At 37.7% G+C, this 72,089-nt stretch overlaps 3 protein-coding genes across 3 annotated transcripts; all 3 read right to left on the bottom strand.

Annotated features, from left to right (window-relative positions):
• Window positions 1-22,467: 22,467 nt before the first annotated feature.
• On the bottom strand, window positions 22,468-23,400 carry LOC113915085 (olfactory receptor 149-like). Its single transcript, XM_027580801.1, has one exon. It carries the CDS (start codon window positions 23,398-23,400, stop codon window positions 22,468-22,470), a length of 933 nt encoding a protein of 310 aa, XP_027436602.1.
• A 13,960-nt stretch (window positions 23,401-37,360) lies between these two features.
• Window positions 37,361-38,354, bottom strand: LOC113914609 (olfactory receptor 8G5-like). Its single transcript, XM_027580003.2, has one exon. The coding sequence runs from the start codon at window positions 38,294-38,296 to the stop codon at window positions 37,361-37,363; it is 936 nt and encodes a 311-aa protein (XP_027435804.2). The 5' UTR covers window positions 38,297-38,354.
• A 12,569-nt stretch (window positions 38,355-50,923) lies between these two features.
• LOC113914631 lies at window positions 50,924-51,882 on the bottom strand. Its single transcript, XM_027580032.2, is given in 2 exon segments — window positions 50,924-51,627; window positions 51,630-51,882. Coding segments are annotated over 2 exon segments (933 nt in total). The 5' UTR covers window positions 51,859-51,882.
• Between the last annotated feature and the right edge of the window lie 20,207 nt (window positions 51,883-72,089).

The raw sequence follows: 72,089 nt of genomic DNA, 5'->3' as shown, positions 1-72,089 counted from the left end.
GTTAACCCATTGCTAGCTCAGAGATGTTGGATAGTAAGTAGGTTAATGTCAGTGTCCTTTAAGGAAGAATTCCTGACTAAGCCTTATAATATTAATGCATGTGCAAATGCTCTTTAAACTTCAAAATTCAATATAGATGAGAAATATCAATACGACTGGACTTGTCTTGGGGAAGAAAAGCAAGAGTTTGAGGTCAGAAAAGCAGACAAACAACTGGTGGAAGGAGAAAGGGTCTCCATGCAGTTCGCCCCAGCTGTCATAAAGCAGACGCTGCCTACCTGTGCGGTCTTGTCCAAAGAGCGTGGGTCATGAGAATTTTTAACTGCCTTCCAAAATTCAATTTCAACTATAATATCTTATCAAAGGTAGATGGAACTTTATGACTTACCTGAATATTATCACCAGGTAAAGTGATGCTGGGCCTACATGACTTTTTATGTTTGGTCTCACATAGTGCATGCACGTGCACACACACACACATTTACAAGACAATTGTATCATCAAACACTAATGGCCCAGAATCTCTCTGATTCTGGCAAAATCATAGAGTTGATTCTGCATAAGAATTCAAGGAGTATTGAGGAAGAGTAACAGTTTAAGACCGACTAAGCACAGCAAAAAAAGTAATTCTACTGATGCTCAGTGCTCTATTTATTGAAGGAAAGTTTTATTTGGATCTGTTTGGATCTGAAGGAGATGATTTGAAGCAAAATTTCCCATTGGGGCTTATCATCCCTATGGTTGGACTCTATAGGGAAGAAACAATTACAAAGGACATATTTGTTGGCAATGTAGTAGGCATTCCTATTGATCCCTGGGGTGTTTAAAATAAACATCAAATTTTCCCCTTAAGTGTTAAGATTAATAATGATTCTATAGCAAACATCAAACTTTTGACACTGTGTTAAAAATTAAATTGCTTTGTCAAAACCACAAAATTTTATTAAATTTTTCCTTAGCATTTTTGACTTTCTATAACCCAGCCAAACCCATTTCATCATCCACCAACATAGAAGAACTTTTTATTCATAACTCATCTAACCATTTTAGAGGATTATACATGGAGAAAAAGAATAAGCAACCTGTTTCCTTTCTGTGATTTCAAAAGGTGTGGAAAGCATATATCCAAGCAATTTTCCAGGTCAGTCCTAATTTCAAATATGTGATATTTTTGCCAATCTAAATTGTCAGAATTGTCTTTTCATTTCTTTTTTTTAATATAAAAAGTATTTTTTTCTTATGTTAATCACCATACATTACGTCATTAGTTTGGATGTAGTGTTCCATGAGTCATTGCTTGCGTATAATATTTCACGGCTTTATTGAGGTATGACTGACATACAAGCAACTGCACATATTTAAAGTGTGCAGTTAGGTAAATTTGGCATATTTAACCATGAAACCATCACCAAAACTAAGAAAATGAACATATTCCACCCCTTGGTAATCCTTCCCTCTCAACCTTCCTCCACCCATTCCCAAGGCAACCAGGAATCTATTTTCTGTTTCTCTAGCTTGCACTTTCAAGACTATTATACTTACAGAACCATACTATATATAGTCTTTGCTTGACTTCTTTTGTTCAGCCTAATTATTTTGAGACTCATTCATGGTCTTTTGTGGATCGATAGTTTCTTTATTTTTTTCTTTTCTTTTCTTTCTTTTTTCGCATATGAGTGTCTAATTTTTTGAACACTGTCAGATTGCCTTGGCATATGATTTTGTTGAGATCAATTGACCATGTATGTGTGGATCTATTTTTTTTAACTCTTTATTCTACTCCATTTATCTATCATCTATCTTGAGTCCTATATCACACTGTCTTGTTAACTGTAGCTTCAGAATATGCTTTGAAGATTATAATGTAGACCCTCCAGCATTGCTCTTCTTTATGAAAGTTTTTTTTCATTCCAGGCCTTTTGTATTTCCTTATGAATTTTAGAAACAGTATATCAATTCAATCTTTACAAAATGCTTACTGGGCTTTTGAATAAGGTTATATTGAATCTATGAATAAATTTGAGGAGAGCTAGCATCATGATAATGAGTATGCTGATGCAGGAATACAGCATATTCAGTTTTTCTTTAATTTCTCTCAACAAGGTCTTGCTTAGAAAGATTTTGCACTTATTAAGCCAGATTTACCACTAAGGATTTCATTTGTTTGGGGCTTTTTGCAAATGGCATTTTAAATTTTAGTTTCCTTTTGTTCATTGGTAATTATTGAAAATGATGGATTTTTATATAATAATTGTTTTGTATTTTTAAATTTTATTTAAAATCAATTAATTAACATATTGTGTGTTATGAGTTTCAGAGGTAAAATTTAGTGATGCATCAGTTGCATATAACACCCAGTGCTCATTACATTAAGTGCCCTCCTTATTGCCCATCACTCAGTTACCTCACCCCACTCCCACCGCCCCTCCACCAACGCTGTTTGTTTCCTAGAGTTAAGAGTCTCTTAGTGTTTGCCTCCCTCTCTTATTTTGACAGATTTGAATAAAGAAGATGTAGCTATATATATGTGGATATATATATTTGTTTCCTACAATCTGGCTAAAATCAATCGCTTTTATAGTAGCTTTTTTTTTTTTTTTTGTAGTTCTCATAAGATTTTCTACCTGGACAATCCATTTTACTTCTTCCCTTCTGAACTAGATGAACTGTATTTGTTGGTATTGTTGTTGATGTTTTGCCTTATTGCTCTGAAGTCTACTTTACCTCACACTGAAGTGAATTTCTTGTAGACAGCACAGGGTTGAGTTGGGTTTTTTTAGCCATTGTCAGATAACTGGCAAATGTAGACCATTTACAATTAAACTGATTATTGGTATGTTAGGGCTTAAGTTTACTATTTTACTATTCATTTTGTTTTTTCTTCTGTTTCTTTCCTCTGATTCCCCTTCTTGACTTCTTGTGGACTACTTGATATTTTTTAAGAATATTATTTTAATGTATTTATAGTAAATGAAATTTTAAAGTAAACATACTAGCTGTTAAAATGTATAAAAACTAAATTTCCATTTAAAAAAGGAGAAAAAAATAAATGTAATAAAACTAGAAGAAATAAAACAAGTGCCAATTGTATACTTGGGGATGAAAATATAGTTATTGAAATATAAATTAATTGATATTTGGATTAAACTCTAGATTGGATATAGTTGAAGACATATTTAGGGAACTAGACACTATCACTGAAGAATTAGAGAATCAGAAAAATGAGTCCTGAGGATTCACCCAGAATGCATCAGGGAGAGAAAAAAATTAGTTAAAAAAAGCAAAAAGACAGTTAAGAGACAGAGAAGATATACTGAGAGCCTCCACTTTGATTCTTTGCATAAATACCTAGGAGTGCAATTGCTGGGTCATAGGGTAACTCTATTTTTAACATCTTGAGGACCCTCCATCCTGTTTTCCACAGTGGCTGCACCAGTTTGCATTCCCACCAAGAGTGTAGGAGCGTTCCCCTTTGTACATATCCTCCCCAATACCTGTTATTCCTTGTGTTTTTTATTTTAGCCATTCTGACAAGTGTGAGGTGATATCTCATAGTAGTTTTGATTTGTATTTCCCTGATGATGAGTGCTGTTAAGCATCTTCTCATGTGTCTATTGGTCAACTGTATGTCTTCTTTGGGAAAATATTTAATCATGTCTTCTGCCCATTTTTTTAATCTAATAAGTGTTCCAGAAGAAAAGAATGGAAGGAGAGCCTGATAATAATCTACTTGAAAAGATATTTCGTGATAATTTTCCATAATTGAAAAAAGACAGGAATCCTCAGAGTAAAAGTTAAGTTAGATATTTTTTCTAAGATTCCTGTGTTGGTGCACCTATTTCTTCCACCTTTCCTATGAATTCTTGAATATATTTATAATAGATATTTTGATATCCCTTTCTGATAGTTCTAACCTACAGCTTCTCTGTGGATCTGTTCTTGGTGATATTTTTCCTCGAATGGAACATTTTCTTGCCTTTTCCATCACAAACACACACACACACACACACACACACACACACACTTATATATACTTATTTATTTAGGAGGGAGGTATACCAGGAACTGTACAGAAGAACAGTAGAGATTGAGGGATACTCCTGCTGTGTTTTTTTCCCCAGCTGTGGGAACTCTTTCCTACATCTCACAAAATGAGTGATGCTTATTTAGACTCTACCAAGTGTTAAGCTCATATGTGACTAAATTGTAAGTTTAAGAATGTTGAACTCACCTCTGTTTAGTTCAATGCCGGGTCTTCCCCACTGCCAGCTGGTGACAGCTATTGACATAATTGTTGCAATTTCTTAGACACAATTTACAAAACAGACAATAAGAAATAGACAAACTTGATAGTTCTATTCTCGTAATTTACATTTGTAATTACAAACCTTTAGTCAAAGAAATAGCCGGCCCCACATGATTTGGTGGGCAAATACTTTCAAATATTTAAAGAAGAAATAATGCTAAATCTTAAGCCAAGCATTTAAGAAACAGTAGATGAAAGAACATTCTCCAACTCAATTTATGAAAACAGCATTACCTTATCCAGAACCAGACAAGGGCAATTTCAAAAAAAAAAAAAAAAAGAAATGAAAAAGAATATCACAGGGCAATGTACCTCATGGATATAGATGTGAAAATCCTTAAAAAATACTAGGCAAGCTGAATGCAGTAATGTCTAAAAGATATAATATACAATGACCAAGTGCATGTTCAGTTTAACATTTTAAAACAAGTGATGTATGTACTACCTTAACAGATTAAATGAGGAAATTCATCTAACCATGTCAATAGATGCCGAAAAAGTGGTCAACAAAATTGCCCCCCCAACTTATGACAAAAAAGACTAAATAAGTCATAATAAGCAGGGGTCTGTTTCAATTTAATGAAGGGCACTTATTAAAAACCAACAGCTAGTATCATATTTAATGTGGAAATATTGAAGGTGTTTTCCTGAAAATCAGGGTCAAGGCAAACATATCTACTTTTACCATTTATATTCAATACCTATTGGAGGTTTTACTTCCAGTACAATGAAATAAAGAGTGAAGAAACAAAAGGCATAAGTATTGAAAAGGAGAAATAAAACTCTTTTTTTTCACGGCTATCAGAAATGTATATGAAAAAATCCAAGACATCACCCCCAAACCTTCTAAATCTAATGAATAAATCCACCAAGGTCTCAGTTTTAAAATCAATATGCAGATATAATTATATTTCTATTTATTTCCTGAAAATAATAGAAAAATGAAATTATATTCTAATACAGTAACATCACAACCAGAAAAGTCCAAAAATAAATTTCACCAAATATATAAAAGATCTCTTCAATGAAAATTGCAAAACATCATTGAGAAAAATTAAGAAAGAAATAATTGGAGGGATATTCCACGCTCATGATTTGGAAGACTCACTGTTTTAAGATGCAAATTCTCCTTAATTGACTTATGAATTCAGTAAAATACCAATATAAATCCCCACAGCCCTTTGACAAGATGATTCTAAAATTTATAAAAGACAGAAAGGGCCTAGAATAACTAAAACAATCTCAAAAAACAAAGTTGGGAGATTTTGATTGTATTGCTTTAAGACTGACAATAACACCAGCATATTAATGACAGTGTGGGACTGTCATGAGACTTGACAAATATGTCAATTAAACAAAATAGGGTGGCTAGAAATAGACTCTTTTTAAAAAAGATTTTATTTATTTATTTGAGAGAGAGAGAGAGCATGTGCACAAACAAGGGGGAGGGGCAGAAGGAGGGAGAGAAGCAGACTCCCTACTGAACAGGGAGCCTGATGTGGGACTCGATCCCAGGACCCCAGGATCATGACCTTAGCTGAAGGCAGACGCTTAACCAACTGAGCCATCTAGGCACCCTAGAAATAGACACTTAATTGCTCAATAAAAATAATTTCTGATATAGGCACTAAAGGAATTCAGTGGAGGAAAGAAAATAATTTCAACAGATGGTGCTGATCGACTGGGTATCTGCCTACAAAAAGTGAACCTGGTTCCATACCTCACACCATACACTGGAGACAGGTTACAGAAAAAAGCATAGGAGTGTATCTTTGTGACTAGGAGGCAAATAATTCTTAGGCAGAATACAAAGAACAATATCAGTAAAAGAAAAAAATGATGAAATTAAAATTAAATTTCTGATAATCAAAAGACACCATTAGAAAAAGAAAAGAAAAGGCACAACACAGGTTGGAAGAAAATAACACACACACACAAATATATAACACACATGTCCAACAAAGGACTTATGACCAACTTTTGTAAAAAATTCCTACAACCAATTATAAAAAGACCAAAAAAAAAACTAAAAATAAGTAAAAGACAGATACTTTACAATGAATGGTGTATAAGGGCTAACAAACACATGAAAACATTCTCAGTATCATTGGTCATCAGGGAAATAAAAATTGAAGTCACAAGGAGATATCATTATCCACCCACTAAGACAGTTAAAATTAGAAAGACTATGTGGTATTACTCAGCCATCAAAAAAATGAAATCTTGCCATTTGCAACGATGTGGATGGAACTAGAGGGCATTATACTAAGCAAAATAAGTTAATCAGAGAAAGACAATTATCATATGACTTCACTCATATGTGGAATTTAAGAAATAAAACAAAGGATCATAGAGGAAGGGAGGGAAAAAGTAAAATAAGATGAAATCAGAGAGGGAGACAAACCATAAGACACTCTTAACTATAGGGAATAAACTGAGGGTTGCTGGAGGGGGGCATTGGTGGGGAGATGGGGTAACTGCATGATGGGCATTAACGAGGGCACTTGATGTCATGAGCACTGATGCATCACTGAACTCTACCTCTGAAACTAATAATACACTATATGTTAATTAATTGAATTTAAATAAAATAAAATTTAAAAAATAAAAATAAATAAATAAAATTAGAAAGACTAAAAATACTAAATATTAGAGAGGATTCAGAGCAACGGTATCTCTCAAGTATAACAAATTAGAGTATAAAGTGTTACTGTGTAAATAAAAACATACCAGAATGCTATTGCCTATTTATTCATAATATAAAAAAAAATCAGGAAAATGTCCATCAAATTATGGTGTATAAACATAATGGAGTACTGCTTAGTAATAAAAAGGAGCAATCAACTGATGCATGAAACAAGACAGATAAACATCATGCACAAAAAAACTGCACATAAAAGAATATATTCTGTATGATTCAATCAAGTACAATAAGTGGGCAGTATCAGTCTATGAAAATAAAAATCATAATGGTGGTTGCCTCTGTGGAGGAAGTATATAGAGAAACAGGAAATAAACAAAAGAGAACTTTATGGGGATATACCAGGGTCTACATCAGGATTGGCAACATTTTTCTGTAAAGAACCAGATAGAAATTATTTTTAGGCTTTGTGGACCATAGGATGTTTGCTGCAGTACTGAAACTCTCTCCCTCTGGAGAAAGAGCAGCCACAGATATTATGTTAATAATGGGTGTGGCTATGTCCAAAAAGCTTTATGAACACTGAAATTTGAATTTTACATAATATTCTTTTGATAGTTTCAGCCGTTTGAAAATGTAAAAAAAAAAAATTAGCTGATGAGCAATACTAAAAGTGTAGTTTTGGGCTGGATTTGGGCCATGGTTTGCTAATCTTTGCTTTGTATCTCTCTCTCTCTCTCTTTTTTAAGAGAGAGAGAGAGAGGGTAGGTGCAGGGGGAGAGAGAATCTTAAGCAGGCTTCATTCCCAGCATGGAGCCTGAGGGAGGGTTCATCTAATGATCCTCATGAGTTGACTGAAATCAAGAGTCAGATGCCGAACCCACTGAGACCCACCCTGGTGCCCCATCTGCTCTGTATCTTGATAGATGTACTAGTCCCTCAAGTGAATATATTTATCAAAACTCATCGAATTGTATCTCTAAAACTTGTTTATTTTACTGTGTGTAATTATCTAAAAATGATTATAAAATAAAAATAAGAAAATATGGAAGACTACCTGACCCCAAGTGAGCATAATTTTTAAACAAAATGACTCATCAATATAGTCACATAAAAATCTACACAACAAAAGGGATCATGGCTTTTGGAGGACAAGGACAAACTAAAACTGGGAAAGAATAATTGAAACACATATAACCCGCAAAGAATTAATAACCGGAATTAGAAAGAACTTCCACAGATTAACAGGAGAGGGGCCAACAATGAAATATAACAACAGGCAAAGGATACAAACAACAATTTCTCAGAAAAGAAACCCAATGGACAATAAGCAAATGCAGAGAATTTAAACTCACAGAATTAGCCTGACACAGTGCTCGGAACACCAGATTTCAAGGACTCGGTGCTGTGCTGGCCATAGTTCCGGTCCCCCACTTTCTTAGAAAAAAGGCCCTAAGTAAATTGGGAGACAAGAAAATCTGGCTCCAGATTCACTTGTGAGATATCCCTGAATGTCCTCATCAGTGAGGAAGGCACATAACTCCAACACTTCCTGCATTTTAGGATCATTGGGATTTTTTTAATACATGTGCAAATGAATTATTCCTGATGAGAATGTATTTATAGTCACCTTTATTTATTTATATTCTTATTTTTGTTTTTTGTTATTATGTTCAGCTAGCTACTGTATAGTACACAATTAGTTTTTGATGTAGTGTTCAATGATTCATAAGTATGAAATTCGTAGCAATTTGTTCACACTTCAACTCATTTTACTTTAACAATGATCCTAGGAAAATGAGTTAAAGTGTGAACGAATTGCTACAAATTTGACACATTGTCATTTGTTATTGTTATTATTATTCCTCTGCTTTGGAAATTATGCAATGCTTCCCTGTTTAGGGCTTGGATTTTCTTATCTAAAATGTATACAAATACGGTGGGTGTTCATCTCTCATGAAGGTATCTGTTTAATGACTATAACTCCTCAGTTACAGAAGAATTTCAATATATTGTCATTTTGGGAAACAGTTATTGGTAGTGGAACATCACATCAAATATATGTAAAATACACATACATTTCTGCATGCAACTTTACAATCTATTTAGGAATGGTAACATCATCCACACCCATGGATCTCTCACAAATGGACCCACAAAGGGTGTCTTTTCAAATGGCCAGAGAAAAGCAATACATGCTTCTCATGTTGAGGATGGTGAGCTATTGGAGGTAGGCTTGGGGAAGCTTCATGTAAAAAAAATAAATAGGGCTCATTTTCTTGAAGACCTAACTGCTTAAAAATGTGATGGTGAAAAAAAACCAGGAATTTTTATATTGAAAATTGCAGATCTAGTAGAAAATAGAATATGAGAGTTTTTAAAAATTGCAGTAACCTTAAACTACCTTTTTCTCTCCTCATGCCCTGTCCCTAGTATTTTCTCATCTGCCAGCAGAGTTACTTAGTGGAAATTTTTAAGAATTATCTTAAGAGCATAGGACCCAGACTTAGACTTGTACCTGAAATCCGCCTCCACCAGAAAATGCCTGAGCCTTTGTCTTCCACAATTCTATCAATAGAATTATGTAGGGATTCTGTTATATAGATAAAGTGCGTCACTAGGAGAAGTCTGAAAAAGGCTGTTCCACAGAATGATAGTCACGACCCTGGTGTGTTAATCATTGTCTAGAATCTGCCTTCAGCCCTGCAAGCTTAGAAACATGATTTTGTCCGCAGGCAGACAGGAAATTGTTCTTTTGGGAATGGATGTCACAGTAACAAAGCTCAACAAGCTGATGTGCATGAATAGAATGCTACCTTTTTAAAAAAGTTACAAAAATTACAAAATCAGGGCACTTGGAGATATTATCAGTCTTCTGATGCAGTCATACTACGGAGAGATCAATCCATTACCTGAAGGCCAGTGTATTAATTCAGAAAGAGAACTGTGTTTGTTACAGGAACTTGCCTAATGCAATTTGTGTGACTCATTCTTTCCCTGTGGAGAGACCTGAGCGTGAAGCCAAATCAGTACAAAGGCTTAAAGGTTACAACGCTGTTTCACTTAACATTTAAGAGAAACCAAGGATAAAAAATAGAACACATAAATATGCAGGTAAGGAGACCGAATTTGTCACATTGTATAAAATAAGTTGCAACTATGTGTTGTCTACAGGAGACATGCTCTAGATTCAAAGACACAAATAACTTGGAAGTAAAAAGATAGTACAAGCAGGAGAGATGTAGGGCTCATTAATATCAGATGAAATCCATTTCAGAACAAGGAATAGAGTGGGCATTGTTTAGGAAGAAAGGGGTCAATTCTCCAAGAAGAGCTAAAAATATAAATGTGTATGCACCTGATAGAGAATAAAAATATAAAACTGGTAAAATAAAAAGAGAAATATACAAATCCACAGTTATAATTGGAGATGTCAACACTCCACATTCAGCAATTGATAGAACAGTAGACAGAAAATCAGTAAAGACAGAGAGGTTGGAAAATGGTAACAAATCAACCTGACCTAGTGGACGTTAATAAAACAATTCGTATGACTTGATACACATAATTTTCAAAAGCATATAGATTATTTACCGAGATGAAATGTGGTCAGACCCATGAAAGTAAATTTCATAAATTTAAAATAATTCAAATTATACAAAATATATTATCAGAACATAAACAGGTTAAAATAGGAATAAAGAACTGAAAGATATCCGGAAAAACCCTCAAATATTTGGTAACTGAATAATTCACTTCTAGATAGTGTACAGGAAAAGAGAATCACAGGGACATTAGAAAATATTTTAAATTTAATGACAATGAAATTTTATGGGATACAGTGAAGAAAGTGCTTAGAAACTTACAACATTAAATGCCTGTCATATCAAGAAAGAAGAAAGCTCTCAAATCAATGATCTAAGCTACCACTATAAAACTCAAAAAGAGAGAGACCACGGGCACCTGAGTGGCTCAGTCAGTTAAGCATCCTACTCTGGATCTCAGCTCAGGTCTTGATCTCAGGGTCATGAGTTCAAGCCCTGCATTGGGCTCCACACTGGGCATGGAGCCTAATTTAACAAAAAGAGAGAGAGACCAAATGAAAGCCAAAGTAAACAGAAGGAAGGAAATACTAAAGAAAAGAACAGAATCAAGGAAATTTAGAAGAGAAAAGCAGTAATGAAAAAGACACTAAAAGTGAGTTATTTTTTTAAATTAATAAAATTGATAAAACTCTAGACAGCATGATCAAGAAAAAAAATACAAATTTAAAATCAAGAAAAAGGGAATATCGGTACACACATTACAAATGTGAAAATGACAGTAAGGGAATACTATGAACCACTGATAGGCCAGGGATTGTGGAGAACTGCTTCACTCTTTTGCCCTCCTCCTAGGATATAAACCTCAGGATCTGTGCCATTTCTTCAGTCTTCCAGAGCCATGTCAGCTAGTGCTCTTACCACAAAAAAAGTGGGGGGTGGGGGCAGGAGAAACTTTTGGAGGTGATAGAGAAGTTTATTACCTTGGTTGTGGTGATGGTTTCATTTCATTCTTCCTATTCATCTACCTCTTCAACAAATGGAAGGAGGAAACTTGTTAAATTTGAATTTTAAATAAACAATATTTAAAGCACACTTACATTAAAAATTATATGTTGTTTATTTGAAATTCCAGTTGAACTGGGCATCCTCTATTTTTACATCCAAATCTGGCAACCCAGACTGGTCTGGAACTCCTAAGATCATGTGTCCTTTTACTAACACTCAATGGAGCTAAGTAGGTCCTCTTTTTATTTTTATTTTTTTTATTTTTATTTTTTTAAAGATTTTATTTATTTATTTGAGAGAGAGAGAGAATGAGAGATAGAAAGCACGAGAGGGAAGAGGGTCAGAGGGAGAAACAGACTCCCTGCTGAGCAGGGAGCCCGATGCAGGACTCGATCCCGGGACTCCAGGATCATGACCTGAGCCGAAGGCAGTCGCTTAACCAACTGAGCCACCCAGGCGCCCTAAGTAGGTCCTCTTTTATCAAATTTTTTTAGGTCAAAAATACTAGGTGATAAATTAAGTCCCTTTGAACTCCAAGTTTTTATTTATTAACAAAAAGTGTAATGTTGATACATGGTAGAACATAGATAAACCTTGAAAACATTATGGCTGAGTGAAAGATACAAACATAATGATTCATGCTTGTCTCAGCAATGTCCATACCAGCCAAAATATGGAAAGAGCCCAGATGTCCATCGGCAGATGGATGGATAAAGAAGATGTATATAGGGCGCCTGGGTGGCTCAGTTGGTTAAGCGACTGCCTTCGGCTCAGGTCATGATCCTGGAGTCCCGGGATCAAGTCCCACATCGGGCTCCCTGCTCAGCAGGGAGTCTGCTCCTCCCTCTGACCCTCTTCCCTCTTGTGCTCTCTATCTCTCATTCTCTCTCTCTCAAATAAATAAATAAAATCTTTAAAAATAAAAAAAAGATGTATATATATATATATATATATATATATATATATATAAAACTCAGCCATCAGAAAATGAAATCCTGCCATTTGCAATGATGTGGATGGAACTAGAGGAGAGAGTATTATGCTAAGCAAAATAAGTCAGTCAGAGAAAGACAAATATATAATTTCACTCATATGTGGGATTTAAGAAACAAAACAAAGGAGCATGGGGGAGGGAGGAAAAAATAAAACAAGATGAAATGAGAGAGGGGAGACAAACCATAAGAGACTCTTAATCATAGGAAACAAACTGAGGCTTGCTGGAGGAGAAGGGGAGGGAAAGGTGGGGTAATTGGGTGATGGGCATTAAGGAGGGCATGTGATGTAATAAGCACTGGGTATTATATGCAACTGGTGAATCATTGAACTCTACCTCTGAAACTAATAATATGCTAATTGAATTTAAATTAAAAAAAGAAAACATCATGCTGATGTAAGAAGCCAGACACAAAAGACCATATATAAAATGATTCAATTTACATAAACTATCCAAGACAGACAACACCATAGAGACACAAAAGCATATTAGTGGTTGCCAGGAGCTGGGGAAAGAGGTAATGGGGAGTAACTACTTACTCCTTTTGGAGTGAAAATATTGTTCTAAAAATAGAGTGCTGATGGATGCACAAATTTGCAACTGTACTAAATACCACTGAATTGTTCAATTTAAAATATGAAAGGTGTGTATTTTTCCACAATAAAAACACAATATAGTTAGGCCCATTTAAACTAAGTTTGTTAGCAGAGGTTGGTCTTTGAGCATTCTCCCTAATACTGCTAAATTGGTAAGATTCAGCCACACAAATAATGTAACTGTTGGTGGGTTGGGTATCACAATTCAATTAAAAAAATGCATAAAAGGCATGGACTATGTTTAGGCCCTTGTGCTAAGCACTTTAGGGAATACCAAGATAAAGTTAGTGGTAGTATTAGGGCACACAATCCTATTCTCAGGGCACTGTCCAACTATGAGTTAAATAAGAAATACAAAATAAGTATTATGCATCCTTTTCTTAAAACAGACATTGGGGAGGGTATGTGCTACGGTGAACGCTGTGAATTGTGCAAGACTGTTGAATCACAGTTCTGTACTTCTGAAACAAATAACGCAACATATTTTAAGAAAAAAGAAAAAGAAGAAGATAACAGGAGAGGAAGAAAAAGGGAGTATGTCAGAGGGGGAGACGAACCATGAGAGATGATGGACTCTGAAAAACAAACTGAGGGTTCTCGAGGGGAGGGGGGGAGGGGGATGGGTTAGCCTGGTGATGGGTATTGAGGAGGGCACGTTCTGCATGGAGCACTGGGTGTTATGAACAAACAATGAATCATGGAACACTGCACCAAAAACTAATGATGTAATATATGGTGATTAACATAACAATAAAAAATTAATAAAAAAAAACAGACAAGATCATTAGAATTTTTACTCAAAAGTTAGATATTAATTTTTATGAGGATTAACACTGGATGGCTGAAAGAGGACCTTATTTTTATTTTTGCACTCCTGCTGGCTTTCCATGTTATTTTGTAAAGGCCATTTAGCTTCCCGGGGTCTTACAATTCCTTTGAGAGACACAGGGGCTGTTTTACAGGAGAGTTAAGTTCCATCCGCCTCCAGTTTTCTAAGAGGATATGAGAATCATTTGTTATTTTCATACGGATGGCATATTTCCCACTGATTTTATATGATCTTATGATACTTTATTAAAGTGGATATTTCATAGATATATTATTAAAAACATGGCTCTCTTTCACACAGTTCTGCTTGTGGTAGAGTGTGTATGCCTGTGTGAGTGTGTATATGTGTGTGTTTGAGTTTGTGTGTGGTTTTGTCATTGTTGTTGTTCCAGGTAATAGTTATAGGGGTAGAACACTTTTAAGAAAAGATCCCTTAGAGTCTTTTAATCACTAAACACATAATATGTGCCTGAATTGTGTATTTCAGAAGCTTGAGGATGAACTGAGCTATGTCTGCACCACACAAACTGATAGAATCAGCAAGTAAACCGAAGATGAATGTGTTGCCCAATTGATAAATGTAGTCATCCCTATTCTCTTTTGAAATTTATTCTGAGGCTCAAATATTTCACCCTGGCTCTGTTGCTCAGATGAACTTCCTGGTTATCAATTTTATTTTTCGTTATGTACTGGGCACACACCGCTCTGAGCAAAGAGAATGCCTAACAGAAATATGATTGGCAGATTTCACAGATGCTTTTTTGGTGGTGAAATTACACATTCAGAACATGCGGCCATTTGGAGCCCTGGCATTAAGAAATTCGTTTTCGATATTGCATCTTGTCAGAGTCAATGAAAGCTGTTTGAAATTTATCTAAGGCATTTTTATTACTAACACCCATGAGAGGTAAATACTACAAGATTTCACCTTTCCCTTTTAAGGCAGTGATTAGGAGGAATCAATTTCATCTTGGAGGTGCTAGAAAAAATAATGTGAATGGCATATGTGTTTATTTGTAATGAGTGAGTTAAACGTGAGTGTGTGTGTTACACTGATGCTCAGTTTTGCCTTAGAGTACCACCAGAGAGAGTTCAACATGGCATCTTTTTCACAAAAATCCCCAAATAGCCTCACCCAATCCCCAGGATGATCAATCCATTTTGTGCCATTACAAAACTCTATATGACCTATGAATGAAGACCTCTGAGATTAATTAACCAAAAAGTTATTTTTTCAGAGATTACCTAATTTAGGGCATTCTTATAGGATGATATAGATGGTAACAAAAGTTACTTTAAATTTACTTTTCATATAACGATTTTCATGGTTGTAATTTTAGGAAACAAGGAACTTTTTCTGAGTCTTATTGACATGGTATTAATCTGTACAGTATTGATTGTTCATGTGTCATTTTAGAATGAACCTAAAAAGCATACTTTGTTAACTTTAGATATCACAGTATATGGTTGCCATCACAGTAACAGTGTAGAGACCATGCTTTTCAAAATAAGACCTATTTGGGGACAAGCAGCAGCTTTACCATTAACTAGAAGTATAACTTGGAGCCCATCACTGAATTTATCAACCTTGGCTTTCAAATCTGTAAAATGAGGGACATCCCTACTTCATAAAAATACTGTCAGGATTAAATAGCTGATAAATCCAAAGAATTTAATGCAGAATTTTACACAGTGAAATGGTTAGGATTAGCTATTATCTTATTATCATTATAGCAAAATTTTACTTCCTCTTTTTTTTGGTATCTCAAACACTCCCTTAATGATAGATATCTTTAGTTTGTCTGTTTCATACAGTTAAATTTAAACAAGTCTGTCATCTGACCTCGGTTATTGAATTTGTCTTCAATCTAATGGAGCATTTTATACTATATTTTTTTCTTTTGCTTAATTGCTTTGACAAAGTCCTGATTCCCAGCAGTAATTACAACAACATTATGATCATTTCTACTTTCCTAAGATCTTTATGTCTTTATTTTACTGCAGGAAATTGGGGACTGGATCTTATATGTTCTCTCATTCTCCTTTTTTTAATGAAGCTTAGTACTAAAACTCTTCTTTTAATTGGTACATTTTGACTAAATTCAAATACATGCTGATGTTGACATAAACTAATTCCAACACTATTTTTGTGTGTGTGGAATCATGTTTAAATTTTTAGCACTTTAGTGAGTTTGGATGAAGATTATCACATGCAGAAAAATAAATAGGATTACAACAAGAAACAGAACTTTGCCCATTTTTTATACTTACATATAACAGAGGTATAAAATAATGTATTATATACATATGTTAAAATAGGTTATTACCATAAACCATATTAACATTTGTGGGCGCTTGCATTATGCAAAGAAAGCATTATGTTAAGCACTTTCCATGAATAATTCCACCTGTTAGCATGCAAGTAGAAATCTCATACATTGCCAGTGGCATTGTAAAATGGCACAGCCACTTTGGAAAATAATTAGACTGCTTCTTATAAAGCTAAATACATATTTACATAAGACACAACAATGCCACTCCTTGTATTTACCCAAGAAAAATGAAAATGTGTCTAGACAACGACTTGTATGTGAATGTGCATGGCAGGTTTAGTCGAAACAGTAAAATAACTGGAAATAGCTGGAATATTGATTAACAAATAAACAAATTGCATTATATCCATGAGATGGCATATTTCTGAACAATAAAAAGGAAGGGACTTCAAATATAGACTAAAACATGAATGAACATCAATAGCATTGTGCTAAGTGAAAGAATCCAGACACGAAAGAGTTTACATTATAAATCTCATTCATATAAAAACTTAGAAAAGGCAAAACATATATATAGCGACAGAAGGCAGATTCATTGTTTCCTGGGCTGGGGGTGTTTGGGGATTGACTGCCAAGGGACATGTGCAAGTTTTTGCCTCTAATATCGGTAGGTACATCCTTAAACTTTCACAGTCTTATAGTTAATGATGTACTACTTCTCACAAAACATAGAAATATTAACATTTTGTACTATATACTATATTTTATATTAAATATATATTATATATAATATATATTATATATATTATATATATATATATATAAAGCATAGAATACTTTATAGTATACCCCCCTAAAAAACACATTTGCACTTTATGGTATGGTTGTTATGTACATGGAACAACTGAAATTTTGTTCAATTTTCTTTCTTTCTTTCTTTCTTTCTTTCTTTCTTTCTTTCTTTCTTTCTTTCTTTCTTTCTTTCTTTCTTTCTTTCTTTCTTTCTTCTTTCTTTCTTTTAGTAGCTTCTTGGTAGATTCTATAGGATTTTCCACATAAATGATCATATAGTCTGGAAATAAAGACCATTATGTCTTCATTCCTAATGTGGATGACTTTTATTCTTTTTCTTGAATTTTTGCTCTGGCTAGAACTTTCAGTCCAATATTGAATAGAAGTAGGGAGATCAAACATCTTTGCTTAGTTCTTGATATTAGGTGGAAAACATATCAGTCAAGAGATAGAAATCACACAATGATTTGAACAGGGAGAGTTTAATATAAATATTTTTTCACGGAGGATTAAAGTAACAGGAATTTAGCTCTTGAGAGCTTTGGAGAATTCTAAAGAATATAAGACATAAGGAGCAAATCTATGTCTGGGGTGATCTAGAACACCCAAGACAGAGTCTTTCCCTTCCCTGGCTGAGATCCAGAACTCCATGGAGATGTCATTGCCTTGACTTACTATATAATGGAGAAATGACCAAGGGGCCTCCAGTTGCTGGAAATCTGCTCTCCAAGATGCCAAATGTGGGGAAGTGCTGAACCTCAGAACTCCCTAGATCCCAAGAAAACTGCCAGTTGCTGAACATTGCTGAAATCAGGGGCTGGAGAGGCCATCCTATATGTAGGGGTCTAGTGCAATTTCATGACCATCTTGGGCTGGGGTGGTTCTGGGCTGGCTGCATGAATCCAGCCTGTTAGGTGGTCTGCCATGTGGAACCCCCAGGGAACATGCATGTGCCCTAAGCTGAGAAGAAGGTGTGGGGAACAGTGATCCGGTTTAGGTTGCAGGTTTTTTCTATTTGAAACTCCTGGCAATGTCACACTGCCTCAGTTAAGTGCTGGAGAAAACGCATAGTAGCCAAATTCTGGGCAAAGTTCCACCCTTGTACTGGAGAAACCATGAGAAGCCAAGCAATGGTGGAAAAATGTATGCTCTATAGGATGCTGGCAAGAGAGCCAAACTAGAAACCAGGAAGAAAAATTCATTCTCCCAAGGTGCCTTCTGCTGACAAGACTTAGCACTTTACCAGAGGGCAAAGAAGACATATTTCACAACAATCCCCTCCATTAGCACAGAGCCAGCAAAAATAGTGAAGTTGGAACTGAGAGATAATAAGTCAAAAACTGACCCAGGAAATAATCAGTGTTTCACCATTAGATATGATCATAGCCATAGATCTTAGTCAATGCCTGGGGCACCTGGGTGGCTCAGTCCATTGAGCATCTGCCTTCCGCTCAGGTCATGATCTCTGCATCCTGGGATGGAGCCCCGCATAGGGCTCTTGCCCAGCAGGGAGTCTGCTTCTCCTTTCCTCTCTCTTTCTCTCCCTCTGCCCCTCCCCCCAGATCATTTTCTCCCTCTCTCTCTCTCTCGAATAAATAAATAAAATCTTTAAAAAAAATAGATCTTAGTAGATGGCCTTTTTACAAATTAAGAAAGTATTCATCAAATCCTAATTTCCTGAGAATTTTTATCAGGAATGTATATTGAGTTTTGTAAAATGCTTCCTCTGCATCTATTCAGATGATCATATAGATTTTTCTTTTTAGTCTGTTTATATGGTGAATTACATTAACTGAGTTTTTAATGTTAAATTGATGTTGTATTTCTGGTATAATTCCCAGTTTAGAACAATATATTAGTTTTTAAATATATATTATCAGATTTGATTAGCTAAAATTTTTTATGCAGTCTTGCATCTCTGTAGTTTTATTTTCTTCTAATACCTTTGACTATTTTTTGCTTTAGGGTAATGCTAGCCTCATATAATAAGTTGGGAACTGTTGCTTCTTTTATATTTTGGAAGAGTTTGCATTGGAATTATTGGAATTGGAATTATTTCTTAAAGAAAATTCAATCTAGAAGGCATCGGGCCTGGAGTTTCTCTCTTGTTTTTCCTTATCAGTCTTATTAACTTTATCCATTTCTCAAAGGGCTAGTTTTTATTTTCATTGACCTCCTTTATTTTCTGTTTTATATTTCATTGATACCTGCTTTTCCCTATTAATTTCTTCCGCTTATGTTTGTTTTAATATGCTTTTCTGTTGGCAATGCAGGTAACTGCTTTGAGATCCTTCTTTTCTAATGTGGTGATTTTAGTGCTGTAATTTCATTGTAAGTACTGTGTTAGGTATATCCTATACATCTTCATTTTATTCAGCTGACAATACTTTCTATTTTCTCTTTAAATTTCTTTTTTAAACCATTCCAAATATTTGGTTATTTTCTAGATTAATTTTTGTTGAGTTCTTAGATCTTTTGACTTATAGTTGCCATCCTATTTTGAAAATTTTTGGTTATTCCTTTGAATATTTTTTCTCTTCTCTTCCTCTCCTCTTTCCTTTGGGGACTTCAATTAAACTTATATTATTAGACTGCCTGTAATTGTCCCATACTCACTGATGCTCTGATCATATGGTTTTTCAATAGGTCTTCTCTCTATATTTCATTAGGTTATTTCCATTGTTATGACAGAATTTACAAATTTTCTGCGGTGTCTAATTTGTTACTGCTCTAATCCAGTGAATTTTTCACGTTAGATACTATATTTTAATCTTTAGAATTTTGATTTAGGTGATTTTTTATCATCCATATTTCTCATAATGCTTATGATTTTCTTTACCTTTTTAAAATATAGGATATAATTAAAAGTAACTGTTTTAATGTCTTTGTCTACTAATTCTACTTTTCTGGGTCTTTGAATATTGACCTTTTAAATCCTAATTATGGACCTTGTGTTTCTGTTTCTCTGTATGTCTGGAAAGTTTTTTTAATTTTAATTTTTAAATTCCAGTATAGTTAACATACAGTTTTATATTTCTTTGAGGTGTACAATATTGTGATTCAACAATTTTATACATTACTCAGTGTTCATTGTGATAAGTGTTTTATGCCGGGAAATTTTTTATTCTGTAATGCGCTTAAGTTATTTGGAAAGTTTGATCTTTCAAGGCTTGCTTTTAAGCTTTTTTGAGTAGAACCTGATTAGCCTTATTTCTACTGGTAGTTTTGTTTCCCTACTGAGACAAAATCTTTATAAATACTCTACTTAATGCCCTGTGTAACACAAAGGTGTTCCACACTTGACGGTGGAAATATCAAACTATTCTTAGCTCTAGTGCATTCCCGGGAGTGCTGTATTTTGATGTATTTTAGAGAATTGGATCTTGTTCTGGTAGGCAGTTATGTTACTTCTGGATCAGCTTAATCAATCAATGTCTCGTTTTCAGGTTTCTTTATTATGTGCCTGATTAGCTTTACGTTAGGGCTAATTAAGCCCCCACACACCTAAACTGTGACCTTTTTGGATCTCGACTAAATGTCCCATATCTTCTTTACTTGAGAAGGTCAGAACTTGAATGATTTCTAGGCCTAAGCAAGTACTTGGAATATTTTTACTTACAGCCGCTACTTGTTATAATTGTTTCAGAACCTTTCTTTGCATAGCCTTGTGGAAGTTTACCCTACACATTCACAAATTAATGTTTAGCCATTCACTCAAGAGGATCCCGTGTTGGGGCACCTGGTTGGCTCAGTCAGTTGAGTGTCTGCCTTGGGCTCAGGTCATGATCTCAGGGTCCTGGGATGAGCCTGGCATGGAGCCCCCCACCCCTGTAGGATCCTGGCAGACAGCCAAACTTTATCTGCTCAGCAGTCAATTCTGTACTGTCAGCCCCTCACTGACTCTTTCCTTACTCTCCCTGAACCTACTTTAGCTTTACTCTTGGAAAATGCTTTGCCAAAACCTATTCTAGCATAATGACGTGAGGAGTTTGTAAAGTCTGATTCAAAACATAGAGAAGTGGGAACCAGACTGGCCTAGGATGAGGAAAGTTTCACATAAAATATTATATTTTAACTAGGCGTTTGATAATGAGAATGAATTTGTCCAGCTGAAGACTCTGAAGGAAAATGTGTGGTAGAAAGAATAAAGGCATAGGACTTAAGAGAAGCAACTAGAAAAATGTTCTCCCTTTCAAAAACATACATCATCTCATCACCCTTACATGAGGTCCCAAACACAATGTTGTGGCTGGTTCAGTCTAGCAGATTCCCTGACTGAACTCTGATCCCGGAAAGAAGAGGAGAAAGGACTTGACTTTGCCTCTGCTCCGCCTTCCTTCCCATCATCCTCTTCCTTCCCATCACCCCTTTCCTCCCATCACCCCCCCTTCCGTCCCATCACTCCCTTCCTTCCCATCACCCCCTTCCTTCCCATCACTCCCTTCCATTGCCGTTACCCCTTTTCCTTCCCATCACCCCCTTCCATCCCATCACTCCCTTCCTTCCCATCACCCCCTTCCTTCCCATCACCCCCTTCCATTGCCGGTACCCCTTTTCCTTTACATCTCACCTCTTCCCTTCCACCACTTCCCTTCCCACCCACTCCCCTTCTCTTCCATCACCTTCTTCTCATTCCTTTCTTTTCTTCAAATTATTGTTTGGATCGGAAAGACACATCTTTCATGCTAAGCTCATTAGGAAAAAGAACAAAGGAATGTTAAGGAAAAGCTCTCAAGTCACAGCCTTTTGGTAAGCAGAGAATCCAAAACCATAGAGCAGTAGTGGCTTGGACTTTGCATTGACCCCTGGCTGTGCTGGGGATTTCAAAGACAAACTCAGATTCCTCATACTGAAAAACAACAGAATCAGTCACCCTTTCATAAACTCTGCCTGTTTAGTCTCCACATTCTCTTTTATCTATTGCCTCAGCTCCCAGGCAGGGATTCTTTCTAGGTCCAAGACTAGCAGACTTTGTGGTTAATCTCTGATTCACCCATAAGAAGCCTGCCTCAGGTCTCATCCAGAAGCTCTTTCCCTTGACGCAGCTTCTTTACATTCCAGTAGTCATGGGACGCCACCAGGGGCCACGGGGTTGAAGCGCCCCCTTTTCAACAACTCCTAGCCCATCAAATGGTGGCTTATCTGATGCAGGCATTTGAGAGTATAATTAGATAATCATGCCAGCTCAAATGAAGAAGTGCTAGAAAAGAAGCAGAGGATGGGGGGCGGGGAACAGGAGAAGAAAACAGAGTGAGAAACAGAAGGACCAGGCTTTCTTGGCAACTGGGAAGAGAGAATCCTTCCTGCATGAGAGATGTGCAGGAGAATTCATTAGTTATGTGACCTTGAACAATTCACTTTATGGCTTCAAACCTTAGCTTCTTTATCTGCAAAAGGGGCATTGATACTATTTGTGCTCTATATCACACAAAAGGAAATACCTTTGCAAACAGTGTGCTGCTATCAAAGCATAGCTACTAATCTCTATCACTTCTCAGGAAGGAGGGCTACTTGCTGTAGCACCTTCCTCAGAGAATATTTTACTTCTTTATTCCTGAGGCTGTAGATCAAGGGGTTCAGCATGGGGGTGACCAGGTTGTTCAGGATCTGGACAGGTGCATTGAGCCAGGGATTGGGGGTGGGCTGCAGGTAGATGAGGACCACTGGCATGTAGAAAAGCAAGATGGCAGTGAGGTGGGCACTGCAGGTGGAGAAGGCACGGCATCTGCCTTCAGTAGACTGGATCTGCAGGATGGAACACACAATGCAGCTGTAGGAGGTGAGGATAAGAAGGAAGCAACTGAGGGGCATGAGGCCCACACTGATGAACCCCACCAACTCCACGGTTAAGGTAGCAGCACAAGCCAGCTTCAGCATCACCGGGATATCACAGAAGAAATAGTCCACCTCGTTGGGGCCACAGTAGGGCAACTGGAAAGTGAGAGCAGTTAGAAAGGTGGCCTGAATGCAACCAAAAAAGGAAGTCCCCACGGCCAGGATGGCACACACTCTGTGGCTCATGGTCACCGTGTAGCGCAGAGGGTAACAGATGGCGACAAAGCGGTCATAGGCCATCACTGTGTACAGGAAGCACTCCATACAGCCCAGGAAATGGTAGAAGAAGAGCTGGGACATACAGCCTGCGTAGGAGATGACCCGGCTGTTCCCTGAGAGGTAGAAGAGCATCTTGGAGGGACTCACAGAAGGGAAAAGTATGTCACACACTGACAGTTGGCACAGGAAGAAGTACATGGGAGTGTGGAGCTGAGTGGAGGAGACAATCGCCAGGAGGATGAGCAGGTTCCCCATAAGAGTGAAGATGTAGAAGCCCAAAGACAAGACGAAGAGCATGCTCTCCAGGTCCTCGGTGTGTGGGATGCCCAGCAGGATAAGTTCAGCCACTACTGAGAGATTCCTCATCTTTGTCAGATGTTGGACTTCACAGAAGAACATAGGTGTCCAAAGTGTGAAAACTGATGTAAAACTGAGAAACTCTCTGATGGATGTGTTGGTTTCATGCTTGAACAGTCAATAATCAACCTTATGTAAAGGCATTTCTACATAAAAAGATAAAGAATAAAAATTCTTGACTATATCCTGCAAACTTTAGTTTTGACCAAGTTAAGTTCACTGTATTCTCTTACCCACAGATTATAATTAAAAACTGTGGAAGTGAGGCATCTGGGTGGCTCAGTTGGTTAAGCAGCCCTCTCTTGATTTCAGCTCAGGTCATGATCTCAGGGTCCTGGGATTGAGCTCCACATCAGGCTCTGCACTCAGGGCGGGGAGTCTGCTTGACTGCAGTCTCCCCCTGCCCCTATCCTGCTTGCTCTCTCTCTCCCCGCCCTCTCTCAAATAAATAAACAAATCTTTAAAAAGTTAAAAATAAAACAAAAACTCTGGAGGTGCGCCTGACTCACTCAGTTGGAAGACCATGAGACTCTTGATCTCAGGATTGTGAGTTCAAGCCCCATGTTGGATGTGGAGATTACTTAAATAAATAAAACTTAGAAAAAAAACCCACCCTGGATAAAATACAAAATGCATTTACCTAAAAACTCTGGAAAATAAACAGAGGAAGCAGACTGTGAAAGGGAGAGAAAACCTGGAGAAGCCCATACAGATGTGTTTCTACTTTTTCCTCTTTTCTCTTGTGCTTTTGAGCTTAGAAGGGGGGGGTCACAATTACAGAATTGTGTGGTGGCTGCTCTAGATGCAGAAATTCCAATAGATAACCCATCTTTTTGACTGGAGAACCTGATAAAAGGTGCTTCCATGATCAAAGAGTGTGAGGAAATCCCCGGTTTTTTTTTTTTTTTCTTCTTCCAGTCCTGCCCCAAGGCAATTCTGTAATTATGTGGCAGCAGTATGAGCAATAAAAATTTGGAGACAAATTCCAATTTGTGGACAGAGGACTCTCACATTGAAGAGAGAGGAAGAGAATATTTGTGTAAAAACAAACATACCAGACTATATATTTATGATGTATTTTGAATGTTTGTTATACTTTAATAAAGCTGTTAACTTAAGCAAAGAAAGAGATAGAAAGAAAATAACTGCAAACCAACATGTAGTTACAGTGCTAGATGCAGAGAAAAATGAAGACTCCAAAGAGGCAGTGACATTCTGAAAAAAAAGTCATCTGTGTTTACCAGCAGCTTGTTTCTTGTTACTCACTCTAGACATACTAGAACATTCTCTGTGTGAACTCCTGACTTAATTACACTCTGTCCTTGAAGAAGGTTCATCATAGCGTCAGCCTGGAAACCTTCCTCCTTCAGTCAGTGAAGACTCAGAGTTCTCTGATCCTTGACTGTGACAAGGCACAATGATTAATTTGCCCTTCCAGGTACTATCTCTAAGGCAATGAGTCCATGATCCTCTTGATTTCTAAGTCTTTTTCAAGTAAGAGTCATCTTCAAGAACTAAAAATCTAGCAGCTCCCAACAATTGGATCCCAACACTTCAGTGGATAAGAAACCAAAGGTGTCAGTGACAGGTGAGAAAAAATCTGAACACTCACAGTGTTCACAGGGAACATGGTGGAATTTTCTGCCATATGATAACAAGATAACCAAGTCATGTTCTCTGATTCCCGGAAGAATACAGCATATCACAGCCACAGGAGCTGAGATTAGGTGTTTAAAAAAGAGGGTGCCAAGAGCATATACCATCAAGACTTGAACACACTCATTCTCTCTGGATCATCTCCAGCTCCCTTTGGGCATTCCTCATGATTCAGTCAGTGGTAGCTCTGAGGGAGCAATTAGATTAAAGTTCATCACATTTACCCCCCCCAAAATAATAATAGATACTTTGAAATGAAAAATATCTTCATCCCTTCCAAGTCCGCTTGCCTGGAGAATGGACTCCAATACTGACTTCAAGGCTTCAGGCTAAGTAATTTTTTTGCCTCCTATATTTGCCTGTCTTTACATGTGGCAATATGGCAATACCCTATTTTCAAGTATGTAAACATTTATAGGACTATGTAGATATCTGAAATGAGTATCAGTGTTGAGGACAGGTTATAGTAAATAATAAGGAATTATTATTTACATGTTTTTTTTCTAGCAATTGCGCCTTCCAAAACAGCATTAATAAACTAAGTACATTTAAAGAAAGCTTATAAATTGGTAGTGTCTTTAAACCATCCCAGATGAAAATGGTTTGATAAAAATAACAGTAATATGGTTTTTTCTTGGGAGCAAGATGGCGGAGGAGTAGGAGACCTGGATTTCATCTGGTCTCAGGAATTCAGCTGAATAGGGATCAAACCATTCTGAACACCTACGAACTCAACAGGAGATCAAAGAGGAGAGTAGCAACAACTCTCTGAACAGAAAAGCGACCACTTACTGGAAGGTAGGACGTGCGGAGAAGTGAATCCGAGGCGATATTCGGGAGGATAGACGGCGGGGTCAGGGGCCTCCGTCGGCCGCTTCTGGCAAGTGCTAGAGCCGCGGAGCACAAAATCGGAACTTTTAGAAGTCGGCTCGGCTGAGGGACGTCGCTCCAGTGGCTAAGCGGGGGGTGGAACCCTCGCGGGACAGTGTGGTCTCAGGACCCTTGGGGTCACAGAAAGACCGGGGGTGCCTGAGTGCGGCAGAGCTCCCAGGTATCGGAGCGGGGAAGCCGGCTGCAGAGACGGAGCTGAGACACGGGATCTCAGCTCGGGGTTGCCATAAACTGTGATCCACGGCACAGTCGGGCCACTGCTCCTCCAGCAGGGACCCAACAAGAGGCAGAGCCGGGGACACTCCCCTTCCTCCCCTGGGAGGAAAGGCATGGGAGCGCACCGCAGGCATCTGCTGGGTTTGGAGACTCCACACCAAGTTGGGTGCCAGAGATAGAAATGCTCGGTCACAGGCTGGGTGAGCACGGAGTGCGGCCAGAGACCAGGGAGATGGGAGTGACTGACTGCTTTTCTCTGGGGGCGCACTGAGGAGCGGGTCCCCGAGTTCTCAGCTCCTCCGGGATGGAGATTGGAAGGCTGACATTTTCACTCTCATCCTCCAAAGCTGTATGGAGAGCTCCCAGGGAACAAAAGCTCCCGAGAGCAAACCCGAGCAGCTTGCTTAGGCCGGGCCGACAAGGGCGGGGCAATTCCGCCTCTGGCAAAGACATTTGGGAACCACGGCAACAGGCCCCTCCCCCAGAAGATCAGCAGGAACAGCCAGCCAAGACCAAGTTTACTGATCAAGGAGAAGAGGAGAAATCCTGTGCTAGGGGAATACTGCACATAGAATCCAGGGCTTTTTTACCATGATTCATTAGTCTTTCAGAGTTAATTTTATTTAACTGGTTTTTTTTTTAATTTTTCTTTTTCCCTTTTTCAATCAACACCTTATCAATACCTTTTTAAAAAAACATTTTTATTATTAATTTTTAGAGTCATATTCTATCCCTTCATAGTAGTTACCCTTATTTTTGGCACATATCTATATAAGTTCTCTCTTTAAAATTTTGAGATACAGTTTCTTCTAACATATCAAAATATACCCTAAATCTCTAATGTATGGCTTTGTTCTAGTCTCCTGCCGGATCACATTCTCTCCCTTTTTTTCTTTCTTTCTTTTTTTATTAATCCTCTTCTTTCTTTCTTCAAGCACCTTATCAATTCCTTTTTTAAAATCTTTTATAATTTTCATCTGTACATTCATATTCCATCCCTTCAATGTATCAACCTATATTTTGTACATATATAAGTCTTTCTTTCATTAACATTTTAGGAGGCAATTTCTTCTAACAGACCAAAATACATACAAAATCTAGTGTGTGGCACTGATCTATGCACTAGCCTAATCATATTTGATCATATTCTGTTTTTTTTTGTTTTGTTCTGTTTTTGTTTGTTTTTATCTTTTTCTTTTTCTTTTTTTTCCTCTTTCATTTTTCTTTCTTTGCCTTTCTTTTCCCCTAGTTTCAGGTCTTTTCTGATTAGTTTAGAGTATATTTTCTGGGGACGTTGTTAACCTGTTAGCATTTTGTTCCCTTATTCGTCTATTCTCCTCTGGACAAAATGAAAAGACGAAAAAAAATCACCTCATCAAAAAGAACAAGAGGTAGTACCTGCCAGGGACCTACTCAATACGAACATTAGTACGATGTCAGACCTAGAGTTCAGAATCATGATTTTAAAGATACTAGCTGGGCTTGAAAAAAGCGTGGAAGTTACTAGAGAAACCCTTCCTAGAGAAATAAAAGAACTAAAATCTAACCAAGTCGAAATCAAAAAGGCTATTAATGAGGTGCAATCAAAGATGGGGGCGCTAAATACTAGGATAAATGACGCAGAAGAGAGAATCAGCGATATAGAAGACCAAATGATGGAAAATAAAGAAGCTGAGAAAAGGAGAGATAAACAACTGCTGGATCACGAGGGCAGAATTTGAGACATAAACGATACGATAACACGAAACAACATTAGAATAATTGGGATTCCAGGGGAGAAGAAAGAGAGAGAGGGGCAGAAGGTATATTGGAGCAAATTATAGCAAGGGAACTTCCCTAATGTGAGGAAGGACACAGGCATCAAAATCCAGGAGGCACAGAGAAACCCTCTCAAAATCAATAAAAATAGACAGCACCCCGACATCTAATGGTAAAACTTACGAGTCTCGGAGACAAAGAGAAAATGCTGAAAGCAGCTCGGGAGAAGAGATGTGTAACCTATAATGGTAGAAATATTAGATTGGCAACAAACCTATCCACAGAGACCTGGCAGGCCAGAAAGGACTGGCAAGATATCTTCAGAGCAGTAAACGAGAAAAATATGCAGCCAAGAATACTATATCCAGCTAGGCTGTCATTGAAAATAGAAAGAGAGTAAAAACCTTCCAGGACAAACAAAAACTAAAGGAATTTGCAAAGGCAAAACGAGCCCTCCAAGAAATATTGAAAGGGGTCCTCTAAGCAAAGAGAGAGCCTAAAGCAGCATAGACCAGAAAGGAACACAGACAATATACACTAACAGTCACCTTACAGGCAATACAGTGGCATTAAATTCATATCTTTCAATAGTTAACCTGAATGTAAATGGGCTCAATGCCCCAATCAAAAGACACAGGCTATCAGACTGGATTAAAAAACAAGACCCAATAATGTGCTGTCTGCAAGAGACTCATTTTAGACCCAAAGACACCCCCAGATTGAAAGTGAGGGGTTGGAAAACCATTTACCATGCTAATGGACACCAAAAGAAAGCTGGGGTGGCAATCCTTTTATTAGACAAATTAGATTTTAAAACAAAGACTGTAATAAGAGATGAAGAAGGACACTATATCCTGCTTAAAGGGTCTATCCAACAAGAAGTTCTAACAATTATAAATATCTATGCCCCTCACATGGGAGCAGCCAATTATATAAGGCAATTAATAACAAAAGCGAAGAAACACATTGACAAAAAGACAATAATAGTGGGGGACTTTAACACCCCCCTGACTGAAATGGACAGATGATCTAAGCAAAAGATCAACAAGGAAATAAAGACTTTCAATGACACACTGGACCAAGTGGACTTCACAAACATATTCAGAACATTTCATTCAAAAGCAACGGAATACACATTCTTCTCTAGTGCCCATGGAACATTCTCCAGAATTGATCACATCCTAGGTCACAAATCGGGTCTCAACTGGTACCAGAAGATTGGGATCATTCCCTGCATATTCTCGGACCACAATGCTTTGAAACTAGAACTCAGTCACAAGAGGAAAGTCGGAAAGAACTCAAATACATGGAGGCTAAAGAGCATCCTACTGAAGAATGAATGGGTGGACCAGGAAATTAAAGAAGAATTTAAAAAATCATGGAAACCAATGAAAATGAAAACACAACTGTTCAAAATCTTTGGGATACAGCAAAGGCAGTCCTGAGAGGAAAGTATATAGCAATACAAGCCTTTCTCAAGAAACAAGAAAGGTCTCAAATACACAACCTAACCCTACACCTAAAGGAGCTAAAGAAAGAACAGCAACTAAAGCCTAAACCCAACAGGAGAAGAGAAATAATCAAGAGCAGAGCAGAAATCAATGAAATACAAACCAAAAGAACAGTAGAACAGATCAACGAAACTAGGAGCTGGTTCTTTGAAAGAATTAACAAGATTGATAAACCCCTGGCCAGACTTATCCAAAAGAAAAGAGAAAGGACCCAAATCAACAAAATCATGAATGAAAGAGGAGAGATCACAACCAACCCCAAAGAAATACAAACAATTATAAGAATATATTATGAGCAACTCTATGCCAGCAAATTAGATAACCTGGAAGAAATGGGTGCATTCCTAGAGATGTATCAACTACCAAAATTGAACCAGGAAGAACTAGAAAACCTGAACAGACCTGTAACCACTAAGGAAATTGAAGCAGTCATCAAAAACCTCCCAAGAAACAAAAGCCCAGGGCCAGATGGTTTCCCAGGGGAATTCTATCAGACATTTCAAGAAGAATTAATACCTATTCTCCTGAAACTGTTCCAAACAATAGAAATGGAAGGAAAACTTCCAAACTCATTTTATGAGGCCAGCATTACCTTGATCCCAAAACCAGACAAAGACCCCATCAGAAAGGAGAATTACAGACCAATATCCTTGATGAACATGGATGCAAAAATTCTCACCAAAATACTAACCAACAGGATCCAACAGTACATTAAAAGGATTATTCACCACGACCAAGTGGGATTTATCCCTGGGCTGCAAGGTTGGTTCAACATCCGCAAATCAACCAACATGATACAATACATTAACAAAAGAAAGAACAAGAATCATATGATCCTCTCAAGAGATGCAGAAAAAGCATTTGACAAAGTACAACATCCTTTCTTGATCAAAACTCTTCAGAGTATAGGGATAGAGGGTACCTACCTCAATATCATAAAAGCCATCTATGAAAAACCTACAGCGAATATCATTCTCAACGGGGAAAAGCTGAGAGCTTTTCCCCTAAGGTCAGGAACGCGGCAGGGATGTCCACTCTCACCACTGCTATTCAACATAGTATTAGAAGTCCTAGCCACAGCAATCAGACAACAAAAAGAAATCAAAGGCATCCAAATCAACAAAGAGGAAGTCAAACTCTCACTCTTTGCAGATAATATGATACTGTATGTGGAAAACCCAAAAGACTCCACCCCAAAACTGCTAGAACGCATACAGGAATTCGGTAAAGTAGCAGGATATAAAATCAATGCACAGAAATCAGTGGCATTCCTATATACGAACAACAAGACAGAAGAGAGACAAATCAAGGAGTCGATCCCATTTACAATTGCACCCCAAACCATAAGATACCTAGGAATAAATTTAACCAAAGAGGCAAAGGATCTGTACTCAGAAAACTATAAAAGACTCATGAAAGAAATTGAAGAAGACACAAAGAAATGGAGAAACGTTCCATGCTCATGGACTGGAAGAACAAACATTGTGAAGATGTCAATGCTACCTAGGGCAATCTACACATCCAATGCAATTCCCATCAAAATACCATCCACTTTTTTCCAGAAATGGAACAAATAATCCTAATATTTGTATGGAACCAGAGAAGACCCCGAATAGCCAGAGGAATGTTGAAAAAGAAAAGCAAAGCTGGTGGCATCACAATTCCGGACTTCCAGCTCTATGACAAAGCTGTCCTCATCAAGACAATATGGTACTGGCACAAAAACAGACACATAGAGAGCCCAGAAATGGACCCCCAACTCTATGGTCAACTCATCTTTGACAAAGCAGGAAAGAATGTCCAATGGCAAAAAGACAGTCTCTTCAACAAATGGTGTTGGGAAAATTGGACAGCCACATGCAGAAGAATGAAACTGGACCATTTCCTTACACCACACACAAAGATAGACTCCAAATGGTTGAAAAACCTCAATGTGAGACAGGAGTCCATCAAAATCCTAAAGGAGAACACAGGCAGCAACCTCTTCGACCTCAGCCGCAGCAACTTCTTCCTAGAAACATCGCCAAAGGCAAGGGAAGCAAGGGCAAAAATGAACTGTTGGGATCTTATCAAGATAAAAAGCTTTTGCACAGCAAAAGAAACAGTCCACAAAACCAAAAGACAGCCGACAGAATGGGAGAAAATATTTGCAAATGATGTATCAGATAAAGGGTTAGTATCCAAAATTTATAAAAAACTTATCAAACTGAAGACCCAAAGAACAAATAATCCAATCAAGAAATGGGCAGAAGACATGAACAGACATTTTTCCAAAGAAGGCATCAAATGGCCAACAGACGCGTGAAAAAGTGCTCAACATCGCTCGGCATCAGGGAAATCCAAATCAAAACCTCAATGAGATACCACCTCACACCAGTCAGAATGGCTAAAATTAACGAGTCAGGAAACGACAGATGTTGGCGGGGATGCAGAAAAAGGGGAACCCTCCTACACTGTTGGTGGGAATGCAAGCTGGTGCAACCACTCTGGAAAACAGTATGGAGGTTCCTCAAAAAGTTGAAAATAGAGTTAACATACGATCCAGCAATTGCACTACCAGGTATTTACCCCAAAGATACAAATGTAGGGATCCGAAGGGGTACGTGCACCCCAATGTTTGTAGCAGCAATGGCCACAATAGCCACACTGTGGAAAGAGGCAAGATGTCCATCGACAGATGAATGGATAAAGAAGAAGTGGTATATATACACAATGGAATATTATGCAACCATCAAAAGGAATGAGATCTTGCCATTTGCAACGGCGTGGGTGGAACTGGAGGGTGTTATGCTGAGTGAAATAAGTCCATCAGAGAAAGACATGTATCATATGACCTCACTGATATGAGGAATTCTTAATCTCAGGAAACAAACTGAGGGTTGCTGGAGTGGTGGGGGGTGGGAGGGATGAGGTGGCTGGGTGATAGACATTGGGGAGGGAATGTGCTGTGGTGTGCGCTGTGAATTGTGCAAGACTGTTGAATCACAGATCTGTACTTCTGAAACAAAGAATGCAATATATGTTAAGAAAAAAAAAGAAGAAGAAGATAGCAGGAGGGGAAGAATGACGGGGAGTAAGTCGGAGCGGGAGACGAACCATGAGAGATGGTGGACTCTGAAAAACAAACTGAGGGTTCTAGAGGGGAGGGGGTGGGGGGATGGGTTAGCCTGGTGATGGGTATTAAAGAGGGCACATTCTGCGTGGAGCACTGGGTGTTATGCACAAACAATGAATCATGTAACACTACTTCAAAAACTAATGATGTAATGTATGGTGATCAACATAACAATAAAAAATTAAAAAAAACTAATGATGTAATGTATGGTGATTAACATAACAATAAAAAATTTAAATAAAAAAATGACAGTAATATGGATTGAGCATTTGCCAGGTACTATGCTAATTTATTTTTATGTTCTTATATGTTTAAATTTAATTCTCAACACAACCTTATTAAGTAGGAGAGGAATAAAAGCACCAGTAATTTTAGAACTTGATCACATAGCTAGAAAGTGACTAAGCTGAGGTTAAATCCCAGGTCTGATTCCAGGCCAAAGCCTTAAATTGTTCTGCTGTGAAATCTCCTGAGACATTTTGATTAGAAAAGCAGGAATATGGCACGTGTTTCCAAATTCTTGAGGAGCTGCTATACTGAATTTTTATGTGCTTTTTCATGGTGGATAACCAGTAAAAAAGAATGGAACTAATAAAAAGTTAGATTTTATTTCAGTATAGAAAAAGAAATTAATGAGATAAGATGCCTGTGAAAGATTGGGTTTCTATCACTATAAGAGTTTAAGTATGAGTAAGATGACATTCTTGCAGGGCTCTGATGATCTTGTATCACTAATTTGAACGCAAGATTATCCTACATACACCCTTAATGTCCTTTATAACTTTGAGATTCTTTGATTTTATTATGTTGTTCATCTTTCAAATATATCTGAGAAGATACAATAAAGCTTTACAAATGGTTCTTCTATTGAAAATGGATGAGACCCTTAAAGAAGAGGCCTGTGAGCATAATTAGTCTGGGCCCAAATGCAAAATTCAGTGGATATGAAGATAGTAGTGTTCGTCTTGTAACACTGAATATATCTGGCTTACCAAGCCATTAACTTGGTAATGCTAAGACTGGAATTCTCAATATCTTGGTGCCAAACATATGGAATAAATTCATGCCTGCTTTCTACAATATGCTGTAGATACACATAAAAAATAAAGCAAACTCCAAGATTACCTAAGTATCACATATTCTTAATAAAAAAAGGAATATTAAAAAACAACCTAAAACTGAAGAGATTTCAGGATGTCACCAAATCTGGATAATGAATTATGGTAGGTCAGAGGATTTTTATTTGTTGTAAATTCCATCTGGAAACCCAAGTAAGGGAGATGAGCAAGAAGCATGGTTTTTACATGGTTTGTGATATTCTCTGACTATACACTTTTACCCCATAAATTGGCACTTCAGATTCCTCATCCCATTTCACTTTTATGCCCCCTTTTCAAATAGTTCAAAAAAAAAAAGATATGGCTGAGAGAATGATTAAGAGTTCCACTGTGGGGTGATATGGAGGAGGATGACATAGCCAAAGAGAAGGTTTGAGCAGAGAAGTAAAGGGTAATTTCCCCAAGGTCATGTCTTGGAGTCTGAGCAGGAGAAGACCTTTGAAATGAGCATTTATATTTGGTTGTTTGGATGTCACTGGATAGGAGATTTTACTAACATTGGGATGGAACACAAAATAAGTGGCTACATAGATAGCAAAATACTAGCTGGAGAATGTTGGTGGTTGAAGGAAGCTCAGTGATAATGATCACTTGAGTCTGTGAACAGATGACTTTGAGATTCTCAGTGTCTCATTGATCATGAGTGCAGTGGTTTTGTGGTTTATGTGCAAGAGTGTCATTCACACCCAGCTAACTCTGAGGTTGCCCATCCAATAAGATAAAGTGTCTCTGCATCTCTTCTTCCAGGATTGTTCCAGATTCTTCCAGGGATTGTTGGGAGCCTATTGCTCACTCAAATTATGGATCATTTTCTAAAGGAGGTTCTCTGTTTCTTCTGAAGCTTACCTCTTTACCTCTCTCACTTTCTAGCTTACATATAGACTATCATGCACAAGGACTTGTGCATTTAACCTTAGAAAATTAAAGAACTCTAGAGGTGTAGCAGTTAGGATGGTAACATATAGCAAAAGAGAACATAATTCTGACTGGGCAAAAAATTAGTTATATGGCAGAAATAATGAATATAAAAAACCAGAAATCTTATGATTTTGCCCTAACTTCACCACATGTTTGTTGTATGAGCTTAGAAAATAAAAGAGAGGGGTGTTTGGATAGCTCAGTCGGTTGGGCATCTGATCCTTGGTTTTGGATCATGAGGTCATGATCTCAGGGTCATGGGATCAAGCCCTGCTTTTGGGCTCCATGTTCAGCATGGAGTCTGCTTCATGTTCTCTCTCCCTCTCCCTCTGCCCCTCCTGCCCCCATGATCTCTCTTTCTCTCTCAAATAAATATTTAAAAAAAAGAAAATGTAAGTTAAGGGGCCTAGGAGGAAAGTTGAAGGTCAGAGGAGGCCTCTGAGCATGCCTGGTCTGGGCTCAAATGCAAAGTTAGGTGGACACACACACACACACACACACACACACACACACACACACACACACACACAGGAATATTACTCAGCCATAAAAAAGGATGAGATCTTGCCATTTGAGACAACATAGATAGATCTGGAGTATATTATGCTAAGTGAAATGAGTCAGAGAAAAATAAATACTATATGATTTCACTTACATGTGGAATCTTAAAAAAACAAAACAAATGAGAAAACAAAAAAAGCAGAACCAGACCCATAAATACAGAGAACAAATTGATAGTTGCCAGAGGGAGGAGGTGGGGGATGGGAAAAATGAGTGAAGGTGAGGGAGGTACAGGTCTCCAGTTATGGAATAAGTCACAGGAATGAAAGGTACACTACAGGGAATATGGTCAATTGTACTGCATTAGTTTTGTATGGTGAGAGATGGTAGTTACACTTGTGGTAAGCATACCATAATGTATAGAGTTGTCAGATCACTATGTTGTACACCTGAAACTAATGTAATGTATGTCTCAAATAAAAAATAATAATAATAAAAATAAAAGGGGGAAAATCAAAAAACAAAAGTTAAAAAAGAGTGTTATATGCAACTGATAAATTATTGAACACTACATCTGAAACTAATGATGTACTATACATTGGCTAATTGAATTTATTATTTTTTTTTCCCAAATTTGAGGATTTATTCAGGACCGGGATCAGGCTGAGATGAATGCAAAATTTTCCACAGGTGCACAATGTAAGGGGCACCCAAAAATTCAGTAATCAGATAAGATTTTAAAGCAATATTTTTTTAAAAAATCAAAATTGGTGCAAAAAAAATCCATCATCAACAAACTATCAACATTTTAAAGAAAGACAGGATCACCATTTATTTGGTCCAGCATCATGTTTCCCAAACTAAGAGAGGTTTCTCCCACCATGCACATAACAACAGATTAACTGTCCTGTGCGAAGGGCACCCAGGTAACTATTTTTTTTTATTTTTTCATTATGTGCAATTTAGCTAACTGAACTTAAATTTTAAAGAAGAGTAAAATGTATCTGCTGGAGGCAGTAACCAAGGCTTTATATTTAAATATTTACTCAGGGACTTCTTGGATGTTGACAGGACTTAATGACTTAAAAAATCAGATATTAACAAGTTACCATATCTGTGCTGTGATTTACAACAGAACAAACTCAGGACTAGTGTTTCTTAATCCTTGTGTAGAAACAACAAAGGATGCTATAAGTTATCTTAAATATCCTTAAAGAATTCTCCAAAGTTACACTTAATTGATTTGAACTAAAACCCAGAAAGCCATATATATCACTTTAAGGGTTTAATGGGTGAAGACCGCATTTGATAAATGCTGGTTTTCATATAAATATTTTATGGAGGGAAAGTAATTACAAAGAAAATTATCAAGGGCCTACTAGGTAGCAGACATTCTGCTATTTGGAGATATGGCTGTGACCAGGGGTCTCCCTTGATGGAGCTTACAGGCTAGTGTGGACTTGGACAATAAACAGACCATTACAAACTGGAATGATAGATGGCAAAGCAGGAAGATATTGGATTGGGCACGAACAACACTCATGGTTCTGTAACTCAGATTTCAAAGTTCTGATTAGGTTTCTTAGGTATGAAATAGAGGAAATAATTCAGAAAAGGAGGGTATGGGGTAGGATATGATGGGAAAGAGGCTTTCCCAGACTAGAGATGCAAAAGCTAAAAACAGAGGTGCAAAAGCTAAAGATTACATAATTATATTACTATGATTTTTATTGTCTTTACACAGAAAAAAGGAGATTGCTAACTACTGCTAGAAGATAACTTTCATTATGGTTGAGAACTGAGTTTTTTTAAGATTTTATTTATTTATTTGACAGAGAGGGACACAGAGAGAGAGGGAGTGGGAGAGGGAGAAGCAGGCTTCCCACAGATCAGGGAACCCATGCGGGGCTCGATCCCAGGACCCTGGGATCATGACCTAAGCCAAAGGCAGATGCTTAACGGCTGAGCCACCCAGGTGCTCCAAGAACTGAGTTTTTATCAGTTGTACAAAGGACAAGGGGAAGGGGTGATGGTAATGGCATTAGTGAGTGGGTCCATATATCCAGATCATCCTTAGTACTTATACTCAGTGTCTCAGAGATACCCATGAGAGAAAAACCCAGAAAGCAGTGACATCAAAAGGCAATAGGAGTAAGAAATAATGTCAATAGAATCCCAGTAAATGAGGGTGTATATTGACAAATGGACTAAAATTAAACATATCAATCCATACAATGTAAGAGACAATGACTTAGACTAATAAAAGATCCTCATGTTATTTCTAATCACAAGAATTTTCTTTTCTCTAACATTTTCCTCAGGGCAAATTTGACATCCTTATTCCGCAGGCTATAGATCAGGGGGTTCAGCATGGGCACAATGATGGTATAAAACACAGAGGACACTTTCCCTTGGTCCATGGAGCTCACAGATGATGGCTGCAGGTACATGAATGCAGCAGATCCATAGAAGACAGCAACAGCTGAGATGTGGGAGGTGCAGGTGCCGAAGGCTTTGGACCTGCCCTCAGTGGAGTGGATGTAGAGGATGCTGGAGAGGATGAAGATGTAGGAGCTAAGGATCATCAGGCTAGGGGCAAGGATATTAATTACACTAAAGACTAGAATCAGGAATTCATTGACATGGGTATTAGAACAGGAGAGTTTTAAGAGGGAAAGAAGATCACAGAAATAATGGTTGATCACATCAAATTTGCAGAAATGAACCCTAAACATGCAGCCTGTGTGAACAGATGCACAAACCAGGGCTATAATGTACACTCCCAAAATCAGGGAGAAACAAGCCTGATGGGACATGATGACACTGTAAAGCAAGGGGCTACAGATGGCAACATGGCGGTCATAAGCCATTGCAGCCAACATGTAACACTCTGCAATAGCAAAAACAAGGAAGAAATAGAGCTGAGTCATGCATTCAGGGTAGGAGATGACATTCATCTCTGTCACAAAGTTCACCAGCATTTTGGGGGTAATAACAGTGGAATGGCAGAGATCAATGAAGGACAATCCACTGAGGAAGTAGTACATGGGGGTGTGCCGGTGAGTGCTGAGCCCTATCAGCATGATCATTCCCAAGTTCCCCACCACCGTGACCACATAGATTCCTAGGAAGAGGAAGAAAAGGGGCAGCTGGAGTTCTGGTTTCTCTGTTAGCCCAGCGAGGATGAACTCAGTCACTGTGGAATGATTTCCTGTTGCCATTTTCCTCTGAGTAGTTTCTGAAGGGGAGAGAAAAAACCATGGTTGTTGGAAAAACTTCATTATTCTTCTCTATTTAGAGTAGGGTGCCCCATGTAGATGACTCATGGTTTAGATATTCTCTTGGACTGTAGGGTCATTTAATTCTGGATCAATTTATGTTAAGTAGAGTTCATTGTGATTTAATGTTTATTAAGCCTTATTTCCAAATATAATGTGCATTTCATACAAAAATAGCTATGTTTTGGGGCTTGTGGGTGGCTCAATCGGTTAAACTTCTGCCTTCAGTTCAGGTCATGATCCCTGGGTTCTGGGATAGAGCCCCAAGTCGGGCTCCCTCCTTTGTGGGGAGCCTGCTTCTCCCTTTCAGTCTGCCTGCCATTCCCCCTGCTTGTGCTCTCTCTCAAATAAATAAATAAAACCTTTTTAAAAGAATAGCTATGTCTCTAATCACTGAAAACTTAAGTGTCTGTTTTCCTATTTTGAATATATCAATGATCATCAAGCCAATATTTCTAAGTGGAGACTCAGAAACTTAAAAATTTAGAGATGCCAATGTAAATGAGTCACACTGGCTTCATGACAACTTGGGAGCACATGATACCTAAGGGCAATAGCCTGCAATTAACTTCTAGTAGGAGTGGACAGAGACCTTATTTTCAGACATTCCCATTTTATTATTTTATTTTATTTTATTTTACACACACACACACACACACACACACACACACACACACACACACACACACACACACGGTTCTGTTTCTTTTAAGGACCATGACTAACATACTACCTTACTTTCTTTAGCTCTTATTTGCCTATTTTCAACTTTGTTTTTATATTTTAAAATACTGTTAGATATTATAATTGGGTTTTTATTTAGTTTTTTATTATGTTATGTTAGTCACCATACAGTACTTCATTAGTTTTTGATGTAGTGTTCCACGATCCATTGTTTGCGTGTAACACCCAGTGCTCATTGCAACACGTGCCCTCCTTAATACCCATCACTGGGCTTCATACTTTTCAATTTAAAAATAATTATCAGGAAATCTGAATTTCCATATAAAATCTTCAGCTGTTTCATTATTAGTAAGATGAAACACCTACAACTATTGTGGTACCACAGTTTGGCTCACCTGGATTGGTCCACAGTTAGTGGGTTCGTGGTCCTAGACCAAGCAAGTACTTCTGCCTTTGCTGGAAAAAACAGTATGAGTAATGGTTAAATGGCAGACCTTAAATTCAAGACTTATATACTACCATGTAGTTACTAGCTAACACAGTTTGACTTTGACAAGTCAAACAATCTCTTTGTGTCTTGGCTTCTAAATCTGTAAAAGAGAAATAACAATATTACCGACCTTGTAATAAATTGGGAGGGATTTATCAATCACAGAGTGAGCATAATCCGTTACTCTGGAGTTCTTACCTATTAACAGTTTATCATTTGGAAAATAAGTTTTATAAACTACACACTTCAAATTACAGAAACAGAAATTTTCTTTTGAAACAGAAATTTTAATATCTCAATCCTTCTTTCTCTGCCCTTCATCTTTTCTACAAAGCAGAGGCATAAATTAGAAAACACAGAATTACAATCATCCTCCCCTATTCAGTTAAATGGCAAACAGGTGATTTTATCATTACATGCACCAAAGTAAAAATTTCAAGTGGATTAGAGTTGAATTTATGTAAATGTAGAAAATATAGAATATCTAAAAATTCCTGTCTCACTTCTGCACCAGTATAAACCTATAATCAGATCTGAGCACAAAGGCCAAACTAGAAAACATCAAGAAGAAAGCACTGAAAAAAATCTTTGAGATCATGGAGTGCTTTAAGATTTTTTATATAAAGGACATACATGCACACACAAGAATAATAACAAAGACAAAAGAAATAAACAACAAAAAAACTAACCATAAAAGCTGTTAAATTATACTTCATCAAAATTAAAAACTGCCCTTTAAAAGAGACCATTAAGAAAATGAAAAGGGAATCCCAAAGCAATGTCTATATCTGACATATGGCTTTTATCCAAAATATGTAAATAATATTTGTAATTCTTAATGTAAATACAAACACATTTTAAAAGTTTAAAATATATGAATAGATACCTCACAAAAATGTATTTGAATAATCAATGGGTATATGAAAATATGCTCAATATCCTTAGTCACCAAGGACATTGAAAATTTAAAACATGAGACACCTCTATGTACCTATATTGGAGTGGGTAAAGCAAACAGCCACAAATACCCTAGTGATACCAAATGCTGGTGAGCAGCAACTGGACTTATATGAAACTGGTGTGGGGACTAATATTGTTCAACCACTTTGGGGAACAAGTTAGCAATTTCTTATAGATTTAAATGGACATTTAATCCAACCATTAAATTACATTCAAGTTAAAACAGATCTATTTAATCCAACAATTCATTTATCTGAAAGAAATGTAAACATTTGTATACACAACAATTTGTACAAAAATGTGCATGGCAGTTTTATTCATAACAACTCCAAATTGGAAACAACTCAAACGTATGTTCATTAACTGATGAATAGATGAATCAGTTGCAAATACATATGTATACATACATATATGCATATATATATATCCATACATACATACAGAAAATGGAATATAACTCAGCATTAAAAAGGAAAAAATCACAAATGCATGCAATAACACAAATCTCAAAAACATTGTGTTTTTTGAAATAAATTGTACAAAATTTACCTTTAAAGTTTGTAGGTATTCATCAGAGTAGTTAACCAGAATAGTGGTTTTCTTTGTGTGAGGATTTTTAGCAAGGGATTGGATTTATTTAATAGATACCACAGATTTTACCTTTCTTCTTAGTTTTCCTAAATTGGAATTTCAACACATTCATCCACTTTGAAAATGATCACATGTGCTGTTATTAGATTTTTCAGGGTGATTTCTTTAACATTAAAAAATATTCTGGGGGTTGCCTGGGTGGCTCAGTCAGTTAAGTGACCTACTCTTGATTTTGGCACAGGTCATGATTTCAGGGTCTCATGTGGGGATCCATACTCAGCACTGCGTCTGCTTGAGATTCTTTCTCCCCCTCCCTTTGCTCCTCTCCTCTCTCTCTCTCTATTTCTCTCTCTGTCAAATAAATAAAAATCTTTAAAAAATTTTTTGATTATGCAGAAATTTCTGCTTATTTACTCCTAAAATCAGCAAATTATAGTACTCCTCTTTTTTCTTGATTTCTCATTCTAGATTTTCAATTTTATTAATTGATTTAAGTAAACCAACATTTGGCTATATTGATTTTATGAAATATATGTTTATTTTCTATTTAGATTATTTCTAATAACTATTTTATTCTTTATTAATTTCTTCATATGATTTCCTGTTCTTTTCCTAACTTCTTGAAGTAGACAGTATCTTCTTTTATTTTTTATCTAGCTTTAATTTTTTTCTGATATGTATATATAAGTTATATATTTCTCTTTAAGCCCCACTTTAGCTGCATCTCACAAGCTTTAATATATCAAATTTACAGTATCATTCAGTTTAAAATATAATTTCTATTTCATTTTATAATTGTCCATGGATTATGTGAAAGTGAATTGTTAATTTTCCAGAAGTTAGGTTTTTGTTTTTTTGTTTGTTTTTAGGTAGTCCTAATTTTAAATATTTGTCTTAATTTCATTATGGTCAATGAACATACTGTGAATTATCTAAATTATTGCAAATTGCTTAGAATTCTTTATATTGAAGCATAAAATCAGTTTTTTAAAAAAAGATTTTTTTTTATTTCAGAGAGAGAGAGAGAGCACATGAGTGGGGGCAGGAGCAGAGGGAAAGGGAGAGAATCTCAAGAAGACTCAGTGCTGAGCACCAAGCCCAAGGTAGGGCTTGATCTCACGACCCTGGGATCATGACCTGAGCCAAAATCAAGAGTCAATGCTTAACGGACTGAGCCACCCAGGTGCCCCATAAGATCAGTTTTTATAAGTATTCCCAATGCATCTTAAAATATAGTTTGTTTTTGAGGGTCCTGTGATGTATATCATTTCAATTATGTTCACTTTACCAACAATGTTGTTTAGATTTTGTATATGCATAGTGATTTTGTCTGTTATTCCAATAGTTATTGAGAAAAGTGTGTCAGTGCCTCCCACCAAAGTTTCTGATTTGTCTATTTATCCCTTCAAGCCTTAAATTAAAACCTGTATTGTTATGGAATGGTCCCCTTTATATTTAGTAATGTGTCCTGGTTATAGTCTGCTTTATCTGATATTAATACATTATCATAAGATTTATTTTTGGCTAGTGTTTGCAGTGCATATAATTTTCCATCTATTTAATACTTCTATGTATTTTTTTAAAGAGGCAACAAATGAAACAGTTATTTTAAAGTAGCATCACATAAAATAGCAACAGGTAAGCATCAAATACCTAGCATCAAATCTAACAAAATGTGTGCAATGTTTATACACTGAAACTTTTAAATAATTTTGAGAGAAATGAGAGAAAACCTTAATAAGGAGAGAAATTTACCATATGCATGGATTAGAAGACTAAATAGTGTAAAGATAGCCCTCCCAAATATAGGGATAGATCAACATATTTCATTTCCCAGATAATAACATCTAAACAGATAATCAATATGTTAACACACCAATAGGGTCCTAATGGGATCATTTGGCTATTTTTGGTAACTTCTAAACAGATAGTCAATACATTAATACACCAATAGGGCCCTAATGGGATCATCTGGCTACTTTTGATCATCTCATAGATTTATAGAAAATATCAGTTTAGTCTCATATTGGAGGAGAACCAAGCTATTGATTCTCAATAGGTTATTGCACTCTAGAAACTCAAGCACGTTTTAATGTCCTAGCTTTCATGCTCTGTACCCCTCTCTCCTTATATCTGTGTTCACTTGATGTACACATATTGGGTCAGTAAATGCCTTTCTTTCTAGAATCCAACTTGTCCGAGTCAGAGGAATTTTGTGTCAAGGTCAATACTTCAGTTGTTCAGTATGAACATGACACAGACACAAGTATGCCTTGTTACTTCATACAGGCAAGTGTCACAGGTAATAATAATAACGAGGTGTGGGTAACACAAGAGTTCTGTGGCTGGTTGCTCTACAGCCAGATGTAGAAGACTATATTTGAACACAGAGTGTTCAGAGATTTCTCAATATGATTGATCAAAGCTATCTAGGGAGATTACAGTACTTACAAAAAATGATAAATGTAAACATGATTATGATGAAAAGCAAAAGTTCTTGAATCACCCTTCCTGTGCTATTAGTCCTGTTCCTGAGAGATGACCTAATTTTTGCAGGATAGCTCTGATAAAGTTCTTTTTTTAAGATTTTATTCATGTATCTGAGAGAGAGAGATAGTATGAGAGAGAGAGAGAGAGAGAATGAACAGGGAGGGAGGAACAGAGGGAGAGGGAGATGCAGACTCCCCACTAAGCAGGGAGCTGGGACTCAATCCCAGGACCTTGGGATCATGACCTGAGCCACAGGCAGATGCTTAACCCTGAGCCACCCAGGCACCCTGATAAAGGTTTTCCTAAAGGTTACCTCCACAGCTCTAAATAACTTGTTCATATTGCTATTTCTAGAATTATCAACTTTGAACATTAAACAAACTTTCTATATTACAGGCGGAATTACTTTTTATTAAAAAGTTAAAGTGGTGACCACCACCTTCTATCTCATTCCGATATCTGGTAGTTGGATTCTATTTTTGATGTTTTCTTAATCACTTTTGGATCTTTAAAAATATTCTCAAAACTGTTCATAATTTCCAAAATTCTCTCACTTCATCTGGAGAAATTTTGTTTGTTTGTTTAATATAGAATTTCTATTCCTATCCTAGACATTGTGAATCAGAATTTCTGAGGGTAATTACTCAAAATTTTTAAATATAATCTCTTTCTGTGAATACTACATATTAAAAAAAGAGGAACTGGTATTTGTCCTGTCATGATAGAAATTCAAAATTTGGATAATTCCACATCTCTCGTGGGAATTGCCTAGACCTTTATTTTCTTAGCAGTGTCTGAAAGTATTTTTGAATTTATTACTTCAACATATTTTAGATACAGCTCATGTGGCAGTCTTTATTGAGTTTCTAGTAGGTTGTGAAACTTTTCATGTAAAAATATTCTCTTGAGAAAATATGATTTAGTGACTACAAACAGCATTAAACAAACTGAGGGTTTTAAAGGGTGGGGAATGGGTTAGCCCAGTGATGGGTATTAAGGAGGGCACGTATTGCATGGAGAACTGAGTGTTATATGCAAACAACAAATCATGGAACACTACATCAAAAACTGTGTTGTACTATATGGTGACTAACATAACATAATAAAATAAAATTATTTAAAAAATAAATAAAAATGTTATACATAAATATATAAAAAAAGAATTTCCGAGGGTAAGATAATTTACAGAACTGAACTTTCTAAAAATAAAATTAAAAGAAAACAAACAAAACTATCAAGGTATTCTGGTGATTGTTTGGAAATCATTGGGTTAAGAAATTAAAGTCAGCCCGTGGTTCAAATGGAGAGTTTCAGGACTTTCTCTTTTTTTTATTTAATTGAGTAAACATTACTGAGAAACAACAAAATGCCAGACACTGAGCTAAAGGATTACCAGGACCATGAATCCAGACACTGAAAATAGTCCAAACAAACAAGTTAAAATTTTGAAGAGGCGTGCCTGGGTGGCTCAGTCGTTAAGCATCTACCTTCTGCTCCGCTCGGTCATGATCCCTGGGTCCTGGGATCAAGCCCCGCATCGGGCTCCCTGCTCAGCAGGAAACCTGCTTCTCCCTCTTCCACTCCCCCTGCTTGTGTTCCCTCTCTCGCTGTCTCTCTGTGTCAAAGAAATAAATAAAATCTTTTTAAAAAAATTTTTTTGGAGAAAATAAGGTTAACTTCTAATGTCAGTTTAAAAAAAAATTCTTCACATACAAGATATGTGGTTTGAAGGTAATTCCTATGAAAACATAAAATAGGCATATTTCTTCTTAAATCAATAAAGCCCATAGAATAGTGGATGATACAAAAGGTGATGGGAGGAGTGCCTGGGTAGCTCAGTTAGTTATGCGTCTGCCTTCAGCTTGGGACATGATCCTGGGGTCTTGGGATTGAACCCCACCTAGGTCTCCCTGCTCAGTGGGAAGTCTGCTTCTCCCTCTCCCTCTGCCCTGCCCCCCATCCTACCCCTTGCTCATGCTTGCTCTCTGTCTCTCAAATAAATAAATAAAATTATTTTTTAAAAAGGGAATGGGAGATTTTTATTTCATTTATAAAAATGGTAGATTATGATAATGAATAATCCACATAAGATCTATAACATAACTTCCCCACCCCCAACTCAAGTGCCATAGAATTAGGATGTCATGAAATGATCACAATGGTGCTAAGATATTGGTTTTTTAGCCCTTGGGGTAGTAGGGAGAGCTGAGGACTTACAGGGTCTCTTAGCTGGTCACCAACAGCCACAAACTGTCTCATCCACATACCCCATTAAGCCACATCAATATTAAATATTCAGTGTTTAGCATGAGGCTAGGAAGCTCTGTGCTACCCTTTTATCCGTACTTCTGTATTAGTTATGGATGTTGTTTTTGAGGAGGGGCATTGACAAGATAGAGGGCATGCAGTAGCTGTCAAGAGTTGGGAAATATTTGAAGGTAATGGGATCACTTGCAGGCATCTTTATATATCCTAAGAAAAGCAAATGGGAAAAGAGTTCATTGTGTGTATATGGTTGAAACACTTAAGAATATACCCTTTAACAAATGTAAGGAAAAATATTCTAACATTTGAGTCATTAGAAATGGAATGAGCTATTTATTGTTAGTGATAAAATATACTCAACCATAAGCCAGATGATGATCCACATTTAGGGACACTGGAAAAAAGATTTCCTTAACTGAATTTAGGATAAAGTACAAAAATCTACACTCTTTTGCCCCTCTCCACCCTTAGTTCTTGTGTCCTCTTCCTCTGCCACAAAATACTTGGCTTCTTTCAGTTCCTGGAATATATCATATTTTCTCAGCTGTCTACCTTTTTATTTGCCACTTTTTTTCACATGAAATGGCTTCACCAACCCTTTGTCTCTCTGTTGTCTGTTAACTATTATTTTTCTTTTCAAATCTCATTTATACTGAAGTAATTATGGAAATGTTCTCCAATTCTTTGTAATTGATTGGACCTTTCAACAAAATGCTCAGAAAACTCTTTTCTAAACAACACATTTTCAGACTTGAACTACATATAAGTCGGATGATGGACCAAATCGAACTTATTCTCCTTTGTGTCCCAAGTCAATAGCACAATGTTTGGCACGTATTAAGAGGATTGCAAAAAGCATTTTATAAATCAATCAATCAGTCAATATATTGAGGAATTTTTGCCTGAATTCCAAAGTAATTACTTCAGACTTCAGTAGGTCTCAGATCACAAGGGTGAGATGAGCATACTCACCTTTCTTCTTCCTAGAAACATCAATGCCAAATCGTATTTACAGCATGCGCTCAGAGGAGAATGTGCTCATGCTTCGTGCTGGGAGTCCTAGGGATGCAGCACCCCCTTTAGTGCTGAGAGGGCAGGCAGAGCCACTGGTCTCAGAGCCACCTTCAAAACTGGCTTGTGTCATGGGCCAGCATCTCTAATTGTAGGTCTCCAGTTTGTGTTTCTCCAGCTTCAGGGTAGTAAACTCCTCACCTCCACAGGCCCCTGTTCAGATTGCTGTGCTCTGAAGGTTGGTCCCAGATGTAGGCATGCCAGGCACCAAATAACGTGAAGACAAATGCTCTGGAGGATTTCCTTGTCTCAGGGAACAAGCTCTTGAGAAAAGAAACAATTGCAGTTAGCATTTCCCAGTTCAGTTGTTTAACTTGTCCTTCCAGAGGGATTCTTTTTCACTTCTGAATTTGCCAATTAGTGATAAAGATTTGTTCATAGGATCATCTGAGGATTTTTTTGTTTAATGCAGATTCTGATCCGGCATGTCTGAGGTCTGAGCAGGTCTATGCATTTCTTACAAACTCTTAGCCAGTGCTTTTGGTTTATTCATAGTCCCCACTGTGAATAGCAGGATTCAGAGAATCAAGGCACATACTGACAAGATATCTTATGCCGAATAGGGTTACAAATTTTAAAATAATGAAGTAAACCACTTATTTCCTTGCACAGAATATGTTTAATTTTTTTATGCGTAAGTAGGTAATATACTTACTTGATTCAAAAGTCAAATCTATGTACAAATGAATTTTGAGGTTAGGGGACAAGAATTCAGAATATTGATGTAATATTTGCTTTTTTGAGGTCCTTGTTATTAATAATTCCACTTGCTAAATTGTGCATTTAAAGAAAGTATTTTATTAGGCATCTATGTTTCGTATTCCTTTTTCTTTCTTATATATTTTCACAGATTTTTTTCACAAACAGGAATATTTGAAAGTGTAGCAATTTGAATCAAGGTAAATTGGATGCTCACAGGAGAGGGGAACTTTTATAAAATAAGGCTAAATATATCAGGTTCAATTCTCTTTAAAGGAGTTTAAGGTTGGGTTACATTACTGTTTCTCAATTTTAGATGCACATTTCAAAACATCAAAAGTTTTCTTTTTAATCTCAATACCCAGGGTGCACTCCATATCAATTAAATCAAAATTTTAAAGTCTGAGGTCAGATATCAATATTTGTTAAAATCTTCTCAAACTTTAATGTGTACAAGAATAACGCAAGAATCTTGTTCAAATGCAGATTCTGAAACAGTAAATATAGTGTATGGCTTAAAATTATGCATTTTTCACAAATTCTCAGGCTATTCCAATGTGGCTGGTCTTTGGACCACCTTAGGAACAAGGTGTTAGAGGATCTCTGTTGTGAATCCCTCCCCCTATAATTCTTTCAGATTTAAACAAAGTCCCACAATTCCATGCATCACAAAGCTTCTTTTAGCTTTGGAATAGCAGTGGCTGCCGGATTCTGGGATTTTTATGGGAGAATATTATGTGCTGATAAAGCCACCTTACAGGTGAACAGACTAAGACCGCTTCCTCAGTGTGCTGAATAAAACAAGTGGGAAGAGAGTTGGAACTTGGTTAAAGTCAGAAATGGGAAGAGTATGAACAGACCTTTCTATAAATGATTGTACAATAATGAAAATTATTGAGATTCATACTCAGGTTCCATTCTGTGAGGATATATGTACTGATTCAGGAAAGAATACATATATAAAGAAAGAGAAACGAGGAGACAGAAAGTTTGAATGTTACCAAGACTTACATATTCCAATTGTGTTGCTATGAATTGTTACCTAGGGTTAGTGAGCTCCATCTTGAGAGTTCTACCATCCTCCTATCTAATAATCCAAACGAGAATTGTGCATTCATCCCCCTACTCTCCTGTACCTTCAACTCACCTCAATTCAGCCAAGTCTGAACAATCCACTTTTCAAGAATTTCTTGAGAGTCTCCTTCCTTTCTAGCTCCACTATCACTGCATGCAGTGTCTTGCTTAGTACAATCAAATGGCTGCTGACTGGTCTTGATTCAGCCTTACTATCTTTCCATCCATCTTCCACACCAACTCAAGTGTGATTCTACTAACATACAAAACTAATGGTTTCACTTCCCTGCTTAAAAAAACACTTAGCAGCTCCCTTCACTAAAATAAGGAGTGATGGGCCTCCTGAATGGCTCAGTTGGTTAAGCTTCTGACTTCAGCTCAGGTCATGATCCCTGAGTCCTGGGATGGAGCCCTCATCAGGCTCCCTGCTCAGTGGGGAGTCTGCTTCTCCCTCTCCCTCTGCCCTCCCTCCCCCCGCCCCCCGCCACTTGTGCTCCCTCTCTCCCTGGCTCTCCCTCTCTCTCTCAAATAAATAAATAAAAATCTTTTTAAAAATTAAAACAAAAAATAAGGAGTGATATAGTGATCTGGAGGTGATTCATGAACTGTCCTCTGTCTACTTCTCTCTTTTAGTAACTTTACCATATTACCCAAAATATGACATGATTTTCTGGGTCTCCAGAGGTTTTTCCCCTCTTTCTTGAAGAGACCATTACCTTTCATTTAGTCTGTATTTTATATAGGAGCTGAAGTTCCAGTATTCAAGGGTCTACCCATCAGGACTCTTTTTGTTTGTCCTGCGTGAGGCCACTTGTGTCTGTTGGGCAGAGCCCTGGACCAGGACTCATGCCTAAGACAGGAGCTTCAGGTGTAGATCTTTTCCCTTCCTTTTTTTTTGGACTGATGAAAATTAAGTCAAATAAAAACTATGAGGTGAGGACTGTTTGAAAATGAATGGTTGACATCATTGAATGAATGGATAATGGAATACAAAGGTGGTAGAGATATATTTCTCTGTCGTAGATTTTAAAATATAGGTAAACACTGCAACTTGTTATATCAGGTGAATAACACAGCACACTATCCTAAGGGCATTGACCTGGCAATAATGAGGTGGAGGGTTTGAATTGGGAAGAGACAAAGGACAGCTGAGTGTTCAAGAATATTATGTAAATCCATAGTTACAAGATGTTAAAGGCCCAAAAACAGAAGAACATAATATGAAAGGAAAGAAGAGATGTTTCAAAGAAAAAACTGACATGAAATGGCAACTCTTTCTCAATTATGGGCAAAAGAGCATGAACCACATGAAAACCACACAGCAGAGCAGCATATTTGGCTTCCATAGCAGTTACTTCATAAACAGCTGCAGCATCACTGGTATAAAGATAAGACAGTGTCGTTGGGCTGCTTTTATAAAAAATGTTGTCCTCAAGTGTAATAACTTGAAACTCTTTAATGAGTACCTATAATGAAACTCTACAATGAGTCTCCATGTTTGCTATTTTTTTGGCCTTGATCAGTACAGCTTTGAAAGATTTTGATTATTTTCATTGTATCAAATGAAATAAAAGTGAAAATAGCATTAAAATTATAGGAAAGCATCAGTCACATAGGGAACTGGGGATGACATATGTATAGAAGGAAATTCTCAGGATGTCTTAGACCTATCCACAGTCACCTGGGACCAAAGTACCACTTTGAATAAAATTGTGGGTCCTGGAATCAATTTTTTAGGCTGATCATTTATTATATTTGGAACCAGGGCAATTAATCAAACCAAATAAGCATCTATTTCCTCATTTTTCTTTTTTCTTTTTTTTTTAATTTCCTCATTTTTCAAAGGGGAATAATACTAGGTCTTTCCCTGAGGGAATACTGTAAATATTAAATAAGGTTATTCACTTAAAGTGCTGGGCACACTAGTTGATATTTCATAAACTCTCAATAACATATGTTACAAATATTATCTTCATCATTATCATTGTTCTTCTTGTTTGTGTCATCATTAAAAAACAAAACTAAAGTTCCTTTCATACTCAAGAGTCTTTGAATTTCTTAGTATTTCTCCACATATAATCACTCTAATGTAGTTCAAAGGAGTGGCCTGGAGGAGAATTTAGGAGATGTGTTATATGGCGGAGTGTCATTGACTTTCCAAACATTTGAACAATAAACCTAACATGTTACATATATTAGCAAATTAAAGAACTGTTTCTGACATGACATCATGATATTGATTCTATTCATGAACATTTTCTACTCTCCAGAATTTTCTTCACAGCAAATTTGACATCCTTATTCTGCAGGTTGTAGATCAGGGGGTTCAACATGGGCACAATGATGGTATAAAACACAGAGGACACTTTCCCTTGGTCCATAGAGCTCACAGAAGATGGCTGCAGGTACATGAATGCAGCAGATCCATAGAAGACAGCAACAGCTGAGATGTGGGAGCTGCAGGTGCTGAAGGTTTTGGACCTGCCCTCAGTGGAGTGGATGCGGAGGATGCTGGAGAAGATGAAGATGTAGGAAGCAAGGATAGTTAAAGCAGGAGTCAGGATGTTAAATGCACTCAAGACTAGAACCAACAATTCATTGATGTAGATGCTGGAACAGGATAGCTCCAAGAGTGGGAAGAGATCACAGAAATAATGGTTAACCACATTGCTCTTGCAGAAAAGGAGTCTCATCATAAAGCCCATGTGGATTGTAGATCTAATCATGCCCAAAATATAAACTCTTACTGTGAGCCAGAAGCAGACGTGAGAAGACATGATGATTTTGTAAAGCAAGGGGCTACAGATGGTAACATAGCGGTCACAAGCCATTGCAGCCAACATGTGACATTCTGCAATAGCAAAAATGAGGAAGAAATAGAGCTGTGTCATGCATTCTGAGTAGAGAATGATGTTCTTCTGTGTCACAAAGTTTGCCAGCATCTTGGGGTAACGACAGTGGAATGACAGAGATCAATGAAGGACAAATTGCTGAGGAAGTAGTACATGGAGGTGTGCAAGTGAGTGCTGAGCCCTATCGGCATGATCATGCCCAGGTTCCCCACCACCGTGACCACATAGATTCCTAGGAAGAGGAAGAAAAGGGGCAGCTGGAGTTCCAGTTTCTCTCTTAGCCCAGCGAGGATGAACTCAGTCACTGTGGAGTGATTTCCAGGGTCCATTATCCTCTCAAAGAGTTCTAAGCTTAAAAAACAGCTACAAGCCACATGGGCTTTATGATGAGACTCCTTTTCTGCAAAAGCAATGTGGTTAACCAGTGTACTTGTGGGGTGTGTGTGTGTGTGTGTGTGTGTGTACATATGTCTGTGCGTATGTGTGTGAGAGAGAGAATAATTTTATGGAGATCATTATTTTATCCCTCATCAAAGGACATTCATAATGTAGGTATCTCTTGAATCTCTTCCATCACTCTAGGACAACCAATGATTCCAGTTGACCAGAGGAAAATTCAAGAAACTTCCAATTAAGATATTTCCAATTTTAATAGAAAAAACCAAGTTTACATGCTGTGAGTCAGTTAATAGGGAAGTTACTACTGTTATTTCTTTTTTTTTTTAAGTTTTTATTCAAATTCCAGTTAACATAATATTAGTTTCAGGTGCACAGTAGGGTGATTCAACAGCTGTTATTTCTAATGATTCTTTCCTATATGTATATAATCATCCTATATCCTATGGGATATCCTGTATGTATATATTAATGCCATAGCATCAGATATCATAATGATCAAATTTTGATTCAATTGGAAATAAGAAAGAGTAACATGTTTTCTACAAGTAATAAACACAGTATTCATAAGTCTGTGAAAAGTTGTTAATTTGGTCTGAATCATTTTCCTTACTAGAATTCCAGCTCAAAATACCTGAAGGACTGGGCAGCTACCAATATCATTCCATCTGGAATTCTGCTTCTCTGCTTATCCTAGTTTCCTTCACCCAGGCCTACCACCTCACAAGGTAAGAACATAACATACCTATACCCCAACAACTTCTCCAAGAGTGCAAACTGTGAAAACTGTCTTCCTTCATTTATAATTCAAATAATCCCAGGGGAGTGATACAATGGTTGAAATTTAGGTCATGTATTCTACCTCTGTGGCCAGAGAAGCAGAAGATTATGAATGGTTTGTGTTAATTGGACTTCATGGTGGAGGTGGAGTTCAGAAAACTACTCTTATTCCCAAAATATGAGAAAGGTTTTGGAAGAAAAACACTAAGTGTCTTCTTATCATGTATTTTGCATGTACTCTCTACAGAATTTTAGGATGGTAGAGATATGGATTATTAGAACACATGCAAAATACAACTAGAAATTTTAGTTTCAATTCAATAATAGCAATGTGATCTTTTTAAAAAAGGCAAATAGAGGGGCGCCTGGGTGGCTCAGTCGGTTGAGCGACTGCCTTCGGCTCAGGTCATGATCCCGGAGCCCCGGGATCGAGTCCCGCATCGGGCTTCCTGCTCAGCAGGGAGTCTGCTTCTCCCTCTGACCCTCTTCCCTCTCATGCTTTCTATCTCTCATTCTCTCTCTCTCTCTCAAATAAATAAATAAAATCTTTAAAAAAAAATAAAAAAATAAAAAAAAAAAGGCAAATAGATATTTCATTTACACTGCAAAGAAAACTAGATTCTAGAAAATGCAAATTCATTTTCTGAATACTCAAGCCGTAGTTGGAATAGTGTTTTCAATTTGAGGTACAATACTATATGTGATTTAGAAAAAACTGGACAATTTCAGAAAAATTATTTAGAAATCTTGTCTTTAGATGAATGGCTGAGATAACTGAGGATATTTAATTAGCAAAAACCAAAATATTCATGTGGCACATGACAGTTATTGCCAAATGTTCAACATATTGCTATATTTAAAAGGTGTTGGACTGATTTTATACATCTCCAAGAAAGTAAGGTAAAATGACCTGCTTGAGAGGGGAAGAATGAAGGGGGGGAAATCGGAAGGGGAGACAAACCATGAGAGACGATGGACTCTGAAAAACAAACTGAGGGTTCTAGAGGGGAGAGGGTGGGGGCATGGGCTAGCCTGGTGATGGGTATTAAAGAGGGCACATTCTGTGTGGAGCACTGGGTGTTATGCACAAACAATGAATCATGGAACACTACATCCAAAACTAATGATGTAATGTATGGTGATTAACATAACAATAAAAAATTTTAAAAATAATAATAAAACAAAAAAGCAAAAAAAATGACCTGCTTCAAACTATAGGGAGAACTATCCAGTTTCACATCAAGGAAGCTTAACAATAGTTCCATATACCCTGATGTTATAGCCTGAAATGTTAAAGCACAGCCTAAGGGGCCACTTAGTGGCTATTGTTTATGGATGCAAGTTCTAGATGGGTGATTGCATTAAGTCATCCTTAATATCTCTTTCAATTCCAATATTTCATGATTGTATAATTCTAATAGGTCCTGATATTAAGGTAGATAGTCATGGATGCAAACAATTCTGTCCTACACTTGCACTAATCTTCTGAAAAATGGAAATGTTAATTTCTGTCTCATGTGAAAATTAAATTAAATGATACCTGCAGGGTGCCTAGCACAGTTCCTGGCTCTTGATAAAAACTTAATAAATATCAATGTTGTTTTCATTGCAATATATTGAGTATCTCTCCGCTGTATCTTTCATTCGCCCAACATTGTCATTCCCATAATGAAAACCAGATATGAAAACCCATAATGAAAATTTCTTTCCTCAACATATCTTGTTCTTGTTTCTATGAATACACACCATGGGGCGCTTGGGTGGCTCAGCCGGTTAAGCGTCCGACTCTTGGTTTAAGCTCAGGTCATGATCTCAGGGTCATGAGATCGAGCCAGGGTGGGGCTCTGTGCTCAGCAGGGAGTCCGCTTGAGATTCTCTCCCTCTGCCCCTCCCTCTGCTCGCCCTCATTCACTCTCTCTCTAAAAAAATCAATACATCTTTAAAATAATAATAAAATTTTAAAAATACACACAATAATACAGAAATTTAGTAACTTTTTACTGGGTTTACCTCTTAAAATTGTCAAGATTTTCCAAGGTCTCCAAATAAAGTTCAAGCCAACTTGTCATTCAAAGATTTATATCATCTGCCAACAACAACAAAAAAAGTTTTCTTTTTTTTAGTCCCAACAACTATCATGTTATTTAGTTATTCTGCAAGAGTATTTGGTAGACTCTTAGTTTTTACTCATCATATTCCTTTATATTTTCTCTTCCTCCATTCCCTCTACCTTGTGACACTTATTTAATAGTTGGGATCATTAGTTAAGGAGTTTAATATGAGAGCCCCAGTCAACAAGAACAATTTTTTGTGCCCATGAATACATCTCCTATTTTATATAAAAATATACTTAACTTTGTATTAATTAGTATGAGTCATTTACTGGTTTCCCTTCTCTACTAGACTGTAAATTCAATACAGTCCTGGCACAGTGCTTTGCATCCAGTGATCCTCAATCAATACGTGTTTAATAAAATTATGAAGGAAGGTTAGAGATAAGTTAACAGAGACTAAATCAACAAAGCCTTCACACTGCCTGAGTTGAAATGAGTAAACAAAAAAGTATTTGCCATAATTTTATACTAGAGGAAACAGAGAGATAATAAAGGGACCTGCACTCATTAGAGTGTGAATAATGGGATGAGAACAAGTGAGGATGTATAAGAGCTACATGTGTTTCTTTGTACACTGGAAAGGGAGTTTGAGTGGAAGACTAGAATTTTAAATGCCAAGGCCTGAGATCCAGACATACCCCTCTTTCTTCCCAGAGAGTTCAATGCTGTGTACTTTTCTTCTTCATTCTTCTAGAGGGAAAAATGACCGGATGATGCTGGTGGACAGTTCTGAGTACTAACCTTGCAGGACTCCTTGGTGCTGAGGGAGTCATAGCCTAAAAGCCTTTTTTGGCGATTGTTTTTAGTCCCTGATCTTGATCTCTGGTGAAGTTGATGCCCAAGGCCATCTGTCCCCCTCAAAGGTTGGTTGATAGGATGAGAGGATTTTATACTCTGGGTATAAATACTATGTGTCTGATTAGGAACAAAAATAATAATGGCTTCCCACTACAATCTTATCCCACAAGTATCCACTCTTGGGAAAAGAAACAATTGGGGGGGCAGAGCAAGATGGAGGAGGAGGAGGAGACCTGGATTTCGTCTGGTCTCAGGAATTCAGCTGAATAGGGATCAAACCATTCTGAACACCTACGAACTCAACAGGAGATTGAAGAGGAGAGTAGCAACAACTCTCTGAACAGAGAAGCGACCACTTTCTGGAAGGTAGGACGTGCGGAGAAGTGAATCCGAGGCGATATTCGGGAGGATAGACGGCGGGGTCAGGGGCCTCCGTCGGCCGCTTCTGGCAAGTGCTAGAGCCGCGGAGCACAAAATCGGAACTTTTAAAAGTTGGCTCGGCTGAGGGACGTCGCTGCAGTGGCTAAGCGGGGGGTGGAACCCTCGTGGGACAGTGGGGTCTCAGGACCCTCGGGGTCACAGAAAGACCGGGGGTGCCTGAGTGCGGCAGAGCTCCCAGGTATCGGAGCGGCGAAGCCGGCTGCAGAGACGGAGCCGAGGCGCGGGCTCTCAGCTCGGGGTGGCCATAAACTGTGATCCGCGGCCCAGTTGAGCCACTGCTCCTGCAGCAGGGACCCAACAAGCGGCAGAGCGGGAGACACTCCGCTTCCTTCCCGGGGAGGAGCGGCGCGGGAACGCACCGCAGGGATCTGCTGGGTTTGGAGACTCCACACGGGTTCGGGTGCCAGAGATAGAAACACTCTGTCACAGGCCGGGTGAGCACGGAGTGCGGCCGGAGACCGGGGACACGGGAGTGACTGCTTTTCTCTGGGGTCGCACTGAGGAGCGGGGCCCCGAGTTCTCAGCTCCTCCGGGTGTAGATTGTGAGGCCACCATTTTCACTCTGGTCCTCCAAAGGTGTACCGAGAGCTTGCAGGGAACAAAAGCTCCTGAGATCAAACCCGAGCAGCTTGCTTAGCCCGGACTGACAAGGGCGGGGCAATTACGCCTCCGGCAAAGACATTTGGAAACCATGGCAACAGAACCCTCCCCCAGAAGATCAGCACGAACAGCCAGCAAGCCAAGACCAAGTTTACCGATCAAGGAGAACGGGAGAACTCCAGCGCTAGGGGAATACTGCACATAGAATTCATGGCTTTTTTTTTTACCATGATTCATTAGTTCATCAAAGTTAATTTTTGTTAACTGTTTTTTTTTATTTTTCTTTTTCCCTGTTTCAACCAACATCTTATCAATCCTTTTTAAAAAAAAAAAACCTTTTTTATTTTTCATTTTTAGAGTCATATTTTATCCCTTCATAGTAGTTACCCTTATTTTTGGCATATATATATAAGTTGTTCTCTCTTTAAAATTTTGAGATACAGTTTCTTCTAACAGATCAAAATATACCCTAAATCAATAGTGTATGGCTTTCTTCTAGTCTCCTGCCTGATCACATTCTCTCCCTTTTTCCTTTTTTTTTTCTTAAATTTTCTTTCTTTTTTCAAACAACTTCTTATCTTATCAAGTCCTTTTATAAAATCTTTTATAATTTTCATCTTTACAGTCATCTTCCATCCCTTCATTGTTATCAACCCATATTTTGTACATATATGTCTTTCTTCCTTTAAAATTTTAGGAGGCACTTTTTTCTAACAGACCAAAATATGCCCAAAATCTAGTGTGTGGCACTGATCTATGCACTAGCCTGATCATATTTGATCATATTCTGCTTTTTTTGTATTGTTCCGTTTTTGTTTTTATCTTTTTTTCTTTTTTTTTTCTCTTTCATTTTTCTTTCTTTCCCTTTATTTTCCCCTGGTTTCAGGTCTTTTCTGATTTCTATACAGTATATTTGCTGGGGACGTTGTAAACCTGTTAGCATTTTGTTCTCTCATTCATCTATTCTCCTCTGGACAAAATGACAAGACGAAAAAAATCACCTCAGCAAAAAGAACAAGAGGTAGTACAGTCAGCCAGGGACCTACTCAATACGGACATTAGTACGATGTCGGACCTAGAGTTCAGAATCATGACTTTAAAGATACTAGCTGGGCTTGAAAAAAAGCATGGAAGTTATTAGAGAAACCCTTTCTGGAGAAATAAAAGAACTAAAATCAGACCAAGTCGAAATCAAAAAGGCTATTGATGAAGTGTAATCAAAAATGGGGGCACTAAATGCTAGGATAAATGAGGCAGAAGAGAGAATCAGCGATATAGAAGACCGAACGATGGAAAATAAAGAGGCTGAGAAAAAGAGAGAGAAACAACTACAGGATCACGAGGGCAGAATTCGAGACGAAACAACATTAGAATAATTGGGATCCCAGAAGAAGAAGGGGGGGGGCAGAAGGTATATTGGAGCAAATTATAGCAGAGAACTTCCCTAATGTGGGGAAGGAAACAGGCATCAAAATCCAGGAGACACAGAGAAACCCTCTCAAAATCAATAAAAATAGGTCAACACCCCGACATCTAATAGTAAAACTTACGAGTCTCAGAGACAAAGAGGAAATCCTGAAAGCAGCTCGGGAGAAGTGATGTGTAACCTATAATGGTAGAAATATTAGATTGGCAACAGACCTATCCACAGAGACCTGGCAGGCCAGAAAGGACTGGCAAGATATCTTCAGAGCACTAAACGAGAAAAATATGCAGCCAAGAATACTATATCCAGCTAGGCTGTCATTGAAAATAGAAGGAGAGATAAAAACCTTCCAGGACAAACAAAAACTAAAGGAATTTGCAAACACAAAACCAGCCCTCCAGGAATATTGAAAGGGGTTCTCTAAGCAAAGTGAGAGACTAAAAGAAGCATAGACCAGAAAGGAACACAGACAATATGCAGTAACAGTCACCTTACAGCAAATACAATGGCATTAAATTCATATCTTTCATAGTTACCCTGAATGTAAATGGGCTCAATGCCCCAATCAAAAGACACAGGCTATCAGATTGGATTAAAAAACAAGACCCATCGATATGCTGTCTGCAAGAGACTCATTTTAGACCCAAAGACACCCCCAGATTGAAAGTGAGGGGTTGGAAAACCATTTACCATGCTAACGGACACCAAAAGAAAGCTGGGGTGGCAATCCTTATATCAGACAAATTAGACTTTAAAACAAAGACTGTAATAAGAGATGAAGAAGGACACTATATCCTGCTTAAAGGGTCTATCCAACAAGAAGTTCTAACAATTGTAAATATCTATGCCCCTCACATGGGAGCAGCCAATTATATAAGGCAATTAATAACAAAAGCGAAGAAACACATTGACAACAATACAATAATAGTGGGGGACTTTAACACCCCCCTGACTGAAATGGACAGATCATCTAAGCAAAAGATCAACAAGGAAATAAAGACTTTCAATGACACACTGGACCAAGTGGACTTCACAGACATATTCAGAACATTCCATCCCAAAGCAATGGAATACCATTCTTCTCTAGTGCCCATGGAACATTCGCCAGAATTGATCACATCCTAGGTCACAAATCAGGTCTCAACCGGTACCGGAAGATTGGGATCATTCCCTGCATATTCTCAGACCACAATGCTTTGAAACTAGAACTCAGTCACAAGAGGAAAGTCGGAAAGAACTCAAATACATGGAGGCTAAAGAGCATCCTACTGAAGAATGAATGGGTCAACCAGGAAATTAAAGAAGAATTAAAAAAATCATGAAAACCAATGAAAATGAAAACACAACTGTTCAAAATCTTTGGGATACAGCAAAGGCAGTCCTGAGAGGAAAGTATATAGCCATAACAAGCCTTTCTCAAGAAACAAGAAAGGTCTCAAATACACAACCTAACCCTACACCTAAAGGAGCTGGAGAAAGAACAGCAAATATAGCCTAAACCCAGCAGGAGAAGAGAAATAAGAAAGATCAGAGCAGAAATCAATGAAATAGAAACCAAAGAACAGTAGAACAGATCAACGAAACTAGGAGCTGGTTCTTTAAAAGAAATTAACAAGATTGATAAACCCTGGCCAGACTTATCCAAAAGAAAAGAGAAAGGACCCAAATCAACAAAATCATGAATGAAAGAGGAGAGATCACAACCAACCCCAAAGAAATACAAACCATTATAAGAACATATTATGAGCAACCCTATGCCAGCAAATTAGATAACCTGGAAGAAATGGGTGCATTCCTAGAGATGTATCAACTACCAAAACTGAACCAGGAAGAAATAGAAAACCTGAACAGACCTATAACCACTAAGGAAATTGAAGCAGTCATCAAAAATCTCCCAAGAAACAAAAGTCCAGGGCCAGATGGCTTCCCAGGGGAATTCTATCAGACATTTCAAGAAGAATTAATACCTATTCTCCTGAAACTGTTCCAAAAAATAGAAATGGAAGGAAAACTTCCAAACTCATTTTATGAGGCCAGCATTACCTTGATCCCAAAACCAGACAAAGACCCCATCAGAAAGGAGAATGACAGACCAATATCCTTGATGAACATGGATGCAAAAATTCTCACCAAAATACTAACCAACAGGATCCAACAGTACATTAAAAGGATTATTCACCACGACCAAGTGGGATTTATCCCTGGGCTGCAAGGTTGGTTCAACATCCGCAAATCAATCAACGTGATACAATACATTAACAAAAGAAAGAACAAGAATCATATGAGCCTTTCAGTAGATGCAGAAAAAGCATTTGACAAAGTACAGCATCCTTTCTTGATCAAAACTCTTCAGAGTATAGGGATAGAGGGTACATACCTCAATATCATAAAAGCCATCTAGGAAAAACCTACAGTGAATATCATTCTCAATGGGGAAAAGCTGAGAGCTTTTCCCCGAAGGTCAGGAACGTGGCAGGAATGTCCACTCTCACCACTGCTATTCAACATAGTATTAGAAGTCCTAGCCACAGCAATCAGACAACAAAAAGAAATCAAAGGCATCCAAATCAACAAAGAGGAAGTCAAACTCTCATTCTTTGCAGATGATATGATACTGTATATGGAAAACCCAAAAGACTCCACCCCAAAACTGCTAGAACTCATACAGGAATTCAGTAAAGTAGCAGGATATGAAATCAATGCACCGAAATCAGTGGCATTCAAATATACCAACAACAAGACAGAAGAGAGACAAATCAAGGAGTCGATCGCATTTACAATTGCACCCAAAACCATAAGATACCTAGGAATAAATTTAACTAAAGAGGCAAAGGATCTGTACTCAGAAAACTGTAAACTACTCATGTAGAAATTGAGGAAGACACAAAGAAATGGAGAAACGTTCCATGCTCATGGATTGGAAGAACAAACATTGTGAAGATGTCAATGCTACCTAGAGCAATCTACACATTCAATGCAATCCCCATCAAAATACCATCCACTTTTTTCAAAGTAATGGAACAAATAATCCTAAAATTTGTATGGAACTAGAAGAGACCCTGAATAGCCAGAGGAATCTTGAAAAAGAAAATCAAAGCTGGTGGCATCACAATTCCAGACTTCCAGCTCTATGACAAAGCTGTCCTCATCAAGAGAGTATGGTACTGGCACAAAAACAGACACATAGATCAATGGAACAGAATCGAGAGCCCAGAAATAGACTCTCAACTCTATGGTCAACTCATCTTTGAGAAAGCAGGAAAGAATGTCCAATGGCAAAAAGACAGTCTCTTCAACAAATGGTGTTGGGAAAATTGGACAGCCACATGCAGAAGAATGAAACTGGACTATTTCCTTACACCACACACAAAAATAGACTCCAAGTGGTTGAAAGACCTCAATGTGAGACAGGAGTCCATCAAAATCCTAAAGGAGAACACAGGCAGCAACCTCTTCGACCTCAGCCGCAGCAACTTCTTCCTAGAAACATCGCCAAAGGCAAGGGAAGCCAGGGCAAAAATGAACTATTGGGATTGCATCAAGATAAAAAGCTTTTGCACAGCAAAAGAAACAGTCCACAAAACCAAAAGACAACCGACAGAATGGGAGAATATATTTGCAAATGACATATCAGATAAAGGGCTCGTATCCAAAATCTATAAAGAACTTATCAAACTCAACACCCAAAGAACAAATAATCCAGTCAAGAAATGGGCAGAAGACATGAACAGACATTTTTCCAAAGAAGACATCCAAATGGCCAACAGACACATGAAAAAGTGCTCCACATCACTCATCATCAGGGAAATCCAAATCAAAACCTCAATGAGATACCACCTCACACCAGTCAGAATGGCTAAAATTAACAAGTCAGGAAATGACAGATGTTGGCGGGGATGTGGAGAAAGGGGAACCCTCCTACACTGTTGGTGGGAATGCAAGCTTGTGCAACCACTCTGGAAAACAGTATGGAGGTTCCTCAAAAAATTGAAAATAGAATTACCATACGATCCAGCAATTGCACTACTGGGTGTTTACCACAAAGATACAAATGTAGCGATCTGAAGGGGTACGTGCACCCCAATGTTTATAGCAGCAATGTCCACAATAGCCAAACTGTGGAAAGAGCCAAGATGTCCATCGACAGATGAATGGATAAAGAAGAAGTCGTGTATATACACAATGGAATATTATGCAGCCATCAAAAGGAATGAGATCTTGCCATTTGCAACGACGTGAATGGAACTGCAGGGTGTTATGCTGAGTGAAATAAGTCAATCAGAGAAAGACATGTATCATATGACCTCACTGATATGAGGAATTCTTAATCTCAGGAAACAAACTGAGGGTTGCTGGAGTGGGGTGGGGTGGGAGGGATGGGGTGGCTGGGTGATAGACATTGGGGAGGGTATGTGCTATGGTGAGCGCTGTGAATTGTGTAAGACTGTTGAATCACAGATATGTACCTCTGAAACCAATAATTCAATATATGTTAAGAAAGAAAAAAAAAGATAGCAGGAGGGTAAGAGTAAAGGGGAGTATATCGGAGGTGGAGATGAACCATGAGAGACTATGGTCTCTGAAAAACAAACTGAGGGTTCTAGAGGGGAGGGGGGTAGGGGGATGGGTTAGCCTGGTGATGGGTATTAAGGAGGTTACGTTCTGTGTGGAGCACTGGGTGTTATGCACAAACAATGAATCATGGAACACTACATCCAAAACTAATGATGTAATGTATGGTGATTAACATAACAATAAAATTAAAAATAAATAAATAAATAAAATGTTTCTCCTTTGTCCTGTAAGTCTTTATTAGAGAAAAAAAATCAACAAGTGCAAAAGAAGTAAACAGTAAAGGCCTGAAATACAATGTCAGAAAATACTCAGGACACTTATTGAGATATGCAATAATTTGCTGCCTGATGTCTGGTTTCCTTTCACTCCCAGATAACCAGAAAGTTTGCCATCTCCAGCAGCAACCAACCATCTCTGGGTCTGGGTCAATTCTATACTGTGAGGAATTTAAGTATGTCTTGTGCACAAAACTGTCAACTCATGATCAAACCAAACCTGTTGCCAGTTCTGTGAACCCCAAATGGTAGTTTCTCTATTATCTTTTACAAAATTTCAGTTATTTCTTTTAATCCATCCCCCAATTTTACCCTACCTGATATCAAAGGGGCTGAGTTGTGATATCCTTCCATATTTCTGAATCTTTACAATGGCCAACTGACTGTTTCTCCTGTACTCCTGGCCCTTCACAAAGTGACCCACTAAGTATTCCTGCCCATCACAGAAGCTCCATTATATATTGTCCAATATTTGTAATTTTCACTGTGGTTGTTGGGCTCTTACTCATTATGTGTGACCAGCTCCCTCTGAAGTCTGACTCTGACACATGGTCACAGTTTCCATTATTTCCTGGTCCCAGGTGACACCACCTGTCTGTCTGAATGCTCACGACTGGTATACCTGGAGAATTTCCAACATTGCATCAGTGGTCTTTTCTTACCTTAGTCAAATCTGTCTTAGTGATGAATGCTGCCTGAGAAAAACACCAAAACAGTTTAAGAAAGAAAAAAAAATGTTGGGATCTTATAAAAGTAAGATTATGACTTAAAATCAGAATAAGATCATTAAGGTAACCCAGATTTTTTTCTTTAGTTTTACTAGATTATTAGACTAAAAGCAAGTTCTGCGTGGAGCACTGGGTGTTATATGAAAACAATGAATTGTGGATCACTACATCAAAAACTAATGATGTATTGTGTGGTGACTAACATAACATAATAAAATAAAATTAAAAAAATAAAAGCATGTTCTAGTCCTAGATTATCTTGATTATTTAATTTATTTTTTTAAGATGTTTATTTATTTATTTGACGGAGAGAGAGACACAGCGAGAGAGGGGACACTAACGGGGGAGTGGGAGAGGGAGAAGCAGGCTTCCTGCTGAGCAGGGAGCCCGATGCAGGGCTCGATCCCAGGACCCTGAGATCATCACCTGAGCCGAAGGCAGACTCTTAACGACTGAGCCACCCAGGCACCCCATCTTGATTATTTTAAAGTGTTTGCTAAATTTCTTGTGATAGTCTACAGACATGATAAAGTTATGTGTGGTAGGTAAAAATATAGAACAAACATCATAGTTATATGAATTCAATGAACATCTAAAGATTAATCATAAAGTGAGAAATTTTAAGTTATTATTCCATAGGACTGTATACTTAGTCTTGTCTTGAAAAACATTCTATCAATAACTTGATGATGCCATAGAAGAGATCATGACGTTCAGAGATAATGTTAACATAGAAAAGAGTAATAAACACTTGTATGATGATAATGATTTAAGAAGAGAATGTTAGGCTGTGAATCTAGACAGATATTAAAAAGAATTTAGAAATCTTGCCATTTGCAATGACATGGATGGAGCTAGAGAGTATTATGCTAAGTGAAATAAGTCAGTCAAGGAAAAACAAATACCATATGATTTCACTCTTATGTGGTGTGTGTTCACTCATATGTGGTGTGGTGTATGTGTGTTTAAGAAACAAAACAAATGAGCATGGGGGCGGGTGGGGAAGAGAGAGAAGCAAACCAAAAAACAGACTCTTAACTACAGAGAACAAACTGATGGTGACCAGAAGGGAGGTGGATGGGGGTTGGGTGAAAGAGGTGATGGGGAGTAGGGGGGTGCACTTGTGATGAGCACCTGGTGTTGTATAGAAGCGTTGAATGACTATATTGTACAGCTGAAACTAGGATTGCACTGTATGTTAACTAACAGGAATTTACAAGCATAAAATTTGTTGTGAGCACTCAGGATAGAGAGATGAATGAGATAAAGTTCCTACTCTTCAAAATGTTACAATCTAGAAGTGGCGAGGCAGACAAGGCAATGTGATAAATACATGATTGCACAAGTCTTACAGGAACATAATGAATGTGGTGCTAACCTAGAAGAGGGGTCCAAGAAGCCTTCCAAAAGAAACCTGAATCTAAAAAGATAAGTAGGAATAAGCCAGGTCTGCAAATATTCAAAATTGAGAAGCATTGGCTTCACAGTTCTCATGTTCATAAGATCTGGACCCAGAGAAAAAAACACGTAAAGACGCTATTAAATTCATTAAAAGGAACATACTATCTAAAATGAACAAAGTGACAGTCACACAAGATAAACTGCATCTGGTGAATTGTGTTTAGTTCTGGGGGCAGTATTTTATGATTGCAATTTAGAAGCTGTAATTATCCATGAAAACTAAAGATTTGGGTCAAAATAATTTATGCCAAGTGTCTGCATGACCAGTAAGAGGAATTGGAATTAGATTTATTGTATGTTACCTCAAAGGGAAGAGTTATGGCCAATGAGCTACCTGTTTCAACATAAAATATCTCTTTAACCATTAAATGTGCCTGAAAGTAGTATGGGTTGAATTATGAAAAAGATCATTTTCTGTCTTCAGATGTGTTATAACAAAAGATGAGTAACCATCTTCTAAAAGCTTTAGGAAATTCCTGTAATGTGAGGAAACTAGACTCCTTTAACATTCTGAGATTAAAATTTCTAGAATAGATAGAATTCAGATACTCACCCTTTACTTCGAAACCTTAGTCTGGGTTATATGTACTATTCAGACCCGGTATCCTCTAAGGGAAATAGCTCTTGAGAATGACAGTAGAGGCTGTTCAAAATAGAAATTTCTGTGCTCTCTTTTACTTAGGGGATTAAAGGCAGGTCTCAGGGCGCCTGGGTGGCTCAGTTGGTTAAGCGACTGCCTTCAGCTCAGGTCATGATCCTGGAGTCCTGGGATCGAGTCCCACATCGGGCTTCCTGCTCAGCAGGGAGTCTGCTTCTCCCTCTGACCCTCCCTCCTCTCATGTGCTCTCTCTCATTCTCTCTCTCAAATAAATAAATAAAATATTTAAAAAAAAAAAAGGCAGGTCTCAATTACTGGAAAGTTCACATAGATATTATGTATCAAAAACCATGGTTCCCTATTGTAGTCTCCTCATAATGTTACTAGAGCAACGGCCAAAGTGACTTGTTTTTATCTACGGTAATATATAAGTGATAGCATCAAAGATATATACATGGAAGCTCCCTTGAGACTTCCTTTCACCAGGGATGAGCTACTGAGGCACAGGAGCAATTAAAATTTGCCTTTTAAAAAAATCCTTTGTTGATGCTCTCATTAGTTCCCATATGTATAATATTCTCTCTCAGTGTAGAGATAGTAGACAGTGAACTTACTGCATATAGAGTAAGCAGTTCTAGAACATGTATTTCGTGTCAAATAGTATAAGCACTTTCCTGCTTCATACTTATGTATTTATATATACTAGAACTATTCTCATTTCAAGGATGATAAAACTGAAGCACAGAAAGATTCATAAAGACTTTATAAACAATTATGCAACAACAACGAGCATAAACAAAGATCATGCTTGGTAAACTGAGACATGTGGTTATCCTATACTTAGAAGAAACTGAATTTCTGCTAAGGCCCAAGACTAATAAAATCATTCATTCATTCATTTGTTCATTCAAAAATACTTATCTTCATGTTTTGCATAAAGCCTTATGCTGGGTCCTGGGGTTCTAATGGTGAGCAATTAAATATAGAAGGATTACTGTCTAATGCTGTGCTATGCTCCCCAGTATGATAACCACCATCCTGGTGTGGCCATTCACTTTCTCTGTTACATTAGCACATTTCAGGTACTCAATATCCACATGAAGTTAATGGCTACTATATTGGAAAGGGCAGACATAGAACATTACCATCATTTCCAAAAATTCTATTGGATAGTGCTGGTTCAGTGGAAGGGGGCGAAGCTGATGAAATAATCAATCAAATGTAAAATTGTAAAAGTGATAATTGCTAAGGAAAATAGGTCCCACTGTGCTATGAGACTCTGCCATTTGTGGTCTCAAGCTTCTAAGCATTTGCATACTTAGAGGTGACCACTCACAGTTTTGAACCCTGAAGGTCAGTCCCAGGGTTATGTTGTATCCATCTTGACAGTGAAATTGAAGAGACAAAGAGGTGTGAGGAACTTCTCACACCCACACCATTTAATTAAAAAGTTTTTTTTCCCCCGCCAAATGTTTCTCATGTATCATTTAATGGAATATTTCTCAAGCCTTCAACATTCTGACCTTTTTGGTGGGCCCTGACATGACCATATCAATTTCCCTTTAAAAGGAAAGAATTGCCCAGAAATTGTCACAATGTAACACATATAGCCTGACCAGCAATTCACATTGTACCTACAAATTGATGCCTTCAGGCTTTTCCTGACCTTAAAGCCTTTAGTCACAAATATCAATTGTTGAATTTTCTCTAGAATACTTTTCTATCTCGTGGGAGGACCTACAGTACTGATTAAGAACATGAACTTTGGAGTCACATGAATCATGGTTCAAGCCCTTCCTTTACTTCTTACCATCTGTGTGACACAAGGAAAGTAACTGAATTTAAAAGTAAAAGCCAGTTTTCTAATGGTTAAAGTGGTGCTTATTAACATGGTACTTATATCATGAATTTATAGCTAGAACTGAATAACACAGTATTGCAAAGACTGAATAACAACGGACTATAAGTATGCAGAAAAATTTAGTTATTATTATATTTAAGCACTTTGGCTAACACAGACTCAAAAGGAATTTCCAGGAAAATTATTCTAAATATATCTTTATTTGCCACAGCTACACTAAGCATTCTAAAATTCACCAACCCCTTCTCTTTTTCAAAGTTTCTACTAAGTCCACATCCCTACCATTTTTTATCTGTTTCTGTCTAAACTATATAGAGATGCTATATAATGTATAACAATGTTCTTGTTAATCATATCTTGGATGATGCCCACTTTACTTTTTAGTCAACACCAGGTATCAAGACTTGCATGCTGACTTAGGGTTTGAATTACGACACAAAGAAACTGAAAGTTGTCATTCCTGTCTGTGCAAGAAAAAACTAGGCAAACTAAAAATTAATGACTTTTCTTGGACCCATCAGAGAACAAAGGTTGCAGGGCAAACTGCCAGCCTGAAATCTAGAGACAGATGTATCCAGAGAGAGACAGCCCTCATGATGTGCTTACCTGAAACAGAAGTCCCTGAACTCCATAAGCTTGTAGGGACACTCAAATATTATTTTAATGAACGGCAGGAGGCTGAAAGGAGACTGGCATAACTGTGAGAAACTTCTGGGGCCCTCAGTCATAAGGGGACCCCACACTTACAGGCTTGCCCTTTAGGAATCCACTAGGTTCTCACGGTCATGAGATGAAACAGATCCTCCTCTGTTGGCTCTGGCAAGGAGTCAACAGTCGCCATCTTGGAACCCACCCAGTCTGTTCTTAATGAAGACCTACCTCCAGGGGGAAGGAATTTAATAGATAGCAAATCTGAAAACTTTTCCCCAGTCAGGGTCAGGAATTCTGCCCCAGCTTTGGTATTCTTTCTCTTCTTATTTAAAAAAAAAAGCCAACATGGTAGAGATCTTCCAAAAATGAATGAGAATGATGCTCCTAGGTAAGAGAGTGGGAGACAAGGGGAAAGAAAGTTGTGGCCATTGATAGAAGGACAGAAATACTTTTGAAGGCCACATCCCTGAGAGACAGGCCCATGACAGGACTGAGACTCAATTGAAGATTATAGGACACTCCTTCAACCACTCCACCCTGAAGCATAATAACAGTTGATTACAATTTAAAGAGCTTCAAGACAGCTTATCTCTAAGGATCAGAACAACACAGAGAAGACCCATAGCTAAGAGAGCACACAAAAACAAGAAAAAGAGAAATCTGATGTCTGATACCTAGAACTACAACAAGCATTAAACACAGCCTAGTTCCTGGCTAGATTCATATAAATCTTCATACATGAGTGCTTGTTTACTTCAGTCCCTATTAAGAGATAAAATATGAGTCACTTTCAACAAAAGTCACAAGACATGCCAGATGGTAGGGGAAAAACATTCTGAAGAGACCAAGCAAGCATGAGAACCAAACTCAGATATTATAGGGGTATTGGAATTATCAGACAGGGAATTTTTTAAAAATTAGGATTATTTACTCCAGCTGCAGCTGTTTTGGTTTGGTTTGGTTTGGTTTGGTTTCAATCTGTTAATAAAGGTCAGAAGCAGATGATTTCTTGAGGTGTTTTAATGCTAAGAAGCTGTGACTATGAATACATAGCAAACTATGGTTTATCTGAAGCCCATATTATATTTGTGGAATTCTTCTAATTGGTTTTCATTGACAGGAGCTATAGAAATAATGCTCAGTGAAGGCAAGTCAGGATAATACTTAATAGACATGAACCTATAACTTGGTATCTGGACATTCCATTACTTTAAAGATACAAATTGACATCTAGAGATTGAAGCTGATCTATGATTTTCTGTTAACTTCTAGGTGGGTTTAAGAGTCTCACACATGTGGTATAAAAAGCTAGATTGTTCAAAAATAATAGATCAGTAAGACAAGGTAGATGTTTGCAATGAGAAGTGGTTGGTCCACTGAAAGCCTTGCAAAGCCCAGTGATCTAGTCTGGGCAGGGGCATAGCAAGCCACTCACCCTGTTCATAACTTCACATAATGACCCCGAGAAGGAAAAAAACCAAGGTCTCAGTCTGAGTTCAGTGTTCTTTATTATATTCTTGATTGTATATTGCTATCAACATAGAAAAATGAACTATATTAGCTCCAAAGTTCTTTCCATTTTTTTTAAGCTTTAAGAAAATTGGAATCTACAGAAAAAGGGATTAAATTATACACTTAAAGACTATCACATACTGGGGTAGATGACTAGCAGAGAATATAAATGTTTTTCTTGAAAATCTTGAAAATACTGTAGTTAAGGATTTAGTTTCATTTCTGCCTAAAGATATTGGACTGGTTGATGGCCTGTGTCTCTAAGGGTTTTTCTCACATTTTTAAGTTGGGATCTTTCCATCACCCCTGCTCCACTTTTGCCGCGTCCAGTCTCAGCTGTGTTATTTCCTTGGACAGAAAATGGACTCTATCCAAAACCCACAATTCACCCGCAAGGCCTGCATTTCAAGGAGCTAACTGTAGAACTTTGCCTTGTGCTCATCCGAGATGAGGAACTGTGATATTAATTAAAAAGCTGTGCTGTGTCTCTTGAATTTTTAGAGGGTGCTAAAAGAGTTAACTATTGAAGGAAAATAAATCTGGAGTTTTATTAGTTATAACCCCTACAGACTTGATTTAATTCTCAGAGGTACTTAACACCTCTGAGGGTATTAATATCTCTGAGCTCAATTCAGGAAAGGGTTATTTAACCTGAACTAAATTATTCTCAGTGTCTATCATTACATAGCAAGATATCTTTATTTTTACTCATTTTCTGTTCTTGAGACCTAATTTGTTTATTTATTTTTAAAGATCTATTTATTTATTTTAGAGAGGGGAATCAAGGCAGAAGGAGAGGGAGAAAGAGTCTTAAGCAGACTCCGTGCTGAGTGTGGAGCGTCACACGGGGCTCGATCTCAGGACCCCAAGACCATGACTTGAGCGGAAACCAAGAGTCAGGCACTTAACTGGCTGCACCACCCAGGCACCTCGAGAGCTAATTTAAAGTCAGTTCCATTTGTGGCCATTTAATTTCTGCATTTAGAACAAACATCAGCATATCCATCCATAGTGATAGCAAATTCCCTCTTTCTTGCTGTTGGAGACACACATTTCCTTGTAATGTATGGAGAGGGAGACATTTTCATGTTGTTATTCTCGTTTTAGTTGGGCGATTACCCAGCTGAAGAAACCCAGAGTCTGCATTTCATGTCAGCTTCAGGCCACAGGCTGGCCTCTACCACCCTCTACATGCTGAGTTACTTGTTCAGAAACAGGCCTATCTGCGAAAGGAAAGGAGAAAAGATATTACTGACACCATATATGCTCCTAGGCTCTAAGAAAGTTCTACTTCTCCCAAAAGGCTATACGTGTGTGACAGGCTGTTTAGCTATTTTCTCTCATTTGTGCAGAATTTGCCATTTGTAAAAACACATTCTCGCGCATTACCTAAAATTAGTGAATCCCTGTGAAGGCTTGGAATGAATTGTTCTATAGATGTTCTATAGATGAAGAAAATAAAACTCCGTGAATATTACTCATAGTTGGGCTTGGAATTACCTTTTGTGGATTTTTTTTTTTTGGCAGATTTTTTTTTAAGATTTTATTTATTTATTTGACAGAAAGAGCAAGAGAGCACAAGCAGGGGGACCAGCAGAGGGAGAAGGAGAAGCAGGCTCCCAGCTGAGCAGGGAGACTGTTGTGGGGCTTGATCCCAGAACCCTGGGATCATGACTTGAGCCGAAGGCAGATGCTTAACTGACTGAGCTGCCCAGGAGCCCCCTAATTTCTTTAATAGATATTCAGGTTGTCTATCTCTTCTCGGGCAAATTTTGATAATTTGTAAAAGTGGTCTTTATTCCATACAGGTTATTATAATTTTAAGCTTCCTTCTGTGGTTTATAGTACTAATGTCAGTTCAGTTTTGGAAGCATCAGCCTTGTTATTTGGATCTGTCCTGCATATGGGCCACCTCATGCAAATCTGGGACCTGGGCAGTGTACCCCATACTTCAGTTATCCAAATGTTTACTATGCTTTTTATGGTCATATTCATGCATATACATCAAAGGGATGAACACAAAGGGTTCATATACAAATTTTATTTAATTACCATGTTTTAGTTTTCTCCATGCTTAGAGAGCTACCCTTTTAGCTCTAGTTACTCATTTTCCAGCTAGAAGATTGGAACTTTAGTTTTCCCACTCTGCTGCATATTTCTGTGATGGTATCTGCCTTTAGGGAAAGTGAAAGAAAGAGAGAAAATTCAACAGAGACTATTCCCACATCCTTGAAACCACAGTTCCCCTTCCTCAGAGTTCTGTGTCCTTGCTGGGCAGCCACTGCCCTGACCGTCACTGCCACCATCACTGCTGCCTCAGTATCTCATGGGAGCAGGGAAGTAG

Source organism: Zalophus californianus, chromosome 11, assembly GCF_009762305.2.
Source record: "Zalophus californianus isolate mZalCal1 chromosome 11, mZalCal1.pri.v2, whole genome shotgun sequence".
NCBI lineage: Eukaryota > Metazoa > Chordata > Mammalia > Carnivora > Otariidae > Zalophus > Zalophus californianus.
Note: the sequence above shows the minus strand (reverse complement) of the source record. Positions and strands in the feature narration are given on the sequence as shown.

Bases quoted from the DNA above. Each gene is read 5' to 3' on its own strand.
- LOC113914609 (XM_027580003.2), bottom strand. From the start codon at position 38,296: ATGGCAACAGGAAATCATTCCACAGTGACTGAGTTCATCCTCGCTGGG.
- LOC113915085 (XM_027580801.1), bottom strand. From the start codon at position 23,400: ATGAGGAATCTCTCAGTAGTGGCTGAACTTATCCTGCTGGGCATCCCA.